Source organism: Chelon labrosus, assembly GCF_963514085.1.
Source record: "Chelon labrosus genome assembly, chromosome: 6".
Lineage (NCBI taxonomy): Eukaryota > Metazoa > Chordata > Actinopteri > Mugiliformes > Mugilidae > Chelon > Chelon labrosus.
Window position 1 is genome coordinate 30,588,166 of NC_140342.1, and position 72,089 is coordinate 30,660,254.

A 72,089-nucleotide genomic window follows, 5' to 3' on the forward strand; every position below is an offset into this window, starting at 1 on the left:
GAGGAAGAGATGAATCAATAAAGATGATTGATTGAAGGAGAACAATCAGCAGCTTTAAAGAGTTACCTAGCCAGAGAGTCAGACACACAGATGGAGATTAAACATGATTTTCACTCATCATTGTTTGAACCATAGAAGGTGTTTTTACAAGGTAACAAAATGATGACAGAAATGATCTGCTCTGATTTTCTGGATCATGAATATTGAAAGAGATTTTCATCTCTGTTCTAACACTCACCTATGATATGAGAGAAAAGTAAAAAGAGGTAAAGCAACATGTCTTTAGTTGTTGGCTTAGGGTTAGAGGTCGGGTTAGTCAGACAGCAGATGAACAATGTTCTTCCACTGCAGCAGAATGAACCAGCCTCTCTGCTGCACAGCCCTTCTCCTCAACATCAACATGAATGTGCTTTGACTTCTGCACACACAAACAATCTGATTGGTTGACTTCACCATCAGTGGGTGGAGCCAGATGTAGCAGACAGGATGTCTCCCTCTGTCTATTCAGGTCTGTTGCTGTGCTTTTGATTGGTCTGTTGCCAGCCAATTAGCTGCAGAGTCAGTATAAAACAGGAAGTTGATTGCTGAGCTCTTCCTGACTCTGAGTGCATACATCTCTTGTTCCAGGTGTCCTGACCTCCATGAGTGTTGCAGGTAGTAATGGGTAGATGAGGCCTCGTGAAGCGTTGCGGCACATTACCCAAACGGTATCGATACTGTGTCGGTCCTGTGTCACTCAATAGGGACACCTGCTGGACCATAAACATTATTGTAGGCAACCTCATTGAGACTCCGCTGACATACTGATTGAATGACCTAGTATATACACAATATCATTTGTTATTGTTGTTTATATTGTGTTGTTTTATATCTTAATCTAAGTGTAAAATGTCTTTGATATCTTTAAAATGTACAGTCAATAAATAATGTGAACATGCGAAAATTATAGTGAATGTGTGAATGTGCTGTGGTACAGAGCCAACCTGACCGACAAAGCAAGCGTGAAGGAGATGCTCAACCAAGCAGAAGAATGGCTGAAAGCCTTGGAGAGGAGTGGCCTGCCCGGCAAGTACAAGGTATGGGGCTACCAACACGGCATCCTTCCAAGGCTCCTGTGGCCACTGCTTGTGTATGAGGTCCCCTTGACAACAGTGGAGGCTTTGGAAAGGAAAATTAACAACTTCCTCAGAAGGTGGCTGTCTGTCCCCAAAAGCTTTTGCTCTATAGGGCTATATAGCGCCGGGAGCAAACTGCAATTGCCAATTACATCAGTTGTAGAGGAATTTAAGACAGCCAAAGTACGGTTGGCTATGATGTTGCGCGACAGTGATGATCAGGCTGTACGACAGGCGAACATCGTGGTGAAGACGGGGCGGAAGTGGAAGGCCAGCGGAGCTCTGAGGGAAGCGGAGGAGCACTTACATCATGGGCACGGTGACCCAGGGGAGGCTGGGCCTAGGAGTCATCACCCGAGCAAGCTGGAAGGAAGCAAGGGCAAAGGACCAGAGAGGAATGGTGCAGAAGGAGATTCGGGCTGTGGAGGAAGAGAGCAGACATACCAGGGCAGTAGCCATGAAGCAGCAAGGCAGCTGGACCCGGTGGGAAAGTGTCCGAGGAAGATCCCTTAGTTGGAAGGAAATTTGGAACATGGAGGGGCATCGGATAAAGTTCCTCCTCAGCTCCGTGTATGATGTACTGCCAACACCAACAAACCTCCATAGGTGGAGACTGACAGAAGATCCCTCCTGTGCACAGTGCAAGAGACCAGCAAATCTGGAGCACATTCTGTCATCCTGTCGGGCAGGCCTGACCGAGGGGAGGTTCAGATGGCGCCATGATCAGGTGCTGGCGCAACTAGCCGATGGTCTGGAGAAGGAGAGGAAGCGGAAAAGAACTAAGGCCCAAGACAAAGGCCCCCGCTTCATTGGCTTCCTCAGGCCCGGGGAAAAGGCAAGCAAGGAGGACAGATGTTCAGGGATCCTTGGTACAGCGGTGGACTGGGAGATGAGAGTTGACCTCGGAAGGCAACTCAAGTTTCCAGAGGAGATTGCTGTCACCAGCCTCCGACCGGATATTGTGCTCTGGTCCCAAGCAACAAGACAGGTGGCCCTAATAGAGCTGACGGTACCCTGGGAGGAAAGGATTTAGGAGGCACATGAACGCAAGCTGGGGAAGTATCAGTCCCTCATCTCTGAGAGCCAGCAGAGGGGTTGGAGAGCCTGGAATCTACCGGTGGAGGTGGGTTGCAGGGGGTTCCTGGGACAGTCACTTTGGAGAGCATTGGGGACGCTTGGGGTGGAAGGGGCAACACGCAAGAACCTGGTGAACAACATTTCAAAGCAGGCTGAGACAGCATCTAGATGGCTGTGGCTAAAGGGGAACGAGCGGTGGCTAAACCAGGCTGGCAGAGAGGGTGGGGGTCAGAGCTGAGTGGTGAAGTCCTGAATGGCCGAGGGAGCAGTTCCAGGACGCTGGTTCTGCTGTCGAGCCCCAGTGAGGTGTCGTGGGCTAGTTGGCAAAACACCGGTGAAGTGGGGTGCCCACTTGAAAACCCAGTGAAGTCATCAGGCCTGAATCATGCAGCTCTGCCCTCAGTTGAAGACGTCTGAGGGGAGCGACTCCTACGCCAGCCACCCCACATAGGGAGCAGGACGTAACTCCTGCCAAGTGCGGTGGCTGCGATAGACCCTATCGTTTAAAGACATGCTTATGTACTTGTCTTTGAGGCAGGGAGGGTTTTTTTTTATTTTATTTTATTTTTATTTTACAGATTTTTATTCAAAAAAACAAGCTTTTCCAGGGTTTTCGCATTAAGTCGATTTCGTTTTTTGGATGCAAGTTCTCAAGCTTTGGTGAACACCCGCTTGAATGGGACTCAAGATGCTGGGGTGCATAAAAACTGTAGGGACAGCCAGAAGTGGTGTGGATAATTGTACTTCTGGCTGGCCCAGTATCGTAAAGGATCCTGGGATCTGGGGAGGTTGCCCTCAGGTATCTCTGCACCTCAATAATTGAGTCCGCTGTGGCATTAGTGGTCTGCCTGCCAACGTCCTCATCGAGCTGCTGCCAGAGGTTATCCAAAAAACAACAAATTGGCATTTTAGTTTTAGTCGTCAATTACAAACCTGTACATTATTTGTAAGCAAATACATGCACAAGTAAACTGATAAAACTGAACATAACATGCCTGCAGTGGGTGCCGATAACTGTTGTGAAGACGGTCCAGGCTGTGGCTCGGTTGCTACGCGCCTGATTACAGCTGCACATTCGGATTTCAATCTATTCACTGCTTCACTGCATTTGGAGGAACTCTGAAATCCGAGTGATTTAAATCTGGGCTCTAGAAGTGTGGATAGGGTCAGCACACTCAATGACTCCAGACTGGAAGCAGTGTCTGTGACTCGTCGCCTCAGGTGTTGGTGTAGGTGGATGGCTGCCTGTGTGTGCAGAGCTGAAGCATTACGCTCAAGTGCATGACATAGCATTTTCATCATAGGGATGACCTTTGATCCTGAAACTCTCTTCTCCCCAGCCAACTCCACTGTGTCTTGATGGAAAGGAGCGAGCACAAGAAGTGTTTCTGCTATGATGTTAAACTCATCAGCTGTTAGTGGAGTCATGTCTGTTGGTAGTGATCCCCACACTGGTTCCTTCTCATCATGTAGCCTCACCAGCATCTGATATGTGCTGTTCCAACATGTTGGTACCTCATTCAGAAGTTTCAGGGTTGGCCGTCCCATCTGTTGCTGCACTTGAGCAAGCTTCTCTTTGGCTGTGGTGCTTGATCTGAACTATGTTACAGTTTGCCTAGATTTGTGTCTGATTGCTGTAAATGCAGGGATTTGATCACATGACTTCTTTACTATTAAATTTAGAGTGTGTGCAATGCAAAGCGAATGCTGAACATGGAGCTGTTTTGTGGATGCAATCATGTTTGGTGCTGCGTCGGTCACGAGACACTTTACTTTATTATTAGGCCCAGTCATCCATCAGGCCCCTTCTGACTTGGGCCAAATTGTCTGCGGTGTGACTTTGCGGAAAGTGTTGCACTCCCAGCACAGATGTACACAACTGCATATTTTCATTAATGTAGTGACAGGTTAGAGCCAAATAAGCATCTATATTCACAGATGTCCACATGTCAGCTGTTATACTCACTGCCACAGCTTGCTGTACTTCCATTTTTACTCGTTCTCGTTCCTCCTCATATTTTTTGGCCACCATTTCTTGGACAGTCTGAAAATTAAACCAAGTTAAGCCAAAAGCAAACCAATATATTTAAATTCTATATCACATTAATTAAATATAATTACTTCTGTTCTATACAAACCTTTCTGGTTGGCAAAACATATGATGGCTCAAGGACCTGAAGCAGTTCCCTGAAGCCCTCACTCCCAACCGTACTGAAGGGTTGGCAGTCCTTGATGATAAAATTTACTATGGCCTGGTCCAACACATGCTTCCTGGAAGCTTGATGGTCAAAAATGAAATAATAAAAACAATATATGTATTCATTAATAACAAAAGCGACCATGAGGAAGTTGTAAAATGTCTGTTTATGCCTGTTTAGGCCTACCTGTGTTTATTGCAGGTGTATTTGTGGCCTCCTCATTTTCGTGCCTAGCTCTATAATGTCTCAGCATTGAGGAGGTGCTTTTATTTATGTAAGATAGTTCCGTATAACAAATGCGGCATTTAACCTGCAGAAAATAAAATGAGTAATTTAAACTAAGAGTCACTTTGAAATTGATTTGAATTCTGATAGATCAAGTGGAAACTAAGAGCAACTGGATGAAATAAAAACAAATACCGTATTTGCCGATATAAGATCAAAATGGTCCCACACGGCGGAGACCTTTCTCTTTTTTTGGGGTTTCATATTCCAACTTGATTTGATTCCAAAGTTCCAGGACTTTGTTTTGGCAGAGACCATCCCGTTGACAGATGCGCTTCCTTATAAACACAGTTTGGCGCCTCGGTGACGAACGAAACAGCGTCTGTATCGGTCACGTGACTTTTTCTTAACGCAATACGCGCACCGACACGGGGTTTCGCTCTATGAGCTCGACACATGCGCCGACGCATCGGTGTTGCCGGACCCATCACTAGTTGCAGGTATGAGACATTTCTCCTCCACTGACTTCTGTGTCCTGTGTTTTTAGTTACCATAGTTGTGCTTGTAGGTTTTCTATTCAGGTCCAGTCCTGGTTAACTTCATTGTTCACAGGTCACTACTGGTGACTGTCCTACTTCCTGCATGCTTCCCCTCTCCTGAGTCCAGATACTGCCTATCGGTATGTAATGTCCTTTATGTAAGATGATCATTTGTCAGTTGTCTGTAAAAGGATGTTTTAATATGTACCACAGGAGTTGTTGGGGTCTACTAGCCATGCTGGAAGCTACACTGTGTGGCTGACACATTTCCTCATGTTGCTGCTTTGCCTTATGGGATTGCTAAGTTTTCGTCTTTGTAAATACCTTCCTTTATGCTTTGTCTTCTCTGTCCGTCTGTTTATCTGATCTGCTCTGAGGCCTGGTTGCCTCTGGGGCCTGGTTGCCTCTGGGGCCTGGTTGCCTCTGGGGCCTGGTCGCCTCCGGGGCCTGGTTGTCTGTGGATCTCTGAGCCTTTTAACAGCTTTTCCACTTGGATGTTCTTCACTTTAGGAACACTTATATTTAGAGACACTTTGAGCCTAGTTGTCTGTTTTGCTGACCCAGACCAACTTTCTTATTGTGCACAGCTAACCATGCTAGCTGTACTGCTTGGCCTACAGACAACCATCAGTGTGGTGGTAGATTTGTATTTGGTTCCTTTATATTTTGTAGAAGCTAATTTTGTGTTTATTTGTATTTTTGTATTGATTTGGTGTATTTGTGCCAATTAGTTTAGTATGAAGTTTACATTGAGAATTAAGTTTATTTACTTAATATGAATAATATTATACAAATTGTTCGTGTAATTCTTTACAGGGAGCTGAATCTATCAGACCACCTGACAAGACTTCTCCAAAGTCTAATCTGGTCATTCTATTGAGGTTTCTGAATGGTTTCCACCTTGTGGTGAACCCTCTGTATTTGCTCTCTTGAAGTCTTGTCTTTACAGTAGACTTGGATAATGATATGCCTTCCTCTCATAGAGTGTTTTTCACTTGTCTGGATGTTGTGAAGGGTTTTTCTTTACCATGGAAAGGATCCTGAGATCATCCACTACTGTTGTCTTCTGTGGACGTCCAGGTCTTTTTATGTTGCTGAGCTCTCCAGAGTTTCCTTTTTTCTCACAATCAACCAAACTGTTGATGAGTCCACTCCTAATGTTCCTGCTGTCTCTCTGATGGATTAGTTTTCTTGTTGCACACATTTTTCTGCAATCTGATCAGATTGAAGCAGGAATCTGCAGAATATTCACCTCTATACAAGTTTCTATTGGGGCAACTTTCACTGATTCAGCAACTTATATCTTCCTGATTTTTGGTTGACTGCTGTTGATTTCATTCCTGTAAGGATTGTGACTATTAGTCTATCTCCAGTAATGTCTTCTTCTCTCTCCTCAATACATTTTTAAAGAAGTACAATGATTACAGTATTTTACAGTGATTGTAATGCTTGACCTTTGCTCTCACTATTTATTTACTATCTCTCTAATTTTCTACTCTTTTAGTACAATCTCAAATTGTCTTTCCAACATGGAATTTAACATTCACATAGGTTGTATTAGGAGATCTGCTATTGGGTGATGTGCTTGTGTCCTTTTTTTAATCCACCTGAGCTCAACCACCAAGATGAATCTCAGCACAGATCATCCAGGGCTCATTCTTCTTTATTGAGGAGCTCTGGTGAAAGTGAACCTCGGCTCACCTGCTCCTACACATGGAGAGTCAAAGCCTTTGTGTCCCTTCTTTCCTCTTAGAATCATGACTAGAATCATGACTGTGTTCAACAGAAATCAAGTTACAACAACAAGGTCTCACATGGAGGCAACACAATAGTCTTAAAGGTGCATGTCACAGTTTGGACTCATTCATTAAGGTGACCAGCATGGTAGAGGCTGTAATGGACACAACAGCACACACACAAAAGGGTTGAGTTCACATGAGGATAACTGACACACAGAGATACAAGTACCATGAATCCTCCCACAGTGTTTCATTAGCAGCTGTAACCACAGTGACTCTGATCAAACAGGAATTATCAGAATCCATCTGATATGAAGCTGTGGTTTGAATACCACTTCCCTCCTCTTTGAAGAGTAGTCACATATCTGTGTTCAGGTTTTTGTACAGCCTCTTCTACACTTTGTATCACTGTGTTTCTAGAGCACAGTAGTAGAGAGCTGTGTCTGCCAGGGTTAGGTCTGTTATGGTCAGTTTAGTTGATGAAGCTGATGTTTGGGATTTATAGCGATTATCAGGAATATAGTCAGCCCTACTATTATCTTTAGCTCCTTTCCAGAGAATAAACTGAGGAGCTTGAAGGTCAGAATGATGTCTGTACCAGTAAAGGTAGATATCACTGTCACTTGTCTGATAGTTGCATGAGAGTGTGACAGATTGTCCTTCTCTTCTACTGACTTCATCTTCATCAGGAGAGATTGTGTCTCCAGCTGTTAGTCCTGGAAAAAGTAGAGAACATGAAGCCATTAGACTAACATTGTCCATGAGGCTGAGAGGAGAAGACAGTGGAAAATGTCTCCTGTACAGTGTTACTCTGTGGACATTGACAAGAAAATCAAGTGTAGAACTCTGTCAGTTCAATTTACAAGATGATGAAAAGATGATTTTCATTCTATCAGAGCAAAGAAACAAGAAGAGTTGTGAACTGCAGTCTGTATATCTGGTTAATGCAGCAGGTTGAACAAAAGTTGAATCCCTGTTCTTAAACTCACCTATAATGTGAGATAGAAGCAAAAAGAGGTAAAGCAACATGTCTTTGGAGTTATTAAAGCCAGACAGACAGCACATCAACAATGTTCTTCCACCAGAGTAGAATGAGGAAGAAATAATGTCATTGGATGAGCTGATGATGTGGAGTGGGCGGGGCCAGTTACAGTTGACTTCAAGTCAACCAATCAAATTCTTCTCTGCTTCAACAGCAGCTCTGTCTCAGATGTGAACTGCTTCATTTCTCTGTTGTCTTTGTCATCAGTCCAATGAGTCAGAAATCAGTGGTTTAACAGAGTGTGACTCCCTCTAGTGGATGTTGTGGAGTATTCTGTTGTCTTTGCTCCAAAGGTTTTTGTTCAGAGTTTTGGTGTTTCCTGTCACTGTGGGCTTCACAGCACAGTAGTACACAGCAGAGTCTGTCACTGCAGCAGAGGAGATCTCCAGATCCATTTTAGTTTCCTCCTTTCTTACAGTTACGTTCAGTCCCTTGACTGGATTTTGCATTATTTTTCCTGACCCCAGATGAGAGATCAGGAACTCTGGAGGTTTTCCTGGATATTGTCGATACCAGAAGAAATAATCACTAGTTGACAGTTCAGGGTATTTGTAGGACAGAGTAACAGTGGTGCCTTCTAAACTGGACTCTTCATTGTTGTCTGGAGTGAGTTCTTCATGGCTGACACCTAAAGGAAGAGATAACTCTGTTATATCATGTTCTAAATGTTTCAATACATCATTTACATCCATTCAACATTTTAATTTAACATCATTTTCCTGTATAGTGTAGCATACCTGTGAGAATGAAAAGAAACAGAGAAAACGTCCAATAGTCCAACGACAGCATGTTGAATAAAGGAAATGTTTCTGGTTTGTGTTTTGAACTCTGTTGAATCTGGAAGTTTCTCTCTCTTCTATAGTTCAGTAACAGCTCAGCTCCTCCCTGAATCTCTCCGTCTCCTCTTTCATCTGTATTTTCTCTTCTCTCAGTTCCACTTCCTCCTGTTTAACAGACTGCTAGCAGCAGTTTGAATCACTGTTAGGAGGGCAGGTTGTTTTCATTTCATCACCATTATTAAACATATTAAGCCATGTCTACTTGAAAATAAGAAGACCTACTGTTGAAGTCAGAAGTTTACATAAACGTTGGTTGAAGTAATAAAACAGATTTTTTAACTACTCTTTTCATGTAAACAAACTGTTTTAGTAAGTCAGTTAGAACGTCTACTTTATGTTTACAGATCACTTCACTCAGAATTATCAGCTGACTGGTCCTTTAAATGGTTTTGAGAATGATGTCATGACTCTTGGAGCTTCTGATTGGCTCATTGACATCATTTGAGTCAACTGGAGGTTTACCTGTAGAGGTACTTTAAGGACCACCTTCAAACTCAGTGCATCTTTTTTTCATGTCATGTGAAAATCAAAAGAAATCATCCAAGACCTCAGTAAAATATGTAGACCTCCACAAGACTGATTCATCCTGAGGAACAATTTCCAAACACCTGAAGGAACCACGTTCATCTGTCAAACAGTACTACTCTCCATGGGACCATGCAGCCATCATACCACTCAGGAAGGAGACGCCTTCTGTCTCCTAGAGTTAAATCTACTTTAGTTCAAATGCTTGGACTGAGCTCCACCTGGACTTCCTAACAGACAGGCCACAGTCTGTGAGGATCGACGATGTCTCCTCCTCCCCCATCACCCTCAGCACCGGCTCCCCCCAGGGCTGTGTGCTGAGCCCCCTCCTGTTCACCATGCTCACATACGACTGCTCAGCGTTACATCCGAGTTGACAGAGACTTGAAAGTGAGGTCAAGATTAAAGGAACTGCATTAGACTGGTTTGAATCCTATCTATCTGACAGATTCCAGTTTGTTCATGTCAATAATGATTCCTCTACTTATACAAAAGTAAGTTATGGAGTTCCTCAGGGTTCTGTGCTAGGACCAATACTCTTCACGTTATACATGTTGCCATTAGGCAAGATTATTAGAAAACATGGCATAAACTTTCATTGCTATGCAGACGACACACAGCTATATTTATCTATGAAACCAGATGAAACTAATCAGTTGGTTAAACTCCAAGCATGCCTTAAAGACATAAAGGCTTGGATGACCTGTAATTTCCTACTCTTAAACTCAGACAAAACAGAAGTTATTGTATTCGGTCCTAAGCATCTCAGAGATTCATTATCTAATCACATGGTGTCTTTGGATGGCATTACCTTGGCTTCCAGTACTACTGTAAAAAACCTTGGTGTTATATTTGATGAGGATATGTCCTTTAAATGTCACATAAAGCAAGTGACCAGGACTGCCTTCTTTCACCTGCGTAATATCGTCAAAATTAGGAACATCCTGTCTCAGAGTGATGCTGAAAAACTAGTTCATGCATTTGTGTCGTCCAGACTGGATTATTGTAATTCATTACTGTCTGGCTGTCCAAATAGCTCTTTAAAAAGCCTCCAGTTGATTCAAAATGCCGCAGCAAGAGCATTGACAGGAATTAGCAAGAGAGATCATATTACTCCAGTTTTAGCTTCTCTTCACTGGCTCCCTTTAAAGTTTAGAATAGAATTTAAAATCCTCCTCCTTACATACAAGGCCCTTAAAGGCCTAGCTCCATCGTATCTTAAAGACCTTATTGTACCATATCATCCCAGCAGATCACTTCGGTCTGAAAGTGCAGGCCTACTTGTGGTTCCTAGAATTTCAAAAAGTAGAATGGGAGGTAGAGCTTTCAGCTATCAGGCTCCTCTCCTGTGGAACCAGCTCCCAGTTTGGGTTCGGGAGGCAGACACTCTCTCTATTTTTAAGGTCAGGCTTAAGACTTTCCTTTTTGATCAGGCTTATAGTTAGGGCTGGACTAAACCATCCCTTAGTTATGCTGCTATAGGCCTAGGCTGCTGGGGGACGATGCACCAAACACATGTCCTCCTTCTTTCTTCTCTCTCCTCTCTCGCATCCTCCACTTTCTTTTCTCTGGCACAGAGCTCTTGCCCTCTAATTTCCTATATACTACTAGTCATACAATTCTGTGCTATTACTATGTAGAATGTTTACTGCTGTGTGTGTCCCACCCCCCTTCCCCCCTTCCCCCCTCTTCCCCCCTCTTCTTGTGAGTATCTCTGGCCTGGAGTTGTGCGTTTCCTGTAGAGCTCCATACTACATCTGTTGTCGTGGTCTCATCAGCCTGCCCAGTCTTCATGGAATCCTGCAGTTATCCACTCCTACCTGAATGAACAATTCTCCAACCTGCCTATGATTCCTCTTACATTTTCAAACTGTCATGTAACATCATCAGTTTGTATCATAAGATTCCACATGTACACTTTAGTCAGATATGTGTATCTATGACAGATGTATGTTTATCTTGCTGTTCTCTTCTCTTCTCTCTTTGCTGTTCTCTTCTCTCTTTCTTCTGTCTGTACCCGGCTGGCCTTAGGCAGATGGGTCCCTCCATATGAGCTGGGTTCTGCTCGAGGTTTCTTCCTGTTAAAAGGGAGTTTTTCCTTGCCACCGTTGCCTTCAGGCTTGCTCTGGGGGTTTCAGGCCGGGTTTTTGTAAAGCGTCTTGAGACGATTTGTATTGTTATTGACGCTATATAAATAAAATTGAATTGAATTGAATTGAATTGTGAAGTTTGTGGACGATACAGCTGTGGTTGGACGCACAATTAACAACGACCAGTCCGACTTCAGGAAGGAAGGTAGAACACCTGGAGGGTTGGTGAGGAGAAAACAACCTCTGCATCAACGTGAAGAAAACCAATGAGATGATCGTGGACTTCAGAAGGGGCAGACACCTCCCCCCTCCCCTGCACATTGGAGGGCCAGCGGGGGAAGTGGTCTCCGGCTACAGGTACCTGGGCGTCCACATCACTGACGACCTCACCTGGAGCACCAACACTTCCTGCCTGATTAGGAAGGCACACCGGTGCCTCTATTTTCTCAGGAGGTTGAGGAGCACCGGACTTGGGAGCTCAGTCCTGACATCCTTCTACAGATGTGTGGTGAAAAATACAAATGAATCACAGAACAACAGAAAAGGACCTTGTGAAGACTCTGGAGGAATCAGGTACAAAAATGTCCTACATCAACATAATCTGAAAGACTGCTCAGCAAGGAAGAAGCTGCTGTGGTTTGAAGCTGCACATGGAGACAAAGATTTTAGTTTGTGGAGAGATGGTTCCTGGTCTGATGAAACAAAAACTAATAATGACCATAATGACCATGATTATTTCTGGAGGAAGCTGAAGAACACCACCTTAACTGTGAAGCATGGGGGTGTCAGCATCATGTTGTGGGGGTACTTTGCTGGGGGGGGGGGGGTGCTGGAGCCTATCCCAGCTGTCATCGGGCGAGAGGCAGGGGTACACCCTGGACAGGTCGCCAGTCCATCGCAGGGCCACACACAAAGACAGACAACCATTCACACTCACATGCACACCTACGGCCAATTAAGAATCACCAATTAACCTAATGAGCATGTCTTTGGATGGTGGGAGGAAGCTGGAGTACCCGGAGAGAACCCACGCAGACACACAGAGAACATGAAGACTACACACAGAAAGGCCAGCCGGCCCATGGATTTGAACCAGTGACCTTCTTGCTGAGAAATGAAGATATTGTGGATAAATTGAAGCAGCATCTCAAGACATCAGCCAGGAAGTTGAAGTTTGGTCATGAATGGATCTTCCAAATGGACAGTGGCCCTCAAGAATATTTCCAAGTTGTGGTGCAACTTTGTTGACTTAAAGACAACAAAGTTGATGTATTAGTGGCCAACACGAAGCCCTGACCTCGATCCAATAGAAAGTTTGTGGTGACAACTGACAAACTCTGTGTGTTATCAAGAAGGCCTACAAACCTGGTTCAGTTACACCAGTTCATTGAGGAGGAATGAGCTAAAATTCCTTTGACGTATTGTAAGAAGTTTGTTGACGACTGCGTGAAACATTTGACTCATTAAACAATTTAAAGCTAATTCTACCAAATGCTAACAGCATATGTTCTGACCCACTGGGGATGTGATGGAAGATGTATTTCTGCTTTAGGTTATTTCTCTCTACAATTATTCTGACATTTCACAGTTTAAATTAAGGAGGAGATTCTCACTGAATGAATACAAGGAATATTTACTAGGATTAACAATCAGGAACTGAGATGAAATGAGTTTAATTGAGTTTGGCAGAAGTGAATGTAATCTTCTGACTTCAACTGTAGAAATAAGCCCAGTGGTACAATACAAGATGATGTAGGATGTCAATGACTGAGTTTACATGGTCTTTAGTATCCCGGTTTTGAGGCTTATCCTGGCTTTGAGCATATCCGGGATATGGTGTTTACATGGAACACAGAGAAACCCGGTTATTCATATCCCTGTATACATGATAAATACCAGAAACCCGTTTTGTGATCACTGCATCCTATCTGCGCATGTGTGTGTTACATCTTTTTCAATGTTTTCCAAAGTGACCTAACTTGTTCAACAGAGCGAGGTGGAAAACCAGCGTCACGTAGCTTTTCCGCAACAGACTTGAATATGTCAGCATTTCTGTGTTTTCTGCCATCTAAACACGTAGTTATGTTGAGTTCTTTCATTATTTTAGGGTAAAATTCAGTCTCTTCGTTGCTCCAAAAGTGAGACGTTCTCGTTGCCGCCATGTTGATTGTATATCTAGTGCGTCACTGGCGTCACTCGCGCCTCTGCAGACAGTGGGCAGCCGTCAGAGACCGGGATAAGGTGTATACATGCTCCAGTATCCCGGCTTCTATCGGAGTACTCCAGGTGTCAAAACCGGGTTTCTTGAAACCGAGAAATGGGCATAACCCGGTTTCTCAATTCGGGATACGGTGTTTACATGCACAAACACAAAACAGATCAAAACCGGGATACTAAAGACCATGTAAACGCAGTCATTCTATTGGATTCCATATTTAGACGTAGACTTAGACTTAGATAAACTTTATTGATCCACAAGGAAAATTGCTTGGTCACAGCAGCTTAGTTGCACATAAAAAAAACACTCTTAAGAACCACAAGTGAAAGAAAAATAAATTAAAATAAAGTAAAATATAGTAAAATAAAAGAAAAATAGTAAAAGCAAAAAATGTACAAGAAATAGAGACGGAAGAAGGTGTGAGTGTCTCTATGTGTTAGCTCTGTGATAGACTGGAGACCTGTCCAGGGTGGACCCCCCCTCTAGACCAATGACAGCTGGGATAGGCTCCAGCAGAGCCCACTACTCTTAACAGGAATAAGCGGTTACAGAAGATGAATGAATGAATGAATGAAGACAATCATGTATTCAGCTGTTTTCTGGATTTGCTGCTCATGTGAATCCTCCCACAGTGTTTCATTAGCAGCTGTAACCACAGTGACTCTGATAAAACAGGGATTATCAGAATCCATCTGATATGAAGCTGTGGTTTGAATACCACTTCCCTCCTCTTTGAAGAGTAGTCACATATCTGTGTTCAGGTTTTTGTACAGCCTCTTCTACACTTTGTATCACTGTTGTGGAGGGGGCGTGGTGCATCGGCTGCAGGAGAGAGGTGTGGAGAGGGTTCATGAGAGCAGCACCAGGTGAGAGTGATTGGCACACCTGCATCCTGTTGGACTAATCACTCTCTCCTTTTAAACACAGTAGCGTGCTGGACCTGCGAGAGATGAGACACAACACAGAAGACGACACGCGTGGCTGTTGGCAGGGCGAGACTGCGCCTGCAAAGAACACTTATACGTGTGACTGTGTTGTGACCAGACAATAAAGAACTAAAACGTCATTACTCTATCAATCCCTGCCGAAAGAACCCACAGTGGCATCGGAGTACGCCACATTTGGCGCCCAATGTACTTCGGCAGGAAGACAGGATAAGAGATGACGGAGCCGCAGCAACCTCTTACCACGCTCGCGCAAATGCTGGCGGAGGTGGCTGCAATGAACCGGGACCAGGCTGTTCTCAGCAGGCAACAGCTGGCAGCACTCCAGTGCCAGGCAGAGAGACAGAACCAGCTGCTGGAGATGATGGTGACTCGGGCAGGGGCAGCGTCACCGCCCCCCTCGCTTACCGGTCTCATGCTCCACAAGATGTCAGCCCAGGATGACCCTCAAACGTTCCTGGAAATGTTTGAGGCGACGGCGACGGCATGCGGCTGGCCGGAGGTGGAGTGGGCTGTGCGACTGCTTCCCCTATTATCAGGGGACGCGCAAACTGCGGCGCTCGGCCTGCCTGCCCCCTCCCGAGGACAGTACGGAGAGGTACGCAGAGTCTTCGACCGCCTGGGTTTCTCCGCCGAAGACCATCGCCGCAGGTTCCGGGGGACCAAGCTGGGACCCGCCGACCGACCATTCGTGTACGCCCAGCAGCTGAAGGACGCGGCGACCAGGTGGCTGCAGCCCGGGGATTCCGCTGGCGAGGGGCGACTGCTGGAAAAAATTGTTTTGGAGCAGTTTTTGGAAGGTCTCCCAACGGCCACGTCGGACTGGGTGCGATGCCACCGCCCGGCGGACCTAGCGGCTGCCATCACCTTGGCCGAGGACCACCTGGCCGTCCTCTCCCGGGGCCGGGCGCATGAGGCTCGGCCGGCCTCTTCCACCTGTCCCACCCCGGCACCCCGCAGAAGGCCCGCGCCGGGTTCCACGCACCACACACCCGCCCGACCCTTACCTCTCCCCCGCACTAATCCTCCTTCTCCTTCCTTTTCACCCCAGGTTCCAGCCGCTACAGGTGCTGCTCTCGACCCACAGAGGGTTCCTCAGGCGGCAGGGCAGGAGTGCTGGAGATGTGGACAACCCGGACACTTCCGTCGTGAGTGCCCGCTCATGGAGGTCGGTCAAGTGATTCGGGTTGTCGGCCCTCCAGCACCCTCCCCCAGTCCAGGAGGGACGTACAGCGTTCCAGTAAGGATTCAGGGGGGTACACATCAGGCGATGGTGGACTCAGGCTGCACGCAGTCTGTGGTTCACCAGAATCTGATTCGACCCGGGGCTTTGATAGAGGCAGGATGGGTGGATATAAGGTGTGTACATGGGGATATTCACAGATACCCTGTAGTACCAGTGGAAATTCGGTTTAAGGGAAAAAAGCATAGTGTCAAGGCTGCGGTTAGCTCCCGCCTGACGCACCCCCTGATTCTGGGTACTGATTGGCCTGGGTTTGATAGGTTAGTGGGACAATGTGCGGGGGTGCGTTCACGACCGATAGGGACATGGGATATGTGCGCTGTGCTCAGCGGTGACGCGAGGTTGTCCGACACTGCAGAGGGGGAGGGGGAACCGGCGGTGCCTTCACAGGAGGCTCCGCAGGTTCCCGTGTTTGACTCCATGGAAGATTTTCCACTCGAGCAGTCTCGTGATGATACTCTACGCTTTGCCTTCGACCAAGTGATAAAAATTGATGGTCACATGGTGCGCCCTGACGCAGCATTAACATATCCACACTTTTCATTGCGCAGGGACAGACTATACAGAGTGAGTGACAGATGAGATAACTACCCAGTTGTTGGTACCGAAAAGCCGCCGGGAAATAGTTTTCCAGGCGGCTCATTATAACCCGATGGCTGGACATATGGGGTGTGAGAAGACACTGAACCGTGTAATGGCCCGATTCTATTGGCCGGGCATTCGGGCAGACGTGCGCCGCTGGTGTGCGTCTTGCCCCGAATGCCAGTTGGTTAACCAACCGGCCATCCCGAGAGCGCCTTTGCGCCCATTACCACTGATTGAGGTCCCGTTTGATCGTATTGGGATGGACCTCATCGGGCCATTTCACCGGAGCGCACGTGGATATCGCTTTGTGTTGGTTCTTGTGGATTACGCAACGCGATATCCAGAGGCAGTGCCGCTGCGCACCATCTCTGCAAAGAGTGTGGCGCAGGCGCTGTTTCAGGTTATCTCCCGAGTTGGGATCCCGAAAGAGATCCTGACTGACCAAGGCACCTCATTTATGTCACGAACACTGAGAGAACTGTACGGATTATTGGACATCAAGTCAATTCGAACCAGTGTGTACCACCCTCAAACTGACGGCCTCGTTGAGCGCCTGAATAAGACTTTGAAGTCCATGATCCGTAAGTTTGTTCACGATGATAGTCGCAATTGGGATAAGTGGCTGGATCCTCTGTTGTTTGCAGTGCGCGAGGTACCCCAGGCCTCCACGGGATTTTCTCCCTTTGAACTGCTGTTTGGCAGGAAACCACGCGGGGTTTTGGACCTAGTTAAAGAAAGCTGGGAGGAAGGTCCAAGCCCCAGTAAAAACGAAGTTCAATACGTCCTGGACCTGAGAGCAAAACTCCACACACTAGGACAGTTATCACGTGAGAATTTGCTCCAGGCACAGGAACGTCAGCAGCGGCTCTATAACAGAGGATCTAGGTTAAGACAATTTTCACCGGGAGATAAAGTGCTTGTATTACTCCCATCGTCTAACTCCAAATTACTCGCCAAGTGGCAAGGACCCTTTGTGGTCACACGGCGAGTGGGTGACGTTGACTATGAGCTTGTGCGATCGGACAGGGGAGGTGCGACACAGATTTATCACCTCAACCTCCTTAAAGCTTGGAGAGAGGCTGAGTCTGTTTCTCTGGTGACGGCAATTACAGAGAAAGATGAGTTGGGGCCTGAGGTACCAAAATCAACCAATCCTGCCTCGCTCCTTTGCGAAAGCCATCTCTCACCGTCCCAGAGAGCAGACATAGCCAGGTTGCAGCAGCGTTATGCTGATGTGTTCTCCCCCCTGCCAGGACGCACAAGCCTTATTCAACACCATATTGAGACTCACCCGGGCGTGACAGTGCGTTCACGGCCCTATCGGTTACCTGAACATAAGAGAAAAGTGGTTCAGGCCGAATTGAAAGCTATGTTGGAGATGGGGGTAATAGAGGAGTCCAACAGTGCCTGGTGTAGCCCCATCGTTCTTGTAATCAAGAAAGATGGGTCTATCCGGTTCTGTGTGGACTATCGCAGGGTGAATGATGTTTCACAATTTGATGCCTATCCTATGCCCCGGGTCGACGAACTCCTGGATCGCCTGGGCACTGCTCGTTTTTTTACGACACTGGATTTGACCAAAGGCTACTGGCAGATTCCCTTGTCTCCAGAGTCTAGGGAGAAAACGGCCTTCTCCACTCCGTACGGTTTGTACCAATTCGTTACACTTCCGTTCGGGTTGTTCGGGGCCCCAGCCACATTTCAGCGCCTCATGGACCGAGTGCTGCGTCCACATGCTGCATATGCTGCCGCCTACCTGGATGACGTTATCATCCATAGTAATACCTGGGCGGAGCATGTGCAGCAGGTGGCCGAGGTGCTTGAGTCACTGAGGCGGGCGGGGCTCACGGCCAACCCGAAGAAGTGTGCAGTTGGACGGAGGGAGGTACGGTATCTGGGGTACCACTTGGGCTGTGGGCAGGTGCGTCCACAGGTAGATAAGACAGCAGCGATTGCAGCCTGCCCAAGGCCCAAGACCAAAAAAGAGGTGCGGCGGTTTTTGGGGCTGGCCGGCTATTACCGGCGATTCATTCCCAACTTCGCAGAGCTGACCAGTCCCTTGACCGACCTCACCCGAAAGGGTGCCTCAGATCCGGTCCAGTGGACGGAGCAGTGCCAGGTGTCGCTTGAGAGGGTAAAGCAGGCCCTCTGTGGGGAGCCTCTTCTCCACACACCTAACTTCTCTCTCCCTTTTGTCCTGCAGACTGATGCGTCGGGCAGAGGGCTGGGGGCCGTTCTGTCCCAGCAGGTACGGGGTGTCGACCGCCCGGTTCTCTACATCAGCCGGAAGCTGTCCGAAAGGGAGGCCAGGTACAGCACAGTGGAGAGGGAGTGCCTGGCCATCCGGTGGGCGGTCGATGCTCTGCGGTACTACCTGCTGGGGCGCCCATTCACCCTCTGCTCGGACCACGCTCCCCTCCAGTGGCTCCACCGCATGAAAGATGCCAACGCTCGGATCACCCGTTGGTATCTGGCACTGCAGCCGTTTAAGTTCAAGGTGATCCATAGGCCGGGGGCGCAGATGGCTGTGGCCGACTTCCTTTCCCGCTCCCATGGGGAGGGGGGGGTGGGGAGTGGGCTAGGCCGGACGGCTCCCCGGCCTAAGTCAGGCGGTGGAGGTATGTGGAGGGGGCGTGGTGCATCGGCTGCAGGAGAGAGGTGTGGAGAGGGTTCATGAGAGCAGCACCAGGTGAGAGTGATTGGCACACCTGCATCCTGTTGGACTAATCACTCTCTCCTTTTAAACACAGTAGCGTGCTGGACCTGCGAGAGATGAGACACAACACAGAAGACGACACGCGTGGCTGTTGGCAGGGCGAGACTGCGCCTGCAAAGAACACTTATACGTGTAACTGTGTTGTGACCAGACAATAAAGAACTAAAACGTCATTACTCTATCAATCCCTGCCGAAAGAACCCACAGTGGCATCGGAGTACGCCACAACTGTGTTTCTAGAGCACAGTAGTAGAGAGCTGTGTCTGCCAGGGTTAGGTCTGTTATGGTCAGTTCAGTTGATGAATCTGTTGTTTGGGATTCATAGCGTTTATCAGGAATGTATTGGCTTGAGCCGCCTTTTCCTCTTTTCCAGAGAATAAACTGAGGAGCCTGAAGGTCAGAATGATGTCTGTACCAGTAAAGATAAGCACTAGCTCTATCTGTCTGATAGTTGCATGAGAGTGTGACAGGTTGTCCTTCTCTTCCACTGACTTCATCTTCATCAGGAGAGATTGTGTCTCCAGCTGTTAGTCCTGGAAAAAGTAGAGAACATGAAGCCATTAGACTAACATTGTCCATGAGGCTGAGAGGAGAAGACAGTGGAAAATGTCTCCTGTACAGTGTTACTCTGTGGACATTGACAAGAAAATCAACTGTAGAACTCTGTCAGTTCAATTTACAAGATGATGAAAAGATGATTTTCATTCTATCAGAGCAAAGAAACAAGAAGAGTTGTGAACTGCAGTCTGTATATCTGGTTAATGCAGCAGGTTGAACAAAAGTTGAATCCCTGTTCTTAAACTCACCTATAATGTGAGATAGAAGCAAAAAGAGGTAAAGCAACATGTCTTTGGAGTTATTAAAGCCAGACAGACAGCACATCAACAATGTTCTTCCACCAGAGTAGAATGAGGAAGAAATAATGTCATTGGATGAGCTGATGATGTGGAGTGGGCGGGGCCAGTTACAGCTGACTTCAAGTCAACCAATCAAATTCTTCTCTGCTTCAACAGCAGCTCTGTCTCAGATGTGAACTGCTTCATTTCTCTGTTGTCTTTGTCATCAGTCCAATGAGTCAGAAATCAGTGGTTTAACAGAGTGTGACTCCCTCTAGTGGATGTTGTGGAGTATTCTGTTGTCTTTGCTCCAAAGGTTTTTGTTCAGAGTTTTGGTGTTTCCTGTCACTGTGGGCCTCAGAGCACAGTAGTACACAGCAGAGTCAGACACATGAAGCTTCTGGATCTTCAGAGGAACTGATTTGTCTTTGAGCTCAGCATCAAATCTGTCTTTCGGGAAACCTGGAGCATTATGTCCTTCTCCAACCTTATCACGACGCAAAAGGTACTTTGGAAAACCATTATCTTCTTGTTTGTACCAGAACAAATAGTATGTTGGATTACTGGTTTCAAAAGTACAGTTGAGTGTCAGAGTGTCTCCTTCAGTAGCAATGACATCTCCTGGTGGCTGGATCACTTTGTCTTCTCCTTTACACTCTGGGGAAGAACAGAACATGCAGAGGAAGAGATGAATCAATAAAGATGATTGATTGAAGGAGAACAATCAGCTTTAAATGTCTTCAACTGTCTGAAGAGGAAACATGTTGAGCTTTCTATCTTACCAAAGAAAAGAGCAGCAAGAATAATCCACAGCCAATGTTCCATCTGTACGACAAGGTTTAAATCAACAGGAGAAACTAGCTGATGTTCAACATTCAGTCTGACAATTGTTCTCTTCACAGCAGCAGTTATTATTGACACAACCGTTGAACACAGTGCAGAAGTAGTGCACCGCCTACTTGATAATGTCGCCCTCTAGTGGAGATAAAAAGTTGAGTTCAACAGCGTGAAAAAAGGCTTCCAGCAGCTTGTCAGTGTGTCAGCTGGTGTTTTTGTTCACACTGTGGGTTTCCTGTCACTGTGGCCTCAGATCACAGTCGTACAGATCAGAGTCTGTCACTGCAGCAGAGGAGATCTCCTCATCCATTTGTCTTTTGACCTTCACTCACTTTAAGAGACATGGTTAACCCAAGATGAGGTCCTCCACATGACTTTAAAGAAGGGATTTATGAACAGGCAGTGTCTGGGACAGCCTACAGAGGTAAACTGACCCAGAGTTTGAAGGCTGCAGCTGAGAAACAATGATCTCCCCTGAGCTTCAACCTTGTTCTTGGGACAACCAGAAGACCTGAGTGACCTTAATGGGACATGTGGTCGTAGGAGATGACAGAGATATGTTGAAGATAGACCATTCAGTCATTTCTCTAGATCTATAAAGACACAATGCAGCTCCTTCTGCCCTTCTCTCTACTTCTCCATCAGCATTCTCAAGGCAAATATTACATCTGCTCTTTTCCAGCATGAAACCATACTGCTGCTCACAAATGCTCACATATCCCCTTAGCCTAGCTTCCACTACTCTTCTCCACATCTTCATTGTATGGCTCATCAGCTTGATACCTCTGTAGTTCATCATCTGCACCAAAACACTCCTCCTCCATTCCTCAGGCTTCCTCTCACTCTCCAAGATCTTGTTAAACAAACCAGTTAAAAACTCCACTTCCATCTTTCCTAGACACTTCCATACCTCCACAGGTATGTCATCAGGACCAACCGTCTTCCCACTCTTCATCCTCTTCAAAGCCATCCTAACTTCATCCTCACTAATCTTTCTCCTCTCCATCTCTTCTTTCCCTTTAGTTTTCCTCATTCATCAGTTCTTCAGAGTACTCCTTCCATCTCCTGTCTCTCATCAACACATTTCCATCACTATCTTTAATCACTCTAACCTGCTGCACATCCCTCCCATCTCTATCCTTCTGCCTCATCAACCGGTACAAATCCTTCTCACCTTCCTTACTGTCCAACCTCTCATACATGTCCTCCTTCTGTTTGACCTTTGCCACCTCTATCTTCACCTCTCACTGCATCTCCCTATATTCCTGCCTTCTTTCCTCCATCCTCTCACTGTCCCACTTCTTCCTAGCCAACCTCTTCCTCTGAATCCTCTCCTCCTCTTCCTCATTCCACCACCAAGTCTCCTTGTCATCTTTTCCCTTCCAGATGACACACCTAATACCTTCCTACCTGTCTCCCTGATCACTTTAGCTGTAGTGACCCAGTCATCTGGAAGCACCTCCTGACCCAGAGCCTGTCTCAACTCCTCCCTAAAAACCACACAGCTCTCTTCCTTTCTCAACTTCCACCACTTTGTCCTCTGCTCTGCCTTTGCTCTCTTCATCTTCCTCACCACCAGAGTCATCCAACACACCACCATCCTGCCCATGACTTCCTCATCACCACTATTCTCTTCACCATCATGTCCATTCAAATCCTCCAGAGGGAAAACTCTGCATCAACTCCTCTAACTCAGTCCAGAACTTGACCTTCTTCTTTTCCTGACACCCTACTTGTGGAGTATCACCACACACAACGTTCAGCATCACACCTTCAGTTTCCAGCTTCAGACTCATCACCCTATCTGACAGTCTCTTCACCTGGAGGACATTCTTCACAAACTCCTCCTTCAGGATCATCCCTACTCCATCTCTCTGTCTTTACCTGTAATCGTACCAACATTCCGAGTTCCTACTTTCAGTCCTAAACTCTTGTCTTCCTCCTCTCCTTCTTCAACCAACAGTAGCCCAGTTTCCACCAGTACCCTGTAGGTCAACAGCACCAATGGTGGTGGTTGTTAACCTGGGTCCTGACTGATCTGGTGTGGAAGTCATGTTTGTGATTCACATGTTTAATTAGACAAAGGTTTTACATCAGATGTCCTTCCTGACACAACCCTCTCTATTTATCTGGACTTTGGACAAGAAGTAGACTGGCTTGTGACCCTCTATGGCTGGACTGTTATGTGATCTATCAATACTGGAGTCAAATATAAAACACTGCATATATCATCTAAATGATTCAAACAATAAGATATAAACAACATGGACTGTAAAGACCAATGTACAATAACCTTAATACAGAAACATACGCTGCCTTGGAGTTTTTATTTTGGATGTGAAATGATTCTGTTCTTAGTCTCCATGGTGTTTAGTGTTTGAACCTTCAGTTGGTTTGTCATTGATGTGGATTTGCTGCTCATGTGAATCCTCCCACAGTGTTTCATTAGCAGCTGTAACCACAGTGACTCTGATCAAACAGGAATTATCAGAATCCATCTGATATGAAGCTGTGGTTTGAATACCACTTCCCTCCTCTTTGAAGAGTAGTCACATATCTGTGTTCAGGTTTTTGTACAGCCTCTTGTACACTTTGTATCACTGTGTTTCTAGAGCACAGTAGTAGAGAGCTGTGTCTGCCAGGGTTAGGTCTGTTATGGTCAGTTCAGTTGATGAAGCTGATGTTTGGGATTTATAGCGATTATCAGGAATATATTCATCCCAACTTCTTGATTTAGCTCCTTTATAGAGAATAAACTGAGGAGCCTGAAGGTCAGAATGATGTCTGTACCAGTAAAGACGAATATAAGTTTCACTTGTCTGATAGTTGCATGAGAGTGTGACACGTTGTCCTTCTCTTCTACTGAATTCATCTTCATCAGGAGAGATTGTGTCTCCAGCTGTTAGTCCTGGAAAAAGTAGAGAACATGAAGCCATTAGACTAACATTGTCCATGAGGCTGAGAGGAGAAGACAGTGGAAAATGTCTCCTGTACAGTGTTAATCTGTGGACATTGACAAGAAAATCAAGTGTAGAACTCTGTCAGTTCAATTTACAAGATGATGAAAAGATGATTTTCATTCTATCAGAGCAAAGAAACAAGAAGAGTTGTGAACTGCAGTCTGTATATCTGGTTAATGCAGCAGGTTGAACAAAAGTTGAATCCCTGTTCTTAAACTCACCTATAATGTGAGATAGAAGCAAAAAGAGGTAAAGCAACATGTCTTTGGAGTTATTAAAGGCAGACAGACAGCACATCAACAATGTTCTTCCACCAGAGCAGAATGAGGAAGAAATAATGTCATTGGATGAGCTGATGATGTTGAGTGGGCGGGGCCAGTTACAGTTGACTTCAAGTCAACCAATCAAATTCTTCTCTGCTTCAACAGCAGCTCTGTCTCAGATGTGAACTGCTTCATTTCTCTGTTGTCTTTGTCATCAGTCCAATGAGTCAGAAATCAGTGGTTTAACAGAGTGTGACTCCCTCTAGTGGATGTTGTGGAGTATTCTGTTGTCTTTGCTCCAAAGGTTTTTGTTCAGAGTTTTGGTGTTTCCTGTCACTGTGGGCCTCAGAGCACAGTAGTACACAGCAGAGTCAGACACATGAAGCTTCTGGATCCTCAGAGGAACTGCGGTCTGGTTGATTTTAGCATCAAATCTGTCTTCAGGGAATCCTGGAGCATTTTCTTTTGTGCTTGATAAACGTTTCAGCATGTACTTTGGAAAACCATTATCTTCTTGTTTGTACCAGAACAACGTTGGAGTGAAACTGGTTTCAAAAGTACAGTTGAGTGTCAGAGTGTCTCCTTCAGTAGCAATGACATCTTCTTGTGAATGGATCACTTTGTCTTCTCCTTTACACTCTGGGGAAGAACAGAACATGCAGAGGAAGAGATGAATCAATAAAGATGATTGATTGAAGGAGAACAATCTGCAGCATTAAAGAGTTACCTAGCCAGAGAGTCAGACACACAGATGGAGATTAAACATGATTTTCACTCATCATTGTATGAACCATAGAAGGTGTTTTTACAAGGTAACAAAATGATGACAGAAATGATCTGCTCTGATTTTCTGGATCATGAATATTGAAAGAGATTTTCATCTCTGTTCTAACACTCACCTATGATATGAGAGAAAAGTAAAAAGAGGTAAAGCAACATGTCTTTAGTTGTTGGCTTAGGGTTAGAGGTCGGGTTAGTCAGACAGCAGATGAACAATGTTCTTCCACTGCAGCAGAATGAACCAGCCTCTCTGCTGCACAGCCCTTCTCCTCAACATCAACATGAATGTGCTTTGACTTCTGCACACACAAACAATCTGATTGGTTGACTTCATCATCAGTGGGTGGAGCCAGATGTAGCAGACAGATTAGGCGCGTTCGACTTCATGCAGATCTGTGCAGATCTGACTTGACGTGATGCATGCTGGGATGGACGCAATGCATACTGGTTAGAAATCCTGTCCGACTTGTGTCAGACGGGGAGGGACTTACCACCACGTCACCATGTCACATGACCTTAAAATATCGCGGGAGTCTTCGCCTGCAGTCAGATCTTGCAGTTGCTTTCCACGAACTGCACGACCGGAAACCCGCCCTCATGACGTCAGGTCAAAGACGTGATTGGGCAGTTTGGGAGGAATCTCCTCATGACAATTTTGACGTTTCTCGCTTCGTTATGTTGGAATATGCGAAAATGAACAGAAATCGAAGGGATACCTTCTTATATGTGATTTCTGCAACAATGGTAGGCTGGCCTACTGAAAACGTACATCTGACTGCAGTTCAATGCAGTGTTCATTTCTTCCATTAAACAGTAAAAAGGCATTTTTAACATGTTGGTAACAGTAGAATAAGCGGGATAATGGACTTCACTCCATTAGACTATCCGAAAATAAAATTAGCCTGGGCTATTGGCTCAACTGTCAGCACGCTCGCCTCCCGATCCGAGGTGCTGTTGGTTTGAGTCCAGGCGTGTGCGGAGCTGAATCACGCAGGTTCAACACAACGCAGGTTACATTCTAAGGCTTCGCGTTGGGCCGTTTTACCATCTAGAACGCGTGCATTCAATTTGTAGAAGTGTCGTCCATTATCCTTTACTTATATCGTAGTACTGTTTCTTTAGTATCATCCTAAATTGGTTTAGTGGGTAACACGTCAGTCTGGCGATCGGCCGTCCGTAGTTCAAATCTTGTTAACGGTTAGTAGATTTTTGGGGTTCTTCTTCACACCTGTCTGTCCAAAAATGAAAACAAATGGCATTTAATCTCCATCTCAATATCTTTCTGTGAATTCGTTTCATGGTTGAGTTACAGGTGCTAAACGACTTTGGGTGTAAAAGTAAATATTCAAATAGGTAGCCTAATCAGCAGTTCATTTTCGCCAAGATTGGAGACCAAAGCACTGTGCTACTTAATCCTTATTCAGTAGATTTGCTGCTATTCACAATTCTTTGCATACAGCATGCTTGTTGTGACACGGGTATAAATTCTGGTAACTCCAAAGCTTCTATTTGGAGCTTAGGAGATAAGGCTTGCAGAATCAGTAACCTCTTTTAAATCACTTCTTAAAACTCAATTTTATAGACGTCTTCGTTTTACTCTTTAATTTTTAAGTTTTGAGTTTTAATTTGACTGTGTTCCTTTTATTTGTTATGCTTTGTTTGTCAAAGCACTTTGTAAACCCTGTTTTTAAAAGTGCTATATAAATAAAGTTATTATTATTGTTCTGACTCCTGTCAGTGACTGAAAAAAGGTTAAGTGTCCCCCTGGTGGTGATTTTGAGTTATTGCAGTTTTAAGTACCAGACCCATCGTGAATGCATCGGTTACACGTACTCCACACCACAGAGAGTTAAGGTTGAATTATGCTTCCGCGTAGTGATCACGCAATGGTCACGCAATGGTCACGCAATGGCCACGCAGTTGCTTGGACGCAGTGTGAGACCGTGATGGTTCTGCGTGGGGTTTACGTGTCGAAATGCATGCCACACCGGTAGAGGGCGCTATGGTTTTTTGTGACCGACCGAACGACACTCTTGTGACTATCTCGCCTCGTTATTTACCTTCCGGCTTTTGCCGTAGTCACAGTGAACGATGGACACCGAGACAGAGAGACTGGCATTGGAGCTCCAAATTATTCAAGCAGAGGAAGAAATACTTCTATTGCAAATTAGGGCACGACAAAGGAGACAATGATGTTTATGAGTGGAAACTGGAAAAGCGGTCTCCAGCGGATGTAGTTAGCGGACCAATCACAGCCAATGCCGCTGCGTTGCTGCTGCGTTGCTGTTGCGTCGCCTCGACGCGCGTCGAGGATTTTTGGGAGGTGCGCGTCTGGCCCTTGCGTAGGACGCACGGGGGTCCGCAAGGACGCAATAGGTCCGTAATAGGTCCGTACGCACGGACGCGCTGTGTCAACGCGGAAGCATAATTTCGGCTTTAGTTGTCTGAGCCTTGTAGTGGAACCAACTGTAAGTAAAAACACACTTCATTTATTTTAGTTGTTTCACAGCACTGTGATCTTTAAGGTGGTGTTTGAGGCATTTATGTTTAAGTTACGAAAACCGTGCTAACTATGCTAACGTTAATCGCGAAGCTAACCGTTAGCAAGAGGCTAGTTAGGCTGCTTTGGCGAATTGAGTTCATTGTTGAGCTTCATTTGCTTTGTATGGGTTAATTTGCATCTTTATCGCATTTCTGGATTATGATTGCTTTTATATGGGTGCATTTATGTGATAATGGTGTATGTTTAATGTAATGTAATGAGTGTTTATTTCTGTACTGTAACATGTTGTATATTTAATTTGTATTTCAGTTTTACAAAAAATATCTGAGAAGATTCAGTAAAGCAACCTCAATCACATCTACTGGGTCTCTCATTTTGTTCGCTATCTGTCAGCCAGGACAGAATAGTAAAAAGTTGACCACTCAGCGGGAAAAGGCAATTGAACAACTGTGAACAGTACGCAGGAACATCGCAAGATGAGTGACAACGACAAGGAAGAACGTCAGTCTCAGCCGGAGACGAGGTCTCGAGTCTCAGCTTCACACAAGTCCTCCAGAACGTCATCCCGGACATCAGTGAGTGCTGCTGCCACGAGGGCCAGAGCTAAGGCCGAAGCAGCAAAAGTTAAAGTATCCTTTGCAGAAAAGGAGGCAGCCATGATGAAAGAAAAGGCTTCAATAGAGGCGAGTCTTCACGTTTTAAAACAAGAAAAAGAAGCTATTGCAGCATCAAAAGAGGCAGCTATATTTGAGGAAGCAGCTGCGCTCGAACTTAGGGAAAGAGACTCTCTTGGTGAGTTACAGGATTTAGCTCTTGAAGATCCAATAAAACGCACCAAAGACTACATAGAAACTCAGCAGTTTGGTACACATACTCAGCAGGAGCTTCAAGAGGTTATGCCACTGCCACGAACAGTTCATCATGAAACTCTGAAAACCCGGCCCCTTAGTGACAAGGCACAAGATTCAATGTATGAGTCCTTTAAGGAAGAAAATGAACGCAAACCCATCACTGGTGAACGCTATGATCCTCCTCTTGCCCCAAAGGTATTTTTGCCAAAGCAGAAGTATTCACCTGTTATTCCTGACACTAGCAAACATATAGCAGCTACTCCTCCAGCCTCTTACCCTGCCCAAGGTAACAAATACTCACCTTCAACAACTCAAACCCCTGACTTAGCCCAGTATCTCATGAGAAGAGAGATGGTGAGCTCTGGGCTCCTTGCCTTTGATGATAGCCCAGAAAATTACTGGGCGTGGAAAGCGTCTTTCCTAGCAGCTACAAGGGAGTTAAACCTGTCTCATCAGGAAGAGCTCAACCTCCTGGTCAAATGGCTCGGGCCCGAGTCATCAGCTCAAGCCAAGCGGATAAGGTCAGTACATGTAAATAATCCCAGAGCAGGTGTGTTTATGGTGTGGGAGCGCTTGGAGGAAACATATGGAAGCCCAGAGGTGATCAAAAATGCTCTAATGAAAAAATTAGATACTTTCCCAGCTATTTTCAACAAAGACACGCACAAACTCAGGGAGTTGGGTGACTTGTTAAAAGAGCTAGAAGCGGCAAAGGCTGAGGGATTCTTGCCTGGACTCATGTATCTAGATACGGCGAGGGGTGTCAATCCAATAGTCGAAAAACTTCCTTTCTCTCTGAGGGAACGCTGGATCACACAGGGATCCAGATATAAAGAGGAGTATCGTGTCCCTTTCCCACCATTCAGCTTTTTTGTTGACTTTGTATGTTCACAGGCTAAGAGCCGCAACGACCCCAGTTTTGCATTTAACCTCTCCTCTGCCTCCAGTCAGTCCAAGGTTGAAAAAGTACCAAAATACTTACCAAAATCAGCTGTAACAGTTAGGAAAACTGATGTCACTGCCGCAGTTAGTGCACCTCAGCCTAGCACTGCTGTGAAGCAAAATGAACCGGACAAACAATGTCCTATACATAACAAACCTCACCCGCTGTCAAAATGTCGTGGGTTTAGAGGAAAGCATCTTGATGACAGGAAAACATACTTAAAGGAGCATTCAATCTGCTTTCGATGTTGTGCTAGCACCAAGCACATAGCTAAAGATTGTAAGACCACACTTAAATGCATAGAGTGTGAAAGTGACAAACATACCTCAGCGATGCATCCTGGTCCAGCTCCATGGTCGTTTGGCGGACAGGCTGAACACTCACCTCAGGACAAGCAAAGCGGGGAGAGTGAAGATCTTGCACCCCCTACAGTCACTTCAAAGTGTACCGAGATATGCGGCGGTGCCCCCAAGCCCACATCCTGTTCAAAAATCTGCTTGGTCAAGGTTTCCCACGCCGACCATCCAAATAAGTCTCACAGAGTGTATGCAGTACTCGATAACCAAAGCGACCGGTCTTTAGTAAAATCAGAGTTCTTCAGTCTACTGGACATTAACAGCAGTGCATCCCCCTACACTCTAAAAACATGCTCTGGCACAGTGGAGACTGCAGGGAGGAAAGCGAGTAACATCATTTGCATCTTTATCGCATTTCTGGATTATGATTGCTTTTATATGGGTGCATTTATGTGATAATGGTGTATGTTTAATGTAATGTAATGAGTGTTTATTTCTGTACTGTAACATGTTGTATATTTAATTTGTATTTCAGTTTTACAAAAAATATCTGAGAAGATTCAGTAAAGCAACCTCAGTCACATCTACTGGGTCTCTCATTTTGTTCGCTATCTGTCAGCCAGGACAGAATAATTATTATTATTATTATTTCGTCGGCAACAACGAATGCAAACGCCGCGAGATCCGCCATTGTTTACACGAAGTTGACCGTGTCCGACTTGTCTGCAGCTGTTTTATGCTTCACCCCTACAGTCGGCGTAAGATCACGTTGACGTATGCACCTAAGGCTCAGACAGGCGCAGACATCTCAAACGAGCCTAATGTCTCCCTCTGTCTATTCAGGTCTGTTGCTGTGCTTTTGATTGGTCTGTTGCCAGCCAATTAGCTGCAGAGTCACTATAAAACAGGAAGTTGATTGGTGAGCTCTTCCTCGGGAGACGTTCCGGCGGGACGCCGAAGCAAGCGAACAAAGTGGAGTGGCGGTTTGTTTGAATCTCCGAGAGATACTTTCTTTAATATTAAAGTTTGTCTGGCGGTTTGGCATAATCTGCTTTGTGACTGGGTCTGAATAGAATAATGGAGGAGGATGAGGGGAATGAGGATTGGTTAAAAGGTCTAAAGGATTGGAGAAGTCAAGGTTATGGACAGGGTAGAGGGAGAGGAGGATTAAGCAATTCTAGGTCTGAGGGAGTGGGGAAGGGACCGTCGAAGAGGAGTATTGAGGATGTACCCGATGCGGTAAGAGATGTGCGTAGGAAGGTAAGTCAGGAAGAGGATTTGAAAGTAGTTGTTAAATTTAAAGAGGCTGCCTGCTAACTCTGTAGCCTTTAAGTACTTACAACTGCAGCCAACAGACTGTTATTACGTTAGTAGTATTTCCTCCAGTTTTCTTGTCGCTAATACTAAACAACTATGATGTTAGGTTTGACTATTGTATCTTAACTAATGTAACTAGCTGCTATGACATGGTGGTGTGTTCTTTGCTTACAACTACTGCCAGATGGATACCCGTTTCAGCAAACGTAGTGGGAAGGCTGAGGATGATAATGAAGCTAACGTTAACCCTAAGCTGCTACAAGAGGTGGAGGAGGACCTGGCACAAGAATTTGAAGAGGTCCCTGTTCAGCCAAAGAAAAGAAAGCCAATCAAATATTCCCTGAAGAAGAAAAGTAAGTCTATTTTTTTTCCTCCTTTCGCCAGTAGGCTTGGAAATTTACTTTTTATTTATACTAATATATATAGTAGTTGGCTGATTGAGGCACATATTTCCATTTTTGCCTGTCTTCTCAATAAATAATACGCACAAAAATACTGGGAATTTTGTTGGTGTACTCAATATAATGCACTCCAGTACACCACCACCATTCACTGACCTCAGTAATCAACTTGAAATACTTCCTTTGTTTCAGTGTCTCCAACAGGGACATTGGAGTTGGCCAAACTGAAGGAACAAACCAAGATGGATCGACAGAAGATTGAACAGCTTGAGGAGCGCGTTAATTACCTGGAGGAGGCCAACAGGGACCTGAAAGCTGACAAGGACTGGATAAAAAAAAAAAAATGCTTTGGATAACATCACAATAAAATGTTTTGTGTTGAAATACATTACGGAAACACTATCTCTTGACTTGTCTGTTGCTTTTGTTAAGGTATTCATATCATCTGACAGTGTAATTACACTTAATGACATTTTAACGAAACATTCAAATATTTCCACTTTACTTGAATTCAGAGAAAATGGTCATGACACTGTTATAAACTGGTTTGACTATGTAATTACACTTAATGACATCATAATGAAAAGTTAAAATTATTAAATCACTGTAGGTGAGAATTGTGACAGTTATAAACTCATTTGGCAGAGTAGTTACACTTAACGACATCTTAATGAAAAGGACAACATTTATGACGCAATTGTAATGGTCTTGTGACAGCCAGTGTCAAAACCATCCATATATGACAGTTTAATGTCACGTTAAGACATCAAGCTAAATGGGGTTTTTTTGTTTGGCAATTAGGTCTGTAATGACATGTTTATGACAGGTTTTGTTGTCTTGGTTTATGTCAAGTTGTCATAACAAGGACATCTCAAACAATGTCAACTGTACATCAAAAGTGACAACTTACTGAATGACACTTAATGACAGCTGTCATAAGTATTCATTGATGTTTATGACAGGTGTAATGTCATGGTTATGACAGTCTTATGAACACGTATTCAAGTAAAGTGTTACCCCAACTTATTGATTTTACAGTGGAATGCAAGAAGTCTTATAGCAAATGGGCAAGAATTAAAAGGTTTTATTAACAATTTAGAGATAAAACCAGATGTAATTTGCATTCAGGAGACATGGCTTAAACAATCATTAGATTTTGTTATAAAGGGGTACATAAATGTTAGAAGGGATAGAGTGGAGGGAAATGGTGGCGGGTGTGCTACATTTGTTAAAAGAGGGATTCAGTTCAGAGAGGTTAAGAAGGGTAGGGATTTGGAATATATTGTAATAGAAATATGGACAAATAGGGGTAGTATGGGTATCATCAGTTTTTACAATCCATGCAAACAATTAGAAGTTGAGCATCTGGATGAAATGTGGGAGAACTTAAATGGGAAATGTATTTGGTGTGGCGATTTTAATGCTCACAGTACTCTTTGGGGGGATAGGGATGATTCAAATGGAAATGTGATTGAGGAATATTTAGGTGAGAAGGGGTGAATATGCTTGAATGATGGATCAGGTACGAGAATAGATGTAGCAAGGGGGTATGAATCAGCTATAGATCTGACTTTAGCTACAAAGGCAGTAGCTGACAAGTGCAACTGGGAGATATTGAGGGAAAGTACCATAGGCAGTGATCATTTTACAATTGCTATTGGTGTAGGAGTGGAGCTGGTAAGAGAGCATGTAATGAGTGAAGGCAGGTGGATGTTAGAAAAGGCTGACTGGGAAAAATTTAGAGAAGTTAGTGAATTGATTGGGTGTAAATAAGGATCAAAGTATTGAGAATTTATGTAGGGAAATCAGCAGCAGCCTGGTAGATGCAGCATAAGCAGGTATTCCAAAAACTAAAACTAAAAATGTCAATAGAATTGTACCATGGTGGTCTAAGGAATGTAGCGAGTGTATTAAGAATAGGAATAGATGATTTAGAATTTTAAAAAGGACACACAGTTTTCAAAGTATGATTGAATACAAGAGATTGGAAGCAATTGTGAGACAAACAATAAGGAAGGCAAAGAAAGTTTACTGGGAAAGGTTTTGTGATTCTATTGGTGGACCACGCCAATACAACAAGTGTGGGGAATGATAAAGAAAATGAGGGGTATTGGGAGAGAATATGAATATCCTGTGATGATGGATGATAACAGGAGTATTACTAATAGTAGAGACAAGGCTGAAGTTATAGCAAAAACATTAGTAAAGGTACATAGTGAAGAAAATTTAGATCAGGAAGAAAGGGAAGGAAGGGAAGTTACTTTAATAAGATATAGAACAGAGTTGGGTAACAATAGTGAGGAAGGTGGAGTGATGGATGTAATATTTACAATGAAGGAATTGAATTGTGCTTTGAAGAAAGTGGGTAAATCTACACCAGGAAAGGATAAGGTTTACTATGCTATGCTAGAAAATCTTACTGATAAAGGTAAGGAAGTTATATTGATTCTTTTTAACAAAATATGGGTGGAAGGGGTAATTCCATGTGCTTGGAATGAATCAATTATTATTCCTATTAGAAAGCCTGGTAAAGAAGCTAAATTGCCTAGTAGTTATAGACCTATTGCGCTTACATCCCAGTTGGGCAAAACCATGGAAAGAATGGTAAACGATAGATTGGTATTCTTACTAGAAACTAGAGGTGTGTTAAAGAATTACCAGAGTGGTTTTAGGAAAGGTAGGGGGACCATGGACCCAACTGTGCTGCTTGAAGATGCTATAGGAAAGGCTCAGGTAAACAAAGAAACTGTTTTAGCTATATTTTTTGATATAGAAAAAGCATATGATATGATGTGGAAGGAGGGGCTTCTTATCAAATTATATCATTTGGGAGTAAAGGGGAGAGTGTTTACGTGGGTAAAGTCATTTTTATCTGAAAGAAGAATTAAAGTCAAAATAAATGGGGTACTGAGTGAGGAATATGAGGTAGACAATGGGACTCCTCAAGGCAGTATTATTAGTCCATTACTATTTTCATTAATGATAAATTACATATTTAACAATGTAGAAAGGTCTATTGGTGTAGCTTTATTTGCAGATGATGGAGCAATGTGGAAAAGGGGGAGGAATGTCCAGCACATTGCAAGTAAGATGCAACAAGCAGTGGATGTAGTACATAAATGGGCAATTGAGTGGGGATTCAGGATATCTGTTGAAAAAACAAAGATGATTTTCTTTACTAGGAGAAAAATAAGTCAGGAGTTAAAGAAGAAGTAAAAGAAGTGTAAAAAGGTATTGAATGTAATGAGATGTATGCGTGGGATGGAATGGGGTGCAAATAGGAGTGCTATGCAAACAATGTATGTTGGACTGATTAGGTCAGTTTTTGATTATGGATGTGTTCTATATGGGTCTGCTGCTAAGACTGTGTTAAATAAATTGGACAGAATACAGAGTCAAGCTTTAAGATTATGTTGTGGAGCTATGAGGACAACCCCAGTGGCAGCCATCCAAGTTGAGATGGGGGAGATGCCTCTAGATCTCAGAAGGGACCAGCTCAGTCTAGTGTACTGGACAAACCTTAAAGGTCATAGGATAGACCATATAAGTCAATCAACTCTGGTACAGTGTCAAGAGAGACAGAAAGGTACAAAGAGTAGTTTTGGGTGGATTATTAAACAGAAAGTAAATGAGATGGAAATAGCCTCATTAGATCTAAGTCCTACAGTAGTGTATTCAAGAGTTCCTTTATGGACTCTTGAAGATCTTTCAGTTGATCTTAGTCTCTTGGAAGAAGCTAAGAATGAGGATATAGATAGTTATGTGGTGCAGGGGTATTTAAGGGAGAGATATGGGGATAGAATTATATTGTACACAGATGGGTCCAAAAGGGATGTGAGAGTGGGAGTGGCTTTTGTTATTCCAAAGTTAAAAATAACATCACAAAATAGAATAATGATAATTTAGCAGAATATACAGCAGAATTAATTGCTATTTTGATGGCACTTTCTTGGGCTAAGAGCAATAGGCCAAGAAGTTTAGTAATTGCTTCAGATTCCGCTTCAGCTCTGATAAGTATTCAAAACATAAATTCACAATCTAGACAAGACATTGTTCTAGAAATAGTCCAGATGGCAAACAAGATATTGAAAGCTGGAATAAATGTTGGTTTTGTATGGGTTCCTACTCATAAAGGAGTGACCGGGAATGAGTTAGCTGATAAGTATGCAAAAAAGGCAACAGAACTGGATCATATAAGTTTAAGTATTAAGTATAGTAAGGCTGAAGTTGAATCCATTATTAAGGGAAAGATAAAGGAGAAGTGGCAAGTCTTGTGGGATACTGGTCAGACAGGTAGGAAAATGTATAGTATTCAAAGAAGAGTGGGGGTGAGTAGAAGTACTTGCAGAAATACACAGGAAGAGAACATAATTTCACGAATGAGATTTGGGCACACAGGACTAAATAGTACATTATTTCTAGTGGGAAAACATGCTGATGGGAGATGTAGTGTATGTAACACTCAGGAAACCATAGAACATGTAATTGTAGAATGTACTAGATATGGTAATGAGAGGCAACAGTTAAGCCATCAACTAGAAGAGGAAGAGACTCCTTTAATATTAAATGATATTTTACAAAAGAATTCTGGAGATGTATGTTTTAAGTTTCTCTTTTCTTTTCTTAGACGAACTGGTCTAATAAAGATCATTTAAGCATAGGGACATATAGTATTCAGACCCACACTCCATTTCAGAAGGTGGTGGTAATGCAACCAGACGTTGTTTGCCAACTGCCATGAAACAAGAAGAAGAAGAAGAAGAAGAACAGTGCATACATCTCTTGTTCCAGGTGTCCTGACCTCCATGAGTGTTGCAGGTATGAGACATTTCTCCTCCACTGACTTCTGTGTCCTGTGTTTTTAGTTACCATAGTTGTGCTTGTAGGTTTTCTATTCAGGTCCAGTCCTGGTTAACTTCATTGTTCACAGGTCACTACTGGTGACTGTCCTACTTCCTGCATGCTTCCCCTCTCCTGAGTCCAGATACTGCCTATCGGTATGTAATGTCCTTTATGTAAGATGATCATTTGTCAGTTGTCTGTAAAAGGATGTTTTAATATGTACCACAGGAGTTGTTGGGGTCTACTAGCCATGCTGGAAGCTACACTGTGTGGCTGACACATTTCCTCATGTTGCTGCTTTGCCTTATGGGATTGCTATGTTTTGGTCTTTGTAAATACCTCCTTTTTGCTTTGTCTTCTCTGTCCGTCTTTTCATCTGGTCTGCTCTGGGGCCTGGTTGCCTCTGGGGCCTGGTTGCCTCTGGGGCCTGGTTGCCTCTGGGGCCTGGTTGCCTCTGGGGCCTGGTTGCCTCCGGGGCCTGGTTGCCTCCGGGGCCTGGGGCCTGGTTGCCTCCGGGGCCTGGTTGTCTGTGGATGTCTGAGCCTTTTAACAGCTTTTCCACTTGGATGTTCTTCATTTTAAGAACACTTATATTTAGAGACACTTTGAGCCAAGTTGTCTGTTTTGCTGACCCAGACCAACTTTCTTATTGTGCACAGCTAACCATGCTAGCTGTACTGCTTGGCCTCCGAACAACCGTCAGTGTGGTGGTAGATTTGTATTTGGTTCCTTTATATTTTGTAGAAGCTAATTTTGTGTTTAATTTGTATTTTTGTATTGATTTGGTGTATTTGTGCCAATTAGTTTAGTATGAAGTTTACATTGAGAATTAAGTTTATTTACTTAATATGAATGATATTATTCAAATTGTTCTTGTAATTCCTTACAGGGAGCTGAATCTATCAGACCACCTGACAAGACTTCTACAAAGTCTAATCTGGTCTTTCTATTGAGGTTTCTGAATGGTTTCCACCTTGTGGTGAACCCTCTGTATTTGCTCTCTTGAAGTCTTGTCTTTACAGTAGACTTGGATAATGATATGCCTTCCTCTCATAGAGTGTTCTTCACTTGTCTGGATGTTGTGAAGGGTTTTTCTTTACCATGGAAAGGATCCTGAGATCATCCACCACTGTTGTCTTCTGTGGACGTCCAGGTCTTTTTATGTTGCTGAGCTCTCCAGAGTTTCCTTTTTTCTCACAATGAACCAAACTGTTGATTAGTCCACTCCTAATGTTCCTGCTGTCTCTCTGATGGATTAGTTTTCTTGTTGCAGACCTTTTTTCATATGTTTCAACACATCTTGTATGTTCATAGCAACAGTTTCCAAATGCAAATGTTAAACGTGGAAACAACTCCAGGCATTTAACTTGATTGGTTGATGAATAAATAATCAAGGAATATCAGACTGATCAGATTGAAGCAGGAATCTGCAGAATATTCACCTCTATACAAGTTTCTATTGGGGCAACTTTCACTGATTCAGCAACTTATATCTTCCTGATTTTTGGTTGACTGCTGTTGATTTCATTCCTGTAAGGATTGTGACCATTAGTCTATCTCCAATAATGTCTTCTTCTCTCTCCTCAATACATTTTTAAAGAAGTGTAATGATTACAGTATTTTACAGTGATTGTAATGCTTGACCTTTGCTCTCACTATTTATTTACTATCTCTCTAATTTTCTACTCTTTTAGTACAATCTCTAATTGTCTTACCAAGATGTAATTTAACCTTCACATAGGTTGTATTAGGAGATCTGCTATTGGGTGATGTGCTTGTGTCCTTTTTTAATCCATCAGAGCTCAACCACCAAGATGAATCTCAGCACAGATCATCCAGGGCTCATTCTTCTTTATTGAGGAACTCTGGTGAAAGTGAACCTCGGCTCACCTGCTCCTACACATGGAGAGTCAAAGCCTTTGTGTCCCTTCTTTCCTCTTAGAATCATGACTAGAATCATGGCTGTGTTCAACAGAAATCAAGTTACAACAACAAGGTCTCACATGGAGGCAACACAATAGTCTTAAAGGTGCATGTCACAGTTTGGACTCATTCATTAAGGTGACCAGCATGGTAGAGGCTGTAATGGACACAACAGCACACACACAAAAGGGTTGAGTTCACATGAGGATAACTGACACACAGAGATAAAAGTACCATGAATCCTCCCACAGTGTTTGATTAGCAGCTGTAACCACAGTGACTCTGATCAAACAGGAATTATCAGAATCCATCTGATATGAAGCTGTGGTTTGAATACCACTTCCCTCCTCTTTGAAGAGTAGTCACATATCTGTGTTCAGGTTTTTGTACAGCCTCTTCTACACTTTGTATCACTGTGTTTCTAGAGCACAGTAGTAGAGAGCTGTGTCTGCCAGGGTTAGGTCTGTTATGGTCAGTGTAGTTGATGAATCTGATGTTTGGGATTTATAGCGTTTATCAGGAATATAGTCATCCCCATTCAAATCTTTAGCTCCTTTATAGAGAATAAACTGAGGAGCCTGAAGGTCAGAATGATGTCTGTACCAGTAAAGACGAACACCACTGTAACTTGTCTGATAGTTGCATGAGAGTGTGACAGATTGTCCTTCTCTTCTACTGAATTCATCTTCATCAGGAGAGATTGTGTCTCCAGCTATTAGTCCTAGAAAAAGTAGAGAACATGAAGCCATTAGACTAACATTGTCCATGAGGCTGAGAGGAGAAGACAGTGGAAAATGTCTCCTGTACAGTGTTACTCTGTGGACATTGACAAGAAAATCAACTGTAGAACTCTGTCAGTTCAATTTACAAGACGATGAAAAGATGATTTTCATTCTATCAGAGCAAAGAAACAAGAAGAGTTGTGAACTGCAGTCTGTATATCTGGTTAATGCAGCAGGTTGAACAAAAGTTGAATCCCTGTTCTTAAACTCACCTATAATGTGAGATAGAAGCAAAAAGAGGTAAAGCAACATGTCTTTGGAGTTATTAAAGCCAGACAGACAGCACATCAACAATGTTCTTCCACCAGAGTAGAATGAGGAAGAAATAATGTCATTGGATGAGCTGATGATGTGGAGTGGGCGGGGCCAGTTACAGTTGACTTCAAGTCAACCAATCAAATTCTTCTCTGCTTCAACAGCAGCTCTGTCTCAGATGTGAACTGCTTCATTTATCTGTTGTCTTTGTCATCAGTCCAATGAGTCAGAAATCAGTGGTTTAACAGAGTGTGACTCCCTCTAGTGGATGTTGTGGAGTATTCTGTTGTCTTTGCTCCAAAGGTTTTTGTTCAGAGTTTTGGTGTTTCCTGTCACTGTGGGCCTCAGAGCACAGTAGTACACAGCAGAGTCAGACACATGAAGCTTCTGGATCTTCAGAGGAACTGATTTGTCTTTGAGCTTAGCATCAAATCTGTCTTTAGGGAAATCTGGAGAATTGTCATCTGCTCCATAGCTATTACGGCGCATCACATACTTTGGGAAACCATTATCTTCTTGTTTGTACCAAAACAAATAGGGGCTTGAATCACTGTTCTCAAAAGTACAGTTGAGTGTCAGAGTGTCTCCTTCAGTAGCAATGACATCTTCTTGTGACTGGATCACTTTGTCTTCTCCTTTACACTCTGGGGAAGAACAGAACATGCAGAGGAAGAGATGAATCAATAAAGATGATTGATTGAAGGAGAACAATCAGCAGCTTTAAAGAGTTACCTAGCCAGAGAGTCAGACACACAGATGGAGATTAAACATGATTTTCACTCATCATTGTTTGAACCATAGAAGGTGTTTTTACAAGGTAACAAAATGATGACAGAAATGATCTGCTCTGATTTTCTGGATCATGAATATTGAAAGAGATTTTCATCTCTGTTCTAACACTCACCTATGATATGAGAGAAAAGTAAAAAGAGGTAAAGCAACATGTCTTTAGTTGTTGGCTTAGGGTTAGAGGTCGGGTTAGTCAGACAGCAGATGAACAATGTTCTTCCACTGCAGCAGAATGAACCAGCCTCTCTGCTGCACAGCCCTTCTCCTCAACATCAACATGAATGTGCTTTGACTTCTGCACACACAAACAATCTGATTGGTTGACTTCACCATCAGTGGGTGGAGCCAGAGTAAACCTTTTATTTTTAGTTGAGTCAGATTATTTCTTCATCCAGAGCAGCTCTGCTTCAGACAGATATTTACTGAATGTCCACTTTCTGTTCTTAGTTAAGTGAGTTGATGGTCATTGAGTCTTTGAACCTATCATTGGTTAATCCACAGGATTAGATGTTACAATCCTTGTCCAACTGAGAAACCCTAACAAACAGCTTTACACAGTCCTCTGTTTTTCAGCTCGTTCAGAAGAGCAATAGACAATTTTGCCACAAATCCATTGCAGCCCTCCTCCACTGGCCACACATGTGTATGTATGTAGAGGTGGACAAGTCTTCATACCTGCTCAGTGAGAGGATTTAGTTTGGAAACCAGATGTTTACTCTGTTTTTAAAGACACTTAAAACCTTTTTCCCTCACTGTCTGAAGTTAAATCAGACTAAACCTCTCCTGTTTTAGGTCAGTTAGGATTACTAAAATTATTTCTTTTTGCTAAATGCCACAATAATGGGAGAGTGAATTTCTTAGAGATTTTTTTATTACTTTCTTCAAAGTCAAAGGGTTATATACACAAAGATTACTATGTCTTTAAACAATGAAGGAAAGCCCTGATGATGATGTCATGGCTTTGGAAGCTTCTGATAGGTTAACAGATAACATTTGAGTTAACTGGAGGCACACCTGTGGATATATTTTAAGGCTACACCTCAAACACACTGCTTCCTTGTTTGACATCATGGGAATATCAAAATAAATCAGCCAAGATATCAGGAAGAGAATTGTGGAGCTCCACAAGTCTGGTTCATCCTTGGGTACAATGACCAGATGCTTGAAGGTGCCACGTACATCTGTTCAAACAATCATATGCAAGTATAGACACCATGGGAATGTCCAGCCATCATACCGCTCAGGAAGGAGACGGGTTCTATGTCCCAGAGATGAACGTGTTTTGGTCTGAAACGTGTGAATCAACCCCCGAACAAAAGCTAAAGACCTTGTCAAGATGACGGCTGAAGCTGGTGAGAGACTGTCATTATCCACGGTGAAACGAGTCCTGTACCGACATGGACTGAAAGGCCACTCACTCAGCGAGGAAGAAGCCATTACTCCAAAAGAAACATAAAAAAAGACAGATTACAGTTTGCAAATACACACAGGGACAAAGACCTTAATTTTTGGAGACATGTCCTGTGGTCTGATGAAACTAAAGTGGAACTGTTTGGCCATAATGACCATCGTTACATTTGGAGGAAAAAGGGGGAAGCTTGTAAGCCTGAGAACACCATCCCAACTGTGAAGTATGGGGGCGGTAGCATCATGTTGTGGGCCTGTTTTGATGCAGGAGGAACTGGTGCACTAGACGGCATCATGAGGAAAGAACATTATGTGGAAATATTGAAGCAACATCTCAAGACATCAGCCAAGAAGTTAAAGCTTGGACACAAATGGGTGTTCCAAATGGACAATGACCCTAAGCATACTGCCAAAGTAGTGACAAAGTGGCTTGAAGATGACAAAATCAATGTTTTGGAGCGGCCATCACAAAGACCCGATCTCAGTTCCATCGGAAATTTGTGGTCAGATCTGAAAAGGCATGTGAGAGCGAGGCGGCCTACAACCATGACTCAGTTACACAAGTTCTGTCAGGAGGAATGGACCAGAACTCCAGCAGACTATTGAGAGAAGCTTGTGGAAGGAAACGTTTGACCCAAGTCATACAGTTTAAAGGCAATGCTACCAAATACTAAGTAAATGTATGTAAACTTCTGACTTTGAAGAAAGTAATAAAAATTCTCTAATACAAATTCTCTCTCTCATTATTGTGGCATTTAGCAAATAGAAATAATTTAGTAATCCTAACTGACCTAGAACAGGAGAGGTCCTGTAGTCTGATTTAACTTCAGACAGTGAGGACAAAATGTTCATGTGTCTTTTAACACAGTGGATGTAAACATCTGGTTTCAACTGTATGTGGCTGTATTCTTGTGGAGTATATCTGAACATGAAGGAGATGAGGTTAATCAGGACCTGGGTGTTGGACACCTGTGGCCTCATCAGGTGTTTGGTCATTTGGGTAACGGTCCTGATTTATATCAACTGCACCACTCATCCCCATTGCTTCTTCTTCCCTTTTCCTGCAGTGGCAGTGAAAGTGTCTTTGACTGGTGCATGGGCTTAATTCGACTGGTTGTTGTCATCTGTTGGTGTTTATAATGTCATTTTAGCAATAAACCAACTACATGTGTATCTGATGTTGGTCTCCACTTTGTTGAAGCCCTTGATCCAGGTCGTATTAATAGTAGACAGGTAAATATAATAAATGTAACCACACATAGACATGGTTCATAAAATGGACAACTGTTGTAAATAAGCTGTAGAGATACTGAACAAAATAAATGACTTACAGAGTTGAATTTGAACTCGGTTACAAATCTGAAGGTTTAATGTTACACTCAATTATGATGAGACTCCATGATATGAATAGTAGTATCCTCGATTAGTGCTGAATGAAAGTATTTTTAATTTTAGTCACTGCTTCACTGAATTCAAGTTAATTCAGTTTTATTCATGAAGCTTCTGTAACATTTCATTCTCAATGTATGTGAACGTAGACTGTATCCTAACCAACCATAGAAGTTTAACAGAGTGTGACTCCCTCTAGTGGATGTTGTGGAGTATTCTGTTGTCTTTGCTCCAAAGGTTTTTGTTCAGAGTTTTGGTGTTTCCTGTCACTGTGGGCCTCAGAGCACAGTAGTACACAGCAGAGTCAGACACATGAAGCTTCTGGATCTTCAGATCCATTTGGTGTTTGTCCTCACTCACGGTGGCAAAAAGCCAAGAGTTAGATTCATGTTCTGTCCCATATTGAAAGATCAGGAACTCTGGAGGTTTTCCTGGATATTGTCGATACCAGAAGAAGTAATCTGTGCTATCAGCAGGTTTGGAGTATCTGTAGGACAGAGTAACAGTGCTGTCTTCTAAACTGGACTCTTCAGTCTTGACTGCAGTGAGTTGTTGACAGCTGACTCCTAAAGGAAAGATAAATGTTGTTAAAGACCATATTAAACTCTGAGCTCCTGTTCCAGTGATTTGTAGCAAACAGATCCTTTAAAGTCATTTATTCTTCCTGCTTTAACCTACCTTTTAGTGTGATCAGAAACAAAGGAAACATGACACAGTGATGCAGTGACAGCATCTTCCACACAGTCTCTGTTATGTACGGTTTAGATATTGAATGGATCTGACAGTGGGAGTCCTTTTCTGTTCTGCTCTTTGACAGTGTTGCTCCTCCCTCCACCTGTTCCTCCTCTCATATCACTGTATGTTATGAAGACCAAAACCACAGCTGAATATATTTTAGAGCTTTAAGCCCCACCAATCCACAACCCCTCCAACACAGCTCAGAAGTATTACTGTACCTTGAGGTGATAGATGGAGTGATAAAATACCTCATTTTGATCTTCCAATCAAACTCCCTCCATGTTGGGCTACTAGTTACCTTATGTCCTGCTTTGAATGTTTCTTCCCATTGTTCATCTGTTATTATAATATTTGCTTCCAATTCCCATTTTTCTTTGACATCCAAATTATTGTTGTTAGATTCCTGTTGTAGTACCTTATACAATTTTGATATAATACCTGTCTTTGTCTCTCCCTCTGTATATGCTATTAATAATTCTTCTAGGTTCGATGGGGTTTTACAAATATTCTATCAGTGTCACACCGTGGTGAATTGTTTTCGTTGTTGTCTCGTGATTTCCTGTTTTATTTTGAAAAGACTAACTCTCCTCTCGTTTCAGGTCACTTGCCCTTCCTCTTGTGTCACCGGTCTGATTGTCTTCCCCGATTCCTGATTGTTTCCACCTGTTCCTCATTACCCTCCTGTGTATATATGGTCTGCGTTTCCCCTTGTCTTCTGCCAGTGTGTTCTGTTACATCTTGTCTCGTCACGTCCTGCATACTAGCCATCCATTTCCAAGCCATAGTTAAGTTTTGTTTCCTTTGACCCTTTGTCAGGTTTTTGCCTCCTCTGGAGTGATTTTTTGTTAGTTATTTTTTACCGCTCTTTGAGAGTTCGTTTTGGATTTAATAAAGACTGTTTTTCTTTAACTGCCTCTGCGACTGAGTCCTCCCTTTTGCCCAGGCTTGTCAATCAGAATCAGAATCAGAATACTTTATTAATCCTTCAAGGAAATTGTTTTGTTGCTGTTGCTCCCACAAAGTGACAGTTGCTAGTTAACAGAGCAAATGCAATAGAATAAAAGTAGTCCAAAAATATATAAAAAATAAGTAAGATGGATGTAAAAGAACAATATTGCACAAGTATTCACAATGTAAGAGGTTGCAAATAAATTAACGGCATCTGAAGTGTTAAAGGTGAGTGACCAACACTCAGTGGGAGGAGTTATAAAGTTTGATGGCCACAGGCAGGAATGACCTCGTGTGACGTTCTGTGGTACATTTAGGTAGGATGAGTCTGTTACTAAAGGTTCTCCTTAGACTGGCCAGTGTGTTGTGGAGTGGGTGAGATGAGCTGTCCAGGATGGTCTCCACTTTTGCCAGCATCCTCATCTCTGAGACTGTGTTCAAAGAGTCCAGCTCCACCCCGACAACATCACTGGCCTTGCGGATCAGGTTGTTGAGTCTGTTTGCGTCTGGCGCTCGCAGCCTGCTGCCCCAGCATGCAACGGCGTACAGGAGCACACTGGCCACCACAGCCTCATAGAACATCCTCAACATTGTCTGACAGATGTTGAAGGACCTCAGTCTCCTCAAAAGGTAGAGTCGACTCTGTCCCTTCTTGTAGTGTGCCTCAGTGTGCTTTGACGAGTCCAGTTTATTGTTGATGTACACTCCCAGGTATTTGTAGTCCTCCACTATGTAAACCTGGGCCCCCGGATGGTAACGGGGGTCACCGGAGCCTTTTTTCTCCTCATGTCCACAACCAGTTCCTTAGTCTTCGTCACATTCCGCTGAAGGAAGTTGTCCTCGCACCATGTGACAAAGTTTCCTACATTCTATATATATATCCTTATGTGTCTGAAGGTAATGCTGTAGTTGTAGGAACTTGTAAAAATCATGGGCTGGTAAATTAAATTCTTGTTCTAACTGTTGGAATGACTTCAAGGTTTGTCCCCTGGACACTTGTGCAATATATTTTAAGCCCTGGTGTGTCCATCTATTATATCCTGCATCCATCATAGATGGTAAAAAATCAGGGTTTATTGAAATTCTGGTGGCTCTACATATGGAGTTAGACAGTTTTAATTTCTTACGTACCATTGACCATTCTCTCATTGTCCCCCTGATCCAAACATTGCCCACCTTCAACCTCTTTAGTGTTACGTCGCTCAACAATGGAAGTGACTCTATAGGTGCATTTCTGCAAGAATTTTGTTCCATTCCTACCCACAATGCCTCTGTTTCTTTTGCAGTCCACATAATTATAGCCCTGAGTTGAGCTGCCCAGTAGTAGTTTTTTAAATTAGGTAGGTTCAATCCTCCCTTCTCTTTTAGGCAAAGAAGTGTCCTATATTTAATTCTAGCCTTCTTATTTTTCCAAATAAATTTGGATATAATCTTGACTAACATTGTAAAGACAGAATTAGAGACCACAGTAGGCAATGACTGGAACAAAAACAACAACCTTGGTAAAACATTCATTCTTACAGTTTCTGGCCTCCCTATCAAAGTCAAACGTAAAATCTCCCACCTAGCCAAATCTTTTTTTTAATTTCTGTTATCAATTTTCCATAGTTTGCTTCAAATAGCTGTGATGTGACAGATGTAATAATGATACCCTGATATCTGAATCCTGTAGTAATCCATCTGAACTTGAGTTTCCCTTTTACGTCTGCTGGGCATTGACCTGAGATCATCATAGCTACTGATTTAGCCTCATTGGTCAGATATCCTGATATCTCCCCATATTCATTCAAGTTATTCACCAGGGCTATTAACGAGGTATAAGGTTCACTTACATAAGTTACTAGATCATCTGCAAATAATGATATTTTGAGTTCTATCCCTCCTTCATGTCTTCTTCCTTTTATATCTTTATTTTGTAATATCAATTATTTTTAAGAGCAGAGATTATTTCTCTGTGTTCAACATTCATTTATTTCTGTTTGTTCTTAGTCTCCATGGTGTTTAGTGTTTGAACCTTCAGTTGGTTTGTCATTGATGTGGATTTGCTGCTCATGTGAATCCTCCCACAGTGTTTCATTAGCAGCTGTAACCACAGTGACTCTGATAAAACAGGAATTATCAGAATCCATCTGATATGAAGCTGTGGTTTGAATACCACTTCCCTCCTCTTTGAAGAGTAGTCACATATCTGTGTTCAGGTTTTTGTACAGCCTCTTCTACACTTTGTATCACTGTGTTTCTAGAGCACAGTAGTAGAGAGCTGTGTCTGCCAGGGTTAGGTCTGTTATGGTCAGTTTAGTTGATGAAGCTGATGTTTGGGATTTATAGCGATTATCAGGAATGTAACCATCACTGAGAATAAACTGAGGAGCCTGAAGGTCAGAATGATGTCTGTACCAGTAAAGTGCAGGATGAGTGTAACTTGTCTGATAGTTGCATGAGAGTGTGACAGATTGTCCTTCTCTTCCACTGACTTCATCTTCATCAGGAGAGATTGTGTCTCCAGCTGTTAGTCCTGGAAAAAGTAGAGAACATGAAGCCATTAGACTAACATTGTCCATGAGGCTGAGAGGAGAAGACAGTGGAAAATGTCTCCTGTACAGTGTTACTCTGTGGACATTGACAAGAAAATCAACTGTAGAACTCTGTCAGTTCAATTTACAAGATGATGAAAAGATGATTTTCATTCTATCAGAGCAAAGAAACAAGAAGAGTTGTGAACTGCAGTCTGTATATCTGGTTAATGCAGCAGGTTGAACAAAAGTTGAATCCCTGTTCTTAAACTCACCTATAATGTGAGATAGCAGGAAAAAGAGGTAAAGCAACATGTCTTTGGAGTTATTAAAGCCAGACAGACAGCACATCAACAATGTTCTTCCACCAGAGTAGAATGAGGAAGAAATAATGTCATTGGATGAGCTGATGATGTGGAGTGGGCGGGGCCAGTTACAGTTGACTTCAAGTCAACCAATCAAATTCTTCTCTGCTTCAACAGCAGCTCTGTCTCAGATGTGAACTGCTTCATTTCTCTGTTGTCTTTGTCATCAGTCCAAGGAGTCAGAAATCAGTGGTTTAACAGAGTGTGACTCCCTCTAGTGGATGTTGTGGAGTATTCTGTTGTCTTTGCTCCAAAGGTTTTTGTTCAGAGTTTTGGTGTTTCCTGTCACTGTGGGCCTCAGAGCACAGTAGTACACAGCAGAGTCTGTCACTGCAGCAGAGGAGATCTCCAGATCGACTCGATTTCTCTCCTCGTTCAGTTTAGCAGTCAGTCCAGGGTGTGGAGGTTTTGCTGTCACCACGTTGGGAGGTTTTGTATCAGTGATCAATAGAAGGAACTGAGGAGCTGATCCAGGATCCTGTCGATACCACTGGAGATCATTAGCTTTAACTGAATAGTTACAGGACAGAGTAACACTACTGCCCTCTGATGAAAAGACTTCAGCTCTGGTGGCAGTAATATCATCTCCCCAGCTGTTACCTAGAGATGAAACAACATGTTATATCTACAGTCCTGTTCAACAGTCACATGTCCATCCTTTGAAAGACTCAGTGATGCTGGTAACAGTGTCTTCATCAGTTCTTAGTGATGAAGTGATCACATCTTTATAATGTAGAATGTGTGAAATGTTCAATATTGAACTCCAGCTGAAAGAAAATCCAAAGTGGACGAGTAATGCTTTGAAAGAGTCTTTGTGTTTCAGGTGTTCTTGTCAGAAACATACGTACCTATGAGAGCTGAACAGACCAGAATCACAGCCAGTGTTTCCATGTTGACAGATGTGAACTGTTGTAACTGATGTTCAGTGTCAGTTAGTTGTGAGTGGTTGTGTGAGTTGTGTTTGGTCTGATGTTCACAGCTGCAGTCAAACAGTTGTTCAGCCACCTCTGCAGTCGGTAGGAGGAGACTAGTTCATTCTGCTCAGCACAGTTCTATAGAGTGGTGATCTGACTTAGTGGAGCTTTAGTATCAGCTCCACCCAGGACATACACCCTCACTCTGACACTGCCTAGAGTCATTAAGGTAGTTCATAGGACACACATATCCAAGGTTAAACTGTCTAGCATCCACCCTGGAGAGTTACACATAACAAGTAAGGCCCTACATTTAATTTTAGATTAAACTGAAACCAATGGAAACATGTAATATTTGGAGTATTGTGTTCTCTCTTCTTGCTGTTGTAGCAGCAGCATTTTGAATCAGATAGATAGATAGATAGATAGATAGATAGATACTTTATTAATCCTGAGGGAAATTCAAGCATCCAGTAGCAGTAACATACATTGAACATATAATACAGAAAATATATCAAAAAAAAAAGTAACTAGAAATAAAATGTTTTATACAACTATAAACTATGTTAAAAATATAAAGTGACCTGTAGAGGTAGAAGTTTTTTTTATATATATATAAATATGAGAGCTATAAATGGGGAGGACTGTGTGCAATTAAATTAGTTTGTAAACAGATGAATGAAAATGAATAAATGAATGAAAATCACAGTCCCCAGATGTAGCAGAGGTAGACAGACATGGTAATGACAGAGTGTCCAGTAAGTAGTGTAAAAAGATACGTCCATTGTCCATTGTGCCTCCTGCCATCACTGAGAGCTGTTGTACAGCCTGATGGCCAGCTGGGGGACGAAAGAGTTCTTCAGTCTGTTGGTGGAGCAGGATTGAGACAGCAGCCTGCCACTGAACACACTCCTCTGCCTGATGAAGGTGTTGTGCAGAGGGTGGTGGGCGTTGTCCAGTATGGACAGCAGTTTGTCCAGGGTCCTTCTCTCTGCCACTGTCACCAGAGAGTCCAGCTCTGTGCCCACCACTGAGCCAGCCCTCCTCACCAGTCTGTCCAGTCGAGCAGCGTCCCTCTTCTTGCTGCGTCCTCCCCAGCAAACCACAGCATAGAAGAGGACGCTGGCCACCACAGACTGGTAAAACATCTGCAGCAGTTTTTTGCAGACGTTGAAGGACCCCAGCCTTCTCAGGAAGTACAGACGGCTCTGTCCTTTCCTGTTGAGTGTGTCCATGTTTGTAGTCCAGTCCAGCCTGTCGTCCAGCTGCAGCCCTAGATATTTGTAGGTCCTGACCACCTCCACATCGACCCCGTTGATGGACACAGGTTGGAGATGTGATTTCTTCCTTCTGAAGTCCACCACTATCTCCTTGGTCTTGGAGGTGTTCAGCTGCAGATGGTTGGACCTGCACCACCTCATGAAATCCGCGACCAGGCTCCTGTACTCCTCCTCCCGTCCATCCTTGATACAGCCAACTATCACAGTGTCATCTGAGTATTTCTGCATGTGGCAGAGCTCAGAGTTGTACTGGAAGTCAGATGTGTACAAGGTGAAGAGGACGGGAGAGAGCACTGTCCCCTGTGGTGCTCCGGTGCTGCTGACCACAGTGTCTGACGTGCAGTCCTTCAGTCTGACATACTGTGGTCTTTCTGTGAGGTAGTCTGTAATCCATCTCACCAGGTGTGAGTCCACCCTCATCTCTGTCAGCTTGTCTCTCAGCAGGAGCGGCTGGATGGTGCTGAAGGCGCTGAAAAAAAAAAAAAAAAAAAAACATGATTCTCACAGCACCGCTCTCCTTGTCCAGATGAGAGTAAGCCCTGTGTAACAGAGGATGGCATCCATCAGTGGCAGTTCTCTGATTGTCTGATTGTGGAGGCCAGTAAGCAGTTCATTACAGTGGTCCAACCAACAAGACATAAAAACATAAGTTACCACCATGATGAGTTTGATTCAGTTCTGATGTGAACACTGACACTTAGAACCTGTAGCTCTGTTAGATCTTAGAGCTGCATTCAACACCACTGATCACAATATTTAACTGATATCAGAGAGTAGAGAAGAGATGCAAGCTGGCGCCCCACGACTGCCGACTCTTTCTTCTATTTTGTGTGTTTTTTATTTTTTCTGCAGTCCACAAATGTTAACATACAGCAGGCAGGCATTGCTGGACATCACAAACTCAAACAGTCACTTTGAATCTACTGGCTATCTACTACCGGAGCTACAACTCATTGTTCGCCTCCGCAGCCACCACCGCAGGCACCACCACGAAAGCCCTGAAACATCAACCTCAAGTGAGCCAGCTGACCCTAGGAGAGCACTCCGGAGACGGCGTCGCAAGAGAGGAGGTCTCTATGTCAGACTAAAAGCCCGTGCTAGCCAACCACCGCTACCCAGCATCCTGCTAGCCAACATATGGTCCCTGGAGAACAAGCTCGACGAGCTAAGAGCCCGTATTACAAATCCGTGTGAAATAAGAGAGTGTTGTGCTCTAATTTTCACCGAGACCTGACTTACCAACAAAGTCCTGGAATCTTCCGTTCAGTTAAAGACTCACTCTGTACATCAAGGAAACCGGACTGCAGCCTCCGGTAAGGCTAAAGGGAGATGTCATCAACAATGCATGGTATTGTGCGAATAGATAACAGGTAACTCTGACTCAACGGGGAATAGCACAAGCATATCATAACAAAATATTGGCTTTGAGACCTCCATCCCCAGCACGGAGAGGAGGCACACACACACCTGGACCACAGAACCCTCCTCCCTACCACCAAGCACCGCATCAGCCCAGGTACACAAAGTCCTGAGGGGGATCCCCCCTGCAAAGCAGCAGTTCCAGACGACATCCCTGGATGAGCTCTCAGAGCATGTGTCAACGAGCTGACAGACGTTCTCACCTCCATCTTCAACCTGTCTCTCAGCCAGAGCCCCGTACCCTCCTGCTTCAAAACAACAAGCATCGTCCCCCTCCCCAAGAAAAGCCCACCAGCCTGCCTGTATGACTACAAGCCAATAGCACTCACCCCAGTCATCATGAAGTGCTTTGAGAGAGTGGTACTGGCCCACATCCAGAGCAGCATACCAGACACACTGGACCCCCTGCAGTATGCCTACCGTCCCAACAGGTCCACCTCGGACACCGATGCTGCTACCCTACATAATTCCCTCTCCCACCTGGAAAATAAAGACTCCTACATCAGGATGCTGTTTATTGACTACAGTTCTGCCTTCAACATGGTCATACCCCACAAACTCACCCACAAGCTGTCTACACTTGGACTGCACCCCACACTCTGTGACTGGTGTGAGAACAACAACCTCACCCTCAACACGGACAAGACCAAGGAGATGATAGTGGACATGAGGAAGGACAGGAGCCCTCATCATCCACTGTTTATCCAGGATCTTGAAGTGGAAAGGGTGAGCAGCTTCAAATACCTAGGGTCCACATTACAGAAGACCTCACCTGGACACTGAACACCACACAGCTGGTCAAGAAGGCTCAACAGCAGCTGTACTTCCTGAGGAGGCTGAGGAAGTTCGGCATGTCTCCTAAGATCCTCGGCAACTTCTACAACTGCATCATACAGAGCATCTTGACCAGTTGCATCACCGTGTGGTACGGCAGCACTACGGCCATGGACCGCTAATGCCTGAGAGTGGTGAAGACTGCAGAGAGGATCACCAGGACTCCACTACCCTCTCTGCAGAGCATCTACCAGTCCACAGGAGAGCTGCCTCCATCACTAAGAACCCCACCCACCCCCAATACTGACTGTTCACACTCCTACCCTCAGGACGGAGGAACGGGAGTGTGAAATGTAGGACCTCCAGACTGAAGAAGTTCTTCTTCCCCACTGCCATCAGACTCCTCAACAGCTGACAGGAGTCTAGAATCACAGACTAACATCACTGACTACTTCATGCCATACAATGCACTGTTCACTTTTCAGCTTCTGTTTACAATTTTGAGTTCATTGTTTACATTCCCATTTGCACATCGATATTTGCACTAGTTATCTTATATGTTTGTATTATATGTAACTTTTTATATTTTATTTGTAAGTTGTTTTTCATATTGGACATTTGGGTGGACGGCAAAAGAAGAATTTCATTGTACAGGGAAACATGTTTCTACACTGTGAATGAATCTTTGACAGATTTACACAATAACACAACATTTCATCCTCACACTGACTAGTGTCTTTTAACAGGTCCAACTCCTGTTTCCATGGTTTATGTAAAGAACATTTCATAAGGACAGAGACCTCTCTGTGTCTCTGTCACCATCCCCCCTTTTGACACATGGTTCTGACCATGAGTCCATTTAACATAGTGAGGATGTTGATGTTCTATCACCTCTACAATGAATCTAGAGTAGACTGTATCCTAACCAACCATAGAAGTTTAACAGAGTGTGACTCCCTCTAGTGGATGTTGTGGAGTATTCTGTTGTCTTTGCTCCAAAGGTTTTTGTTCAGAGTTTTGGTGTTTCCTGTCACTGTGGGCCTCAGAGCACAGTAGTACACAGCAGAGTCTGTCACTGCAGCAGAGGAGATGTTCATAGTGATTTGCTTTTGCTCCACTTGAATCTTCAGTCTAGAGTCTTGATCAGTTCCTTCTGTTCCTGTAGCAGAGTGAGAGATCAGGAACTCTGGAGGTTTTCCTGGATATTGTCGATACCAGAAGAAATAATCACTAGGTGACATTTCAGGGTATTTGTACGACAGAGTAACAGTGGTGCCTTCTAAACTGGACTCTTCATTGTTGTCTGGAGTGAGTTCTTCATGGCTGACACCTAAAGGAAGAGATAACTCTGTTATATCATGTTATAAATGTTTCAATACATCATTTACATCCATTCAACATTTTAATTTAACATCATTTTCCTGTATAGTGTAGCATACCTGTGAGAATGAAAAGAAACAGAGAAAACGTCCAATAGTCCAACGACAGCATGTTGAATAAAGGAAATGTTTCTGGTTTGTGTTTTGAACTCTGTTGAATCTGGAAGTTTCTCTCTCTTCTATAGTTCAGTAACAGCTCAGCTCCTCCCTGAATCTCTCCGTCTCCTCTTTGAGGATGTTGATGTTCTATCACCTCTACAATGAATCTAGAGTAGACTGTATCCTAACCAACCATAGAAGTTTAACAGAGTGTGACTCCCTCTAGTGGATGTCGTGGAGTATTCTGTTGTCTTTGCTCCAAAGGTTTTTGTTCAGAGTTTTGGTGTTTCCTGTCACTGTGGGCCTCAGAGCACAGTAGTACACAGCAGAGTCAGACACATGAAGCTTCTGGATCTTCAGAGGAACTGATCTGTTGGTAGAATCCAGTGTGGATGAAAATCTCTCCTTGAACTCATCTGCTGTGTTTCCATCATCCAGTTTAAAACGACTCAGGATGAACTTGGGGCTGTTGTTTCCATCCTGTTTGTACCAGAAGAGATAATTACCAGTACTTGTACTGCTGTTATATAGACAGCCAAGTGTTAGTGTCTCTCCTTCAGCAGCAGTCACATCTCCTTCTGCTTGCAGCACGTTGTCTTTTTGTGTTCTGCATTCTGTCAAACACCAACAAACAGTATCAGTGTGCTGTTAAAGAATCATGTCAGTGTTGGATTGATATCAAAGAAACAGAGCTGTGTTCATACCAAGGCACAGAGCAGCCAGCAGCACTGAGATGAACAGAGGCTTCATATCTGCAGTGTTGAGTAACTGTGAGCTACAGCAAGTATAAAGAAGGCTGTGATCTCTCTGTTGAGTCTTCATCAACACTAAGTTGGTGGATTAGAAGGAGGAGCCTGATCACAGTGACAGGACTCATTCACAGCCCTGTCTTATCCCCCCTACTGACAACTTTACACTCAACACATCTTTGTGCTGCTCTCCTTTCCTAGTAGAACTGCTCTTGGATGGAGTCGTCATTGGAAGTTTCAGGTGACTTGTTTCCTGTTTTACACCTGGTGCAGATTCACTTTGTTCCCAAACATATAAAAGGTTGGGATTGTTGTCAACCTGCTACAGTACGACCTCTTTAATAAGGGGAGGGGAGGGGGAAGGGAGAGAGGGACACACAGTTAACATGCTATACAGTAATAGCACACAATTGCATGACTAGTAGTAGATAAGAAGTTAGAGGACAAGAGCTCTGTGCCAGAGAAAAGAAAGTGGAGGATGCAAGACAGAAGAGAGAAGAGGACGTCCTCAGTGCATCGTCCCCCAGCAACCTAGGCCTATAGCAGCATAACTAAGGGATGGTTCAGTCCAGCCCTAATTAGGGCCCGAGCAACGAAGTGCAGGGGCCCAACGGGGACATGCAACGGAGTTGCAAGGACCCTATTGTTTTCGTACTTTTTCTTTTTATTATTATTATTCTTTTCAGCGTCTTTTAAGAATTCTAACGGCTTCAAACATGCACGAAAAGTCCTGAAAATTTGCAGAAAGATTCATTCGCCTGAAAATTGTTAGTGTATATGGGCCACAAGCACGGGCGTGGCAAAATGGCTCTGTAGCACCAGCTACGGACCATTTACGGACCAGCCCCTGAAGCCCGTTGCGTCTAAAAATCTGGAAATATGTCACATATATGTAACATCCCAGGACGCACATAAAAGTCAATTGGAGCCATATTCTAAACCCAACAGGAAGTCTGACATTTTGATAAAACTGTGAAAACTGGACAAAATTTCTGTTTCGTAGGATGTGTAAATCAGGTATTAAACCTTATCAGATTGACTTCAAAATTGGAGAAATAGGTTGTCGAAAGCCAGGCGAACGATGCTGACCCGGGTTTATTGACTTTTCATCGAAGTGGCGTGGGCCTCCTGGCCCCTGAAAGTTTTCATGACGCCCCATGAAACAGGAAGGTGCATTAAACCTGCTTTAATTCAGTCCAAAGTGCGTCAAACTTTACAGTATTGTTCAGTATTGTTACTGGTCCCTAACTGAACACATCCATATGTCAATATTCATGCAATTATTGTAGCGCCACCTATTGTGAACAGGAAATGTCTGATTTTATCTGGTGTCTGTTGTATGAGCTGCCGTTCCTGTCAGGATGATTGGATTGTCTTCAAATTGTGTCAGGACATACTCATGGTTGTCGTGATCAGTCACGTTCAACTTTGGCCAGTGATGGTAGTGAAAGTAAAATTTTTCACCGTCTCACTGATTCTGTCATCAGTGCACACGTAGTGTGCTACTTTGTCCAGCAGATGGAGCCAAAGTATTTCTCTGTGGTGGCTGGCTTTCAGTGTGTGTGTGTTGGTTAAACGTGTAATGATGGGTGTAGCTGTTTTAACATACTTTGATGCCACAGAGAGAATAATTATACAACTGTTTGTTGATGCCACAGAGAGAATATAGTCAAAAGAGCCGAGACTATCTGTGCTGCCTCTTCTGTCATGCACGTCTCCACCTGAGGGTGGCAGTGTGGCGATTGCGATTGTAGTAGTTTCAAGAGAAGTCGTCGTTTTGCAGCTAAAGTTCAGCCTTACCGATTGTTCAGGAGTTAAGAGAACATGTGTCTGTGAGTTTTATAAATGCGTAGTCATGTGTGTTGCTGTAAACGCTGTTTTATAAGGTCGCGGTCGTTTGATGTTGCCGCCGCTATGGCGATGCTAGTTCCGTTAGCCTGATGGTGTTTCGCATTGTACATTAGCATTAAGCTAGCGGAGTTTATACTTCGTTGTTATGTCAGTCTTTACTAGATGTAAAGAGAAGTAACTCACTAAACATTAGACGTCTGATTGACGTGCAGATCGTGTCTATATTGCGTCCGTCGGTCCATGACCAATTGTGGACATCTACACGACGTGTAAACTAGGTCCGCTATTTCGACGTCTAACGTTCAACATTAGATCGTCGGACGAGATAACTTTTCTGGAGGTCATATGGACGTCTAAGACAGGTGCAGGAAATTGACAAATGTATTTTTTTTTTAATTTAAGATAAATATCAAACTTGTTGTTATCAACATGATTAATCAATATGAATGAGTCCTGATCTCTCGCTTGGAGCAGTGGGTGGGCATCAGGGGCGTAGCATTGGAATGGATTAGGTCGTACTTGACGGACCGAACTTTTTGTGTCAGCCTTGGCAACTCTGTGTCCTCCTCTGCTCCTCTCTCATGTGGGGTTCCGCAGGGCTCGGTCCTAGGCCCACTTTTGTTCTCCTTGTATTTGCTCCCACTTGGTTCCATACTTAGGAAGCATGGGATCCACTACCATTGCTACGCAGATGACAGTCAAATCTATGTCCCCCTTAAAAAGAAGGATGCGTACTCAATTGCCACTCTAGTTAAGTGTCTTGACGACATTAAGGCCTGGATGGCTTTAAACTTTTTAAATTTTAATGAAAAGAAGACTGAAGTGATGGTTTTTGGCGGCACCACTGGAACACCCCCCCCTGATCTGGGCTCTTTGGCCCAGTATACCAAACCAGTCATCACTAACCTAGGGGTTAAAGTGGATGCAGAGCTCAAGTTTGACAGCCAGATCAGGGCAGTCGTCAAATCTAGTTTTTATCATTTGAGGCAGCTTGCTAAAATAAAGCCGATTCTCTCAAGGCAACAGTTTGAAGTTATAATCCACGCCTTTGTCACCACTCGGCTGGATTACTGCAACGCCCTTTATGTGGGGGTAAATGCTTCCTCCATCGCCCGTCTCCAGATGGTCCAAAATGCTGCTGCACGTCTTTTAACCGGCACACGCAAGCACGAGCACATTACCCCCATTTTAGCCTCACTCCACTGGCTGCCGAAACATTTTAGGATTCATTTCAAAATTCTTTTATTCGCTTTTAAGTCCCTGAATGGTCTTGCCCCACCGTACCTCTCTGAGCTTCTGCACCCTTACACACCTACTCGCTGTCTCAGGTCAGCTGATCAGCTGCTCCTGAGACAGCCTAAAACTAAGCGGAAGCTCAGAGGTGACCGTGCTTTTGCTGTTGCAGCTCCAAATCTATGGAATGATCTGCCCCAGCACATCAGACAGGCCTCCTCTCTGTCTGTTTTTAAATCCCTTGTTAAAACCCACCTTTTCTCCTTGGCTTTTGACACGTAGCAAGACATTGGACTCTATTTTACTTATTGTTTGGATTGTATGACTGTTATTTTTACTCATGTTTTATGTTTTTACTCTTGTTTTATGTCTTTTAATTTATTTTATTTATTTATTTTTCTTAATCTTCTATGTCTTTTGAGCGGTTTTGTCTTTTACTTATCAGTGTCCTTTTGAAGCGACACAGTACTTATTATTTTATTATTTTATTTCTTTGTACAGCACTTTGGTCAGCTGTGGTTGTTTTTAAAGTGCTTAACAAATAAAATTGGATTGGATCGGAACATGATTAATCAATATGAATGATTAATAATTTATATTCATATTCATTGTTGATTGTTGATTTGAGATTAAATAAAATATTTATTATTTATTTATTGTACATGATATTTTGTTATTTTACATTTTCGTATTTTTCCTACTGGTTTATTTAAGGGTCTCTGGACCGTAGTTTGTGCAACCAATCCGGTCTGGATAAATTTAACGTAGAAACGACGTCTAGAAGACCACATTCGGACTACAACTGGCTCCTATACAGAGGTACTGTGGACGTCAGTAACGGACGTTCACTCCACGTCGAGAAAAGACGTCGCCTGGCGTCACAGTCTGCACCTTCAGAGGACCAATTTCGACGTGCAAAAACGATGTTGAAAAGACGTTATTTGAACGTGTCTTTGCGCAATGGGAAGAGATACTTAGAGATACTTAAGATGTATTCTTAATTTTATTTTTAATCATCTTTTGTTGTATGTATTTCAGTTTTACGGTAAACTTCAATTGGGAGTGACAACATAAATCCACGAAGCAAGAAGACTTTGCCTCTCATTGGAGAACTGTAAGCTATCGTGCCACGGTGCATTGTTACTCCAGTGTATCCCCTGAGAGCTGCGGTGACCCCGTCCTTGCCGGTCGCCGACGAGCGTGGGGTGCGAGGGCCCGTTCAACGCTGCTTGCAGCTTTAATTATAACTTTGATCTAAAAGGAAAGTCTTAAGCCTGACCTTAAAAGTAGAGAGGGTGTGTTCTTCCTGAATCCAAACTGTGAGCTGGTTCAACAGGAGAGGAGCCTGATAGCTGAAGGCTCTGCCTCCCATTCTACTTTAGAACCTCTAGGAACCACAAGTAGGCCTGCACTTTGAGATGGAAGTGATCTGATGGGATGATCTCAGTCCTGAGACTGGAGCTGAACCCTCTGTCAAACTCAGCTGTATCCTAACCAACCATAGAAGTTTAACAGAGTGTGACTCCCTCTAGTGGATGTTGTGGAGTATTCTGTTGTCTTTGCTCCAAAGGTTTTTGTTCAGAGTTTTGGTGTTTCCTGTCACTGTGGGCCTCAGAGCACAGTAGTACACAGCAGAGTCAGACACATGAAGCTTCTGGATCTTCAGAGGAACTGATCTGTTGGTAGAATCCAGTGTGGATGAAAATCTCTCCCTGAACTCTTCTGCTGTGTTCCCATCATCCAGTTTTAAACGACTCAGGATAAACTTGGGGCTGTTGTTTCCATCCTGTTTGTACCAGAAGAGATAATTATTTGTTGAACTGCTGTTATATAGACAGCCAAGTGTTAGTGTCTCTCCTTCAGCAGCAGTCACATCTCCTTCTGCTTGCAGCACGTTGTCTTTTTGTGTTCTGCATTCTGTCAAACACCAACAAACAGTATCAGTGTGCTGTTAAAGAATCATGTCAGTGTTGGATTGATATCAAAGAAACAGAGCTGTGTTCATACCAAGGCACAGAGCAGCCAGCAGCACTGAGATGAACAGAGGCTTCATATCTGCAGTGTTGAGTAACTGTGAGCTACAGCAAGTATAAAGAAGGCTGTGATCTCTCTGTTGAGTCTTCATCAACACTAAGTTGGTGGATTAGAAGGAGGAGCCTGATCACAGTGACAGGACTCATTCACAGCCCTGTGTTATTCCCCCTACTGACAACTTTACACTCAACACATCTTTGTGCTGCTCTCCTTTCCTAGTAGAACTGCTCTTGGATGGAGTCGTCATTGGAAGTTTCAGGTGACTTGTTTCCTGTTTTACACCTGGTGCAGATTCACTTTGTTCCCAAACATATAAAAGGTTGTGATTGTTGTCAACCTGCTCCAGTACGACCTCTTTAATATCTTTTAGCAGGTAAACTGAGAACACACAAACATTCCTGTCATTTATTTTCTTGTGTGTGCTGTTGTTGATCTTCTATGACGTTATTCTGGTCGTTCAAGTGGTTTTCATACCATCAGATTGTCAGGACAAAGATGATAGTGAGCAGAAGGAATGCCATGGTCTTGGACATTCCATCGTTGGACCACATTAGAGCTCACCTCTCCGTCACCAGACCTTCACCAATCTTTACCTATATTGGAGCTTGGAGTGCAGGCAAGGCAGGAGATCTCCACATCCATTTATCTTTGACCATCACTCACTTTAACAGACAGTCCAGAGACTGGATCTGATATCAGTGTTTCTGTTCCTGAGTGACACATCAGGAACTCTGCTGGTTTTCCTGGATATTGTTGATACCAGAAGAAGTTATATTTCTTTTGTGATTAAGAATTGTAATTAATTATTAGCTCGTTAGATAAATATTGCTTTAATCATTTATAGGATGGATAACATTCTCATTTAATGTCTACACAACTTGAACTTAGTGTTTTCGTACTACATGAAAACACCATAAAAAGTCACAATGCATGAGCATCTCTCAAACTGAATTAAACATCAAAGAATAAAACTGACTTTAAAGAAGGGATTTAAAAACAGGCAGTGTCTGGGAAAGCCTACAGAGGTAAACTGTTCCAGAGTTTGAAGGCTGCAGCTGAGAAACAATGATCTCCCCTGAGCTTCAACCTTGTTCTTGGGACAACCAGAAGACCTGAGTGACCTTAACACTAGAAGTCCCAGAGGGCAGCCATTTGGCTTTTCTACCTATAAAACCCACAGGGCAGCCGATCGGCTGGAAGGCTTTTAGCTAATATCCTAAATCACCTGTGAACCCTCCTTTGGTTATGTAAACGAGGCAATCACTGGGGCACCACAGGAGGGGACATGCTGAGCCACTTCAAGGAAACTTGTGGGGAGGGGAGGGGGAGTGGGCCCAGAGAGCTTATGGGGGACGGGGTAAGCACACAGAGCAGTGTTCACTTCTAACCTGGCAACACCTTGAGACAGAAACTCGTTCATCCCAAAGACAAAACACCTTGACATAAAATGGGGGAGGTGGAGAATCGGAGAGGAGCAGGATTGCTGGGGGTTTGGAGGCCAGAGTGTGTGGGGGAGGGAGGCACACCTGAGGGCTGTGAACTCATTTGCTCTGTCCGGGCTGCTAACTGACTGTCTGTCTTTCACCAGTTTCACCAGGTGGCAGCCTGGGCAGAACAAATGAGCTGAATCAAAATGTAATATATGTAGAAGGATGTAGAAGTTATCAGGACCCTACAACACTGGGCTTCCAACATCCCCACCAGACACATAGGAAAAGTAAAAGAACAGAACCACATCAAAAAAGCACTCAAAATCTGTGGTTATCCCAACTGGGCCTTCATGATATTTACACATATTTACAAATAATAATAAAAAAAAAAATGCATTATCAGGATACAGTGTTAGAGAGTGGAAGTGAGTGAGACTTAGACTTAGAACTTAGACTTAAAACTTTATTGATCCCTTTGGGGTGACTCCCTCAGGGAAATTTGAGTTTTCCGCAGCAGCAAGCACACAGAGCAGTTTGCAGACAAACAACAGCAGTGGTTTGCAAATAGTTATAGAAAAAGTGATTGAATAATAAAATGGTGAACATTAAATAATGAACGGTGAACTTCCTTTGAGTGGGATTAAAATAAGCTGTAGTAAAACTCTAGTAGAAGTAACAGTAAGCTCGGGTGGGGACTGACCGGACAGAGACGGCGAAAGATGGCACAGTGTGGTGTGAAGAACAGGTGGGGACAAGTCTCCATTTCACCCCTCCATCTCCATACGACGCAGATGGAGAGCCAACGGCTAAGGCCAGGAGGTCCATCTTGAGTCGTCTTCAGAGCTTCCTGTGTCTTGCGGGGGCTGACCAAGGTTCCATCACTGCGTGACTGCTGGTCAGCAAACCTGGGAAACCCCCAGATCATTGCAACTATGTCCCGAAATCGCTTCCAAGACATCATGCGACACCTACGCTTTGATGACAAGGACACCCGCAGTGAGCGAGCAAAGACAGATAAGTTTGCTGCAATTTCCGGTGTGTGGGGATCGTTTGTCGCCAACTGCATCACATCCTACAACCCTGGTCGACACATCACCATTGATGAACAGCTTTTCCTGTCAAAGACTCGCGACGAAACCTGACAAGTTTGGGATCAAGTTTTGGGTGGCTTGTGACTTGAAATCCAAATACATCTGCAATGTCCTCCCATATCTTGGCAAGGACCCCAGTCGTCCCAGTGGGGAGAGACTGTCCGAGAATGTAGTTATGAGGCTGATGGAACCATTCCTGGACAAGGGCAGAAATGTAACCACAGACAATTTCTTTACATCGCTGTCACTTGCACAACGACTGCTTAGCCGGAAAACCACCATTATCGGCACAGTCAACAGGATTCGGCGAGAAATTCCACAATCAACAAGACAGAGGGACTGCGATGAATTCACCACTCAGGTATTTTCAACCACTGGTGCCACGCTGATGGTGTATGCGCCCAAACGGAAGAAGACAGTCTACATTCTCAGCAGCATGCACAGCGTGGTTCAGACTGAGAATACCACCAAAAGGAAGCCAAACACTGTCACCCTTTACAACACCACAAAGTGCGGCGTTGATGTGATGGACCAGATGGTGCGGGAGTACACTGTCCGCACAGGAACACGGCGCTGGCCAGTCGCTGTGTTCTATAACATGATTGATATGGCAGCACTGAATGCATATGTGCTCTATCAAGCATGCACCGGGAGGCATGCAGAAAGGAGATGGCTTGGCAGTGCCAGCATTGTGCGTGATTATTGAAATGTACTCACCTCACTCACTGTTACTTAGTGTTTATTTTTCCCTACTAGAGTTTTACTACAGCTTATTTTAATCCCACTCAAAGGAAGTTCACCGTTCATTATTTAATGTTCACCATTTTATTATTCAATCACTTTTTCTATAACTATTTGCAAACCACTGCTGTTGTTTGTCTGCAAACTGCTCTGTGTGCTTGCTGCTGCGGAAAACTCAAATTTCCCTGAGGGAGTCACCCCAAAGGGATCAATAAAGTTTTAAGTCTAAGTTCTAAGTCTAAGTCTCACTCACTTCCACTCTCTAACACTGTATCCTGATAATACATTTTTTTTATTATTATTATTTGTAAATATGTGTAAATATCATGAAGGCCCAGTTGGGATAACCACAGATTTTGAGTGCTTTTTTGATGTGGTTCTGTTCTTTTACTTTTCCTATGTGTCTGGTGGGGATGTTGGAAGCCCAGTGTTGTAGGGTCCTGATAACTTCTACATCCTTCTACATATATTACATTTTGATTCAGCTCATTTGTTCTGCCCAGGCTGCCACCTGGTGAAACTGGTGAAAGACAGACAGTCAGTTAGCAGACCGGACAGAGCAAATGAGTTCACAGCCCTCAGGTGTGCCTCCCTCCTCCACACACTCTGGCCTCCAAACCCCCAGCAATCCTGCTCCTCTCCGATTCTCCACCTCCCCCATTTTATGTCAAGGTGTTTTGTCTTTGGGATGAACCAGTTTCTGTCTCAAGGTGTTGCCAGGTTAGAAGTGAACACTGCTCTGTGTGCTTACCCCGTCCCCCATAAGCTCTCTAGGCCCACTCCCCCTCCCCTCCCCACAAGTTTCCTTGAAGTGGCTCAGCATGTCCCCTCCTGTGGTGCCCCAGTGACTGCCTCGTTTACATAACCAAAGGAGGGTTCACAGGTGATTTAGGATATTAACTAAAAGCCTTCCAGCCGATCGGCTGCCCTGTGGGTTTTATAGGTAGAAAAGCCAAATGGCTGCTCTCTGGGACTTCTAGTGTTAAACAAACCAGTTAAAAACTCCACTTCCATCTTTCCTAGACACTTCCATACCTCCACAGGTATGTCATCAGGACCAACCGTCTTCCCACTCTTCATCCTCTTCAAAGCCATCCTAACTTCATCCTCACTAATCTTTCTCCTCTCCATCTCTTCTTTCCCTTTAGTTTTCCTCATTCATCAGTTCTTCAGAGTACTCCTTCCATCTCCTGTCTCTCATCAACACATTTCCACCACTATCTTTAATCACTCTAACCTGCTGCACATCCCTCCCATCTCTATCCTTCTGCCTCATCAACCGGTACAAATCCTTCTCACCTTCCTTACTGTCCAACCTCTCATACATGTCCTCCTTCTGTTTGACCTTTGCCACCTCTATCTTCACCTCTCACTGCATCTCCCTATATTCCTGCCTTCTTTCCTCCATCCTCTCACTGTCCCACTTCTTCCTAGCCAACCTCTTCCTCTGAATCCTCTCCTCCTCTTCCTCATTCCACCACCAAGTCTCCTTGTCATCTTTTCCCTTCCAGATGACACACCTAATACCTTCCTACCTGTCTCCCTGATCACTTTAGCTGTAGTGACCCAGTCATCTGGAAGCACCTCCTGACCCAGAGCCTGTCTCAACTCCTCCCTAAAAACCACACAGCTCTCTTCCTTTCTCAACTTCCACCACTTTGTCCTCTGCTCTGCCTTTGCTCTCTTCATCTTCCTCACCACCAGAGTCATCCTACACACCACCATCCTGCCCATGACTTCCTCATCACCACTATTCCCTTCACCATCATGTCCATTCAAGTCCTCCAGAGGGAAAACTCTGCATCAACTCCTCTAACTCAGTCCAGAACTTGACCTTCTTCTTTTCCTGACACCCTACTTGTGGAGCATCACCACACACAACGTTCAGCATCACACCTTCAGTTTCCAGCTTCAAACTCATCACCCTATCTGACAATCTCTTCACTTGGAGGACATTCTTCACAAATTCCTCCTTCAGGATCATCCCTACTCCATCTCTCTGCCCTTACCTGTAATGGTACCAACATTCAGAGTTCCTACTTTCAGTCCTAAACTCTTGTCTTCCTCCTCTCCTTCTTCAACCAACAGTAGCCCAGTTTCCACCAGTACCCTGTAGGTCAACAGCACCAATGGTGGTGGTTGTTAACCTGGGTCCTGACTGATCTGGTGTGGAAGTCATGTTTGTGATTCACATGTTTAATTAGACAAAGGTTTTACATCAGATGTCCTTCCTGACACAACCCTCTCTATTTATCTGGACTTGGGACAAGAAGTGGTGTTCTGACTCCTGTCAGTGACTGAAAAAAGGTTAAGTGTCCCCCTGGTGGTGATTTTGAGTTATTGCAGTTTTAAGTACCAGACCCATCGTGAATGCATCGGTTAGATAGATAGATAGATAGATAGATAGATACTTTATTAATCCCAAGGGAAATTCAAGAGTACGGTTACACGTACTCCACACCAAAGAGAGTTAGTTGTCTGAGCCTTGTAGTGGAACCAACTGTAAGTAAAAACACACTTCATTTATTTTAGTTGTTTCACAGCACTGTGATCTTTAAGGTGGTGTTTGAGGCATTTATGTTTAAGTTACGAAAACCGTGCTAACTATGCTAACGTTAATCGCGAAGCTAACTGTTAGCAAGAGGCTAGTTAGGCTGCTTTGGCTAATTGAGTTCATTGTTGAGCTTCATTTGTTTTGTATGGGTTAATTTGCATCTTTATCGCATTTCTGGATTATGATTGCTTTTATATGGGTGCATTTATGTGATAATGGTGTATGTTTAATGTAATGTAATGAGTGTTTATTTCTGTACTGTAACATGTTGTATATTTAATTTGTATTTCAGTTTTACAAAAAATATCTGAGAAGATTCAGTAAAGCAACCTCAGTCACATCTACTGGGTCTCTCATTTTGTTCGCTATCTGTCAGCCAGGACAGAATAGTAAAAAGTTGACCACTCAGCGGGAAAAGGCAATTGAACAACTGTGAACAGTACGCAGGAACATCGCAAGATGAGTGACAACGACAAGGAAGAACGTCAGTCTCAGCCGGAGACGAGGTCTCGAGTCTCAGCTTCACACAAGTCCTCCAGAACGTCATCCCGGACATCAGTGAGTGCTGCTGCCACGAGGGCCAGAGCTAAGGCCGAAGCAGCAAAAGTTAAAGTATCCTTTGCAGAAAAGGAGGCAGCCATGATGAAAGAAAAGGCTTCAATAGAGGCGAGTCTTCACGTTTTAAAACAAGAAAAAGAAGCTATTGCAGCATCAAAAGAGGCAGCTATATTTGAGGAAGCAGCTGCGCTCGAACTTAGGGAAAGAGACTCTCTTGGTGAGTTACAGGATTTAGCTCTTGAAGATCCAATAAAACGCACCAAAGACTACATAGAAACTCAGCAGTTTGGTACACATACTCAGCAGGAGCTTCAAGAGGTTATGCCACTGCCACCAACAGTTCATCATGAAACTCTGAAAACCCGACCCCTTAGTGACAAGGCACAAGATTCAATGTATGAGTCCTTTAAGGAAGAAAATGAACGCAAACCCATCACTGGTGAACGCTATGATCCTCCTCTTGCCCCAAAGGTATTTTTGCCAAAGCAGAAGTATTCACCTATTATTCCTGACACTAGCAAACATATAGCAGCTACTCCTCCAGCCTCTTACCCTGCCCAAGGTAACAAATACTCACCTCCAACAACTCAAACCCCTGACTTAGCCCAGTATCTCATGAGAAGAGAGATGGTGAGCTCTGGGCTCCTTGCCTTTGATGATAGCCCAGAAAATTACTGGGCGTGGAAAGCGTCTTTCCTAGCAGCTACAAGGGAGTTAAACCTGTCTCATCAGGAAGAGCTCAACCTCCTGGTCAAATGGCTCGGGCCCGAGTCATCAGCTCAAGCCAAGCGGATAAGGTCAGTACATGTAAATAATCCCAGAGCAGGTGTGTTTATGGTGTGGGAGCGCTTGGAGGAAACATATGGAAGCCCAGAGGTGATCGAAAATGCTCTAATGAAAAAATTAGATACTTTCCCAGCTATTTTCAACAAAGACACGCACAAACTCAGGGAGTTGGGTGACTTGTTAAAAGAGCTAGAAGCGGCAAAGGCTGAGGGATTCTTCCCTGGACTCATGTATCTAGATACGGCGAGGGGTGTGAATCCAATAGTCGAAAAACTTCCTTTCTCTCTGAGGGCCCACAAGACACAGCAAGTCAACACCTATAAGACACATGTCCTTCAAAATGGACGCTCATCTTTCCTCAAGCCATGCACCAACAATATCCATATAAAGGAGAGAGTAAAAGGTCTGACCCAGCGCAGTCTGCAAACACCATCTCACACTGAAGCTATCTTTCAGGAGACATGCAGAGATGGTCTGGGGGAAAGTGTGTTTCAGAAAACACCTGAAGATGACAAACCAGCCATGTCAGTGGATGACAACAATTTTCTCAGTATAATGGAAAAGGAAATGTATATGGACAATGAAAACCACTGGGTGGCACCGCTACCCTTTCGTTCACCCCGTAAGCCCCTTCCAAACAATAGAGAACAAGCCTACCAAAGACTAGCTTCTCTCCAGCGCTCATTCAGGAAAAGACCTGAGATGAAAGAGCACTTCTTTGACTTTATGCAGAAGGTCATTGACAACCGCCAGGCAGAGCAAGCTCCTCAACTAGAGCCAGGGGAAGAGTGTTGGTATTTGCCGACTTTTGGGGTATACCACCCCCAGAAACCTGGAAAAATAAGAGTTGTTTTTGATTCCAGTGCAGAGTACAAAAATACGTCATTGAATGATATGCTTCTCAGTGGACCTAACCTCAACAACACACTAATTGGTGTTCTACTAAGATTCAGAAGGGAGCAAATAGCTGTCACAGCCGATGTAGAACAGATGTTCTATGGGTTCAAGGTCAAAGAGGACCATCGCAATTACCTTCGGTTTCTGTGGTACAAAGATAATAATCCAGACAAGGAGATCATTGACTACTGGATGACTGTGCACGTTTTCGGAAACAGCCCGTCTCCAGCGGTAGCAACATATGGATTGAGGAAAGCTGCTGAGCATGGAGAAACTGAACATGGGAGTGATGCAAAACAGTTTGTCGTCAGAAATTTTTATGTTGACGATGGACTCGTCTCAGTGACCAAGGAGGACGAGGCTATTGATCTCCTGCAGTGAACTAAGGCCCTGCTAGCTGAGTCCAACTTAAGACTTCACAAGATAGCTTCGAATAGCACAAGGGTCATGGAGGCCTTCCCTATGGGAGAATGAGCAAGTGACTTTAAAGATCTAGATTTGGGAGCAGACCCTTTGCCCCCCCCAGCGGAGTTTGGGTTTAAGCTGGGAACTCCAAACTGACAGTTTCACCTTCAGAGTGTCGAGAGATGTTAAACCATTCACTCGGAGAGGCATGCTGTCCACTGTTAACAGTCTTTATGATCCCCTTGGATTCGCTTCTCCCATCACGATCCAAGGCAAGGCACTGGTAAGAGACATTTCCTCAGAGCAGCACCTCTCCCACTGGAGAAAGAAACACAGTGGAAGGCATGGACTGATTCCTTAGCTGAGCTTGAACAGGTTTGCATTCCGAGAGCATACATTCCAGTCTCCATGTCATGTGTGAAATGGATAGAACTATGTGTCTTTGCAGACGCTTCAACTATGGCGATAGCTGCTGTTGCCTACCTGCGGGCCTTGGACTTTGATGGAAAGTGGCATGTAGGGTTTGTAATGGGAAAATCAAAGTTAGCACCCTACCCCATGCATGCTGTACCTCGCCTGGAGTTGTGCGCGGCAGTCTTGGCAGTCGAGCTGGCAGAAGTTATCCAAACTGAAATAGATGTAGAGTTTCAAGCAGTCAGGTTCTTCACAAACAGTCGCATCGTGCTGGGCTATATCCACAACAGTTCACGAAGGTTCTATACCTATGTAGCTAACCGAGTAGCTCGCATTCGAGGCTCCACTGAACCAAAACAGTGGCAGTATGTGTTGACTGACCAAAATCCTGCAGACCAGGGAACCAGGCCAATTCCAGCAGCGTACCTGTCCACATCCAGTTGGCTGCTTGGCCCCCCTTTTCTCAGTCAGTTAAACACAGATCAAAATGGTGAAGCAGAAATATTTGAGCTTGTAGACCCAAACAAAGACAAAGACATTCGGCCCCAAGTCACGTCTCTTGTAACCAAGATCACAGAGCAGTCTCTTGGATCATCAAGATTTGAACGCTTCTCTGCTTGGAAGAGTCTAGTAAGAGGTGTAGCAACTCTCATTCATGTTGTCAAGTCATTCTCAAGACAGGCTAAGACTGATAGTTGTAAGGGCTGGCACCAATGCAGTCAGCTGCTCAGCACAGAGCGTTCTCAAGCGAAGGTGGATATCTTCAAAGCTGTACAGGAGGATGTGTATAAGGAGGAGCTAAAATGCTTAAGGCAGGGTACCAAAGTGCGCTGCCAAAGTCCCCTTGCAAAGCTGGATCCCTTCATCGACAAGAGCGGTTTGATTAGAGTTGGAGGTCGGATACACAGGGCAGATTTGCAAGACCAAGAGAAACATCCACTCATCCTACCAGCAGGCCATCATGTGACAACTCTCCTGGTTCGACACTATCACGATAAAGTAGCCCACCAAGGTCGCCACTTCACAGAGGGTGCGTTACGCACCGCCGGTGTCTGGATAGTAGGAGGGAGGAGACTCATCACTAGCATCATATTCAAATGTGTCATCTGTAAGAAGTTGAGAGGCAAGAGAGAAGTACAAAAGATGTCTGATCTGCCGGCTGACAGGTTGGCAACGGACCCACCCTTTACTCATGTAGGGCTTGACGTTTTTGGCCCGTGGACTGTCATCACTCGGCGGACACGAGGTGGAGCTGCTGAGAGCAAGAGGTGGGCTGTCATTTTTGCTTGTCTAAGTACAAGAGCTGTGCACCTTGAAGTCTTAGAATCCATGTCAACCTCGAGCTTCATCAACGCCTTGAGGCGCTTTTTATCCATACGTGGACCTGTCAGACACCTAAGGTCAGACAGAGGAACAAATTTCATTGGTGCATGTAGAGAACTTCAAGTTAACACAGATGACCCCGAGATCAAGAACTACCTGCAGGAGCAGGGATGTACATGGACCTTTAATGCTCCTCATTCCTCGCACATGGGAGGAGCTTGGGAAAGGCTAATAGGAGTGGCAAGACGCATCCTAGATGGACTGCTAGTGAAAGATGGTGCTACCAGACTCTCTCACGAAGTCCTATCAACCTTGATGGCCGAGGTTATGGCCATTATGAATGCGCGACCACTGGTTCCAGTCTCTTACGATGCTGACATACCTGAAATGCTCTCACCTGCAACTCTGCTTACCCAGAAGGCAAGTGTTACTCCTGCACCTCCAGGAGACTTCGAATTGGACCATCTATGCAAGGTACAGTGGCGCCAGGTCCAGAGCTTGGCAGACTCCTTCTGGAAAAGGTGGAGATTGGATTATCTGGCAACACTTCAACCACGGAGGAAGTGGACCTCGGAGAAACCTGACCTCCGGGAAGGGGACATTGTTTTGATAAAGGACGTTCAAGCAAAACGTAACGAGTGGCCTCTTGGACGGATAATTAAGGCCATTGCCAGCTTGGACGGCAAAGTCCGTAAGGTCATAGTGAAGACTCTTAGCCAAGGGGTAATTAAGGAGTATCTTAGACCTATTAGCGATGTTGTTTTACTTATGCCACAAAAAAAAGAGTAAATAGTGGTATAACATATTTATACCAAGCGGGGAGTATTCTGACTCCTGTCAGTGACTGAAAAAAGGTTAAGTGTCCCCCTGGTGGTGATTTTGAGTTATTGCAGTTTTAAGTACCAGACCCATCGTGAATGCATCGGTTACACCTACCCCACATAGCAGAGACATGTGGGCCAGATCTGGCTTGAAGCCGGCACAGGTGGCGTTCACTCGGCACTGGCACACGGCATGTGAGCCGGACATGGCCCAGATGCGGCAAAGGCGGCACCGTCTTGACTCCGGCAGACAGATGTGGGCCACTTGTGGTGTGCCGAATTCGGCCCACATATCAGATTAGACCTCTGGGCCACATATGTGAGGCCGGACTCATGCCACCCTTAAAGTTATTTTTCGATATTTTTGAGTGAGTTGTTGTTTAACATCACAGATTTAATAAAAATAAATAAGTAAATTAAATATTATTATGATATATTGTCGATGTCAATCAATGTCAACTATCATAATATCGTTCTTGTCGAAACAGGACAGATGTCTCAGTTGATCTGAAAATTTAAAGTTGAACTTTGCAACAGCGGCCTTTCAACGGTCAGCCAGCTATCCACTTTTTAAATTCATCAGCCACTCAACGGAAGTGACGTAACCGTCCAGGTGACTGACGCGACCGACGTCACTGTGACCGGAGCTGATGGCTGCTCGTGCACTCCGGTGAGACGGACAACAAAGACGTGGTGAGTGAAATGCATCAGTTTTATGTTTACGATAACGTTTGTTTTTGAGACAATGCGCTAGCCGTTGGTATACAAAGACAATGTCTAGAGTCTAGCCTGAATGTTAACAAGGGGCGCTAACGTTTAGCTATGTGGCTAACGGTTAGCTATGTGGCTAACGCGTGGTTAGCGTTAGCTAACGATTACCGTTAGCCTAAAATGCGGCTCAGGAAAGGATTCAAGATTCAAGATTCAAGATTTCTTTATTGTCAATTTCTCAATACGTTTGCAACATACAGAAAAATCGAAAAAACGTTTCTCTCTCTTTCTCACATAATAATAAATAAAATAAAATAAAAACCTAAATAGACCTAAAGTGGGTGAGGTTGGCAGTGAAACAGTTGCTATGTAAACATCTGTATATAATATAAATATAGTGAATAAATAGAAAATAGAAATTTCTATGTACATCAGTGCAATGTATAGTTACAGCTTGGATTTTTATTTTTATTTTTATTTATTTTTTTTTTAAAATGTGCAAAGGTGCGGTAAGGTGCAGATTGCCGTCAGCAGGCAGGTGAGGTAGAGTCCCTGTGTGATGGGTGGGTTATGGTCCGGCAGGGGGCATGAGGCGGGGGGGGAGGGGGAGATGGGCAGAGTTCAGCACCCTGACAGCCTGATGGACGAAGCTGTTCAGCAGTCTGGTGGAGCGGGCCCGGAGGCTCCGGTACCTTTTCCCCGAAGGCAGGAGACTGAAGAGGGGATGTAGGGGGTAGGAGGGGTCACTGGCAATGCTGGTGGCTCTGCGAGTGAGGCGGGTGTGGAAAATGTCTGTGAGGGAGGGCAGGGGGGCACCGATGATCTTGCTGGCTGTGTTCACTATGCGTTGCAGAGTCTTTCGGCAGGAGGCAGTGCAGCCTCCGTACCACACAGTGATGCAGCCAGTGAGGACCCTCTCAATGGTGCCCCGGTAGAAAGAACACATGATGGAGAGCGGAACTTGTACTCTTCGTAGTTTCCGGAGGAAGTAGAGGCGCTTCTGCGCCCTCTTGGCCAGTGATGTTGTGTTATTAGTCCAGGAAAGGTCTTCTGAGATGTGCACCCCCAGGAACTTGGTGCTGCTCACCCTCTCCACAGCAGCACCTTCGATGGTCAGCGGGGGATGCTGGGGGTGACCTCTCCTGAAGTCGACAACAATCTCTTTTGTTTTCTCCACATTGAGGATGAGATTGTTGTCCTTACACCACTGCACCAGTAGGCTCACCTCTCTTCTGTAGTTGGCTTCATCGTTGTTGGTGATGAGGCCCACCACAGTTGTGTCATCCGCAAACTTGATGATGTGGTTGGTGCTGTAGGTCGGAACACAGTCGTGGGTTAGCAGGGTGAAGAGCAGCGGGCTGAGCACACACCCTTGTGGAGCTCCTGTGCTCAGCGTAATGGTCTTTGAGGTGTTGCTGCCAACCCGCACGGTTTGTGGTCTCCCTGTGAGAAAGTCCAGCACCCAGTTGCAGATGGAGGTTTTTAATCCAAGGTGGCTCAGTTTTGGTATGAGTTGCTGGGGAATGATTGTGTTAAATGCTGAACTAAAGTCTAAGAACAGCATTCTTACATGTGAGTTTTTTGAGTCCAGGT